The sequence below is a fragment of the Paroedura picta genome, chromosome 7 (assembly GCF_049243985.1).
Source record: "Paroedura picta isolate Pp20150507F chromosome 7, Ppicta_v3.0, whole genome shotgun sequence".
In the NCBI taxonomy this organism is placed as follows: Eukaryota; Metazoa; Chordata; class Lepidosauria; order Squamata; family Gekkonidae; genus Paroedura; species Paroedura picta.
Genome location: NC_135375.1, coordinates 59,861,438 through 59,933,526, shown reverse-complemented (window position 1 = coordinate 59,933,526; position 72,089 = coordinate 59,861,438). Strand labels below are relative to the sequence as shown.

Genomic DNA, 72,089 nt, shown 5'->3' with positions numbered 1-72,089 from the left:
AACAGCAAACACTCCATCTCCCCCATCTAGCACTGGCATGCAGAAATCTGTAATGTAATTCACCAGTAACCCTTACCTCCTTTGGTCCCTTAAACCAGTGGTCCCCAACCCCCAGTCCGGAGACTGGGACCGGTCCGTGGATCAGTTGGTACCGGGCCACAGCTCCTCCTCGTCCTCCTCCCCAGCTGCTGCCTCGAGGGCTGCCCTGCCACTCTGCTGCTGGCTCACCTTTGGTGCTCTCCAGTGGCTGCCATGGCTGGGGCAGCCCCTCGATGTGGCAATGTGTAGCTGCTGCTGGCAGTGCCCCCCAGCGGGCAGTGGGAGTCAGGGGCACCAGTGGGAAAGCAAGTGGAGCAGGGGCTCAGGCAGCGGCAACGTCCTTTGCAAAAGACTACCCCCCCCCCGTGCCTCAGTACAATTGTCAAGTGCTGACCAGTCCCCAGTGATAAAAAGGTTGGGGACCACTGCCTTAAACACCACACAATGCCTTCTGTTACCATTGAGACATCACTCCCAAGTTCTATTATGCCCCTATCAATATTGCCCTGCGTGTTTATGCAACCTTCCCTTTGGACTGACTTGTCCTGAACCAGAAGCTCCTCAGCTCCTGTCAAATTCTCTCCCTCCACCCCCCCCCCCCAGGATCCAATGTAAAAGTGGCTCTGCCATGTTTTGGATATTAATCAGCAGCAGCCTAGTTCCCTTTTGGTTCAAATGAAACCTGTCTGTTTTGCACAGGTTCAGCTTGTCCTAAAGATCCTCCATGCCTAACAAACCTAAACCCTTCCTCCTTGTGCCACTTCCTCATCCACACATTGAGATCTCATCCACCTGATCTGTGCCGGTGTAGTTGGCCTTGCAGGTGGAACCAAGCCTTAATTCCCACAAACAGCAGGTGAAGTGGCATACCTGGCGAGTGCTCATTCATTCAAAATATTCTCTGCACACGGAATACTAAAACGCTAGCAGAAAAACTCTAATATAGCCTTTCTTTGACAAACTAATTTTTGAGCTGTTGTTTGTTTTGTTGGTGGTAGCAGTGATTGGGGGGGGGGGAGAGAATTGCATGAAAGGTCATTTGATCTGCCTCACAGAGCTGTTCTGAACATGAATGAGTTAAGGGAAGATTCTTACCTGCCACATGGTTTGAAGATACGGTGGCCGATAATCAAACAGCCATGTCCCAGGCATAATAATCAAAAGAACTTGCTATAGTGTGGGATCTCCTACAGTTTTGTGTGTGTATTTGGGAAGTTAAAGTTTTCATTATTCATCTGGAATCTGGAACTCCTATAATGCAAGACCATCAGTTAGACTACAAATGGGTAATATCAGGAAACTAGAGTAATTATATCCATTGCAACTTGTAGTTGTAATTACTGCTACATAGTCAGTAATTATTTCTTCTATATATATAAAGAAGAGCCTCTTGTGGCGCAGAGTGGTAAGGCAGCAGAAATGCAGTCTGAAGCACTGCCCATGAGGCTGGGAGTTCAATCCCAGCAGCCGGTTCAAGGTTGACTCAGCCTTCCATCCTTCCGAGGTCGGTAAAATGAGTACCCAGCTTGCTGGGGGGTAAACGGTAATGACTGGGGAAGGCACTGGCAAACCACTCCGTATTGAGTCTGCCATGAAAACGCTAGAGGGCGTCACCCCAAGTGTCAAACATGACCCTTTTTATATATATAAAGAGAAGGGCTATCTCAGGCTACTGATTTTGCTATTTCAGCATAATTTTTGGCATAATTCTTGCACATATGATTCCGAAATAAATATGACTCAGAAAGAGATGACAAAATGCAACTCCACTGAACAAAATCCATAGAAATCCACAGTGTATAAGTAATGGATTTGTTTGATGTGCACGAATGTGTCCTGATTAGTACTATTTGCATATTCTTTCACATGCTGAGAAAGTTAATTTTCTTTTATTTCCACTGCAAAAAACTTATATCAGTGAAAGAATAACAAAAATGAGATGGTAATGATTCACTGTCCTTTTCTGAAAACAGAGTTGCATAATCTTGCCTTTCTCCTAGCCCAAAGTATAAATTTGCATATCAGTCCAGTTATTGTAAGAGCGGACAACTTCAGCACATAGATCTAATAATGCAGACATGACATTTGATGTTTTTTAAAAAAGCTTCTGCATGGTTTGCAAAAAAACACTAGCCTGACCCAAAAACTAGCTAAGCAGAAGTGCTTGCGCTGGAACCCTGTTGAAGTGAATAAGATGTGGCTGGCAGAGATCCAGGGATTCTGTGTAAATGGTTTGTGGATCTGGATTTTACACAGTGATAACATTTCTATTGTACAATAATGACTTTGTCAGCTATTGCTATTTTTATACATGAAGCTCACTGTAATGAGGGCAATTCTGATCATTGGTTCTATTCATCATATGAAATCCCATCTAAACCAAACTATCATCAAGCTGATGTAACATAGTTTATATAATAAAGATGAAGTGCTTTGCAGCATGTTTATTGTTATAATTAACCACATGCCTTTTACATAAGTTATGAAAGTGCCAGCTTGTTCTAATTAACTCTGGAGTTAATGAAAGTAAGCAGGGCCAACACCAGGTCTTTGCAATAAGTCTCATAGAAGTCTAAGGCAGTTATTAAGGTGCAAAGGGTGCAATCATCGTCATTGTTTAAACCAATGGAGTTCTTAGTCTGTATGACCTACATAACTGGTGCCAATTTGGGTTCAGTTAGGGACAGATCAAAATTTGCCCTTTGTTTGGAATAGTAATGCACAATAATAAGTTGTGTTGGATACAGCCCTTACTAGGATGTCACCATGATCTGTCTGCCTGTACATCAGTTTCTGCATTGGTTCTGATGTCACTGCACAAGTATGGGAATACAATACACAAACCTGTAAAAATTAAGGGGTGGCTCAGGGTGCTGAGATGAGGGTAGTGCTGATGGCAGAACTCTCTTAGACTCCAGGATTACATTTTCCAGAGTTCTCCTGAAGGATTAAATTTTCCAGAGTTCTCTTGCAGTAATCATTCACTAAAATGGGGAAATCGGTGACAAAGCAAGATCGCTCATACCTGCAACTGTTTTATAAAAGTTTTGACAGAAATATGTCTCCTCAACCTCAGGAACGAGGTAAGGGAGAAACAGGGAACAGTAGTGGAGATCCTCCCTTTGTTGTGGCAAAATGAGAACTGAAGGAGTAGTGCCCCTTCTCCCAGTCATGTGACCATTTTGGTAGAAAAGCACTAGAAGGAAGAGGGGCACTTCTAGCCTACTGGAAAGCTTTGGAAAGCTTTTCTGTGGCTGGCCTGTGTCCTTGCCGTCCCCATGCCAACCTGCACAGAAGTCACAACAATGAATAACCATTTTTGTGCTAAAATGTATTTGCAGCATATATTAACCATATGGAGCATTAAGAATGTAAGCATAGTTCACTCCACCTTCTCAAAATAAAGTAACCTCACTCCAGGAATGCCAACTGCCTGGGGGGGGGGGATCCAATCTTTTAATAGAGGCTTATTGGGATATTATTTATCTTGGTGATGGTGATGTCATATCTGTCCATGCCATGGCAACCTTCAGCTGCCCATTGCCTCTATTAAAGGGACAGAATATTTTCTTCAGGCTGGTTGGCAAGCCTGCCTTCTTTTGCTGCTTATCTACACCAGGTGTGAGTTGCAACATCTGACCCAAATGAGGTTTTGTATCTTTAACAATGATGGTTCCATTCAAACAGCATTAAGAATATTTTTACATGAGTAATGCAAAAATCCCTACCCTACTTTTATATTCTTCATATATTTTTGAAGTACAAAATATGCTGCTCCAGTTTCAATACGATGAGGATCAGCAAAGCGGTCCAGAGTTACCCTTCGCTGTGGTTCTTCTTAGCTGCTGCATGATTATGTAAAACAAAACAAAGCCATACAATTAAAGCCTAGCTCTTCATAGAAGCTTCTTTCATTTGTGCATGCAATGTGTAAAGCTTGCTCTCCTGTTTTTTGGCATCATCACAACTCTTTTATAGAATTCTTCTCCTGTAATTCAGAAGATGCCCGTTTTGTTCTCTGTAATTCATAAAACAAGGCCTGATTCTGTGCCTTCTTTTCTGCTTCAGCCACATACAAAACCATACAGAATATATTTAGAATGAATAAAAGCTTAAAACACAAGCCACAAGCTATTTTTAGTTGAGGAGTGTTTGCTCTTTTTTGATAAATCTGCTTTTTTTATTGAACTCGAAATGCTGATTTATAAGCCACGTATCCTAAGATATAAATTACAAATCTGGTTTCTTTCAGCAGTTTATGTAGAATTTAAGAAGTAAGTCTTAGATGACTTCTCTAAACCTATTTAAATCTCAGTTCACCCTGACAGCTGATCTTCACTAGGATCGTTTATGCACTGGGAACTTCACTGCCCTAGCTCCCGTGCAGGAGCACAAATCGGGGGCAGATGAGATGCACCGGGCCAAATGCTTCCCCATGTGGGTTCAGGAAGAGGTGGGGCAACCTGCCTCGACTAAACTCCAGCCTGGAGCCTGGCATGAAACCTCCAGTGTGTAAACGGTCTAGGAGAGTTGCAGGAGGAGTGCACCATTGTTGGTTCTCCTGAACCTCTCTACAGCCAGTGTTCAATACTATTGACCATACTGTCCTGCTAGAGAGGCCAGTGCTTCCACTTTTACTTGACCAACATATTCCAGAAAGTGGCAGCTTTCTGTGCTTTGCGGCCTTCATGCTATGGAGTCTCACAAAGTTCACCTTTTAAGCACCAGTATTTTGTACCTTCTCAGTACTATAGCTGCTCAATCTATTCAAATGTAGCTAATTTTAGTTCTAATGTTAGTTAGAGAGCCATCTTGGTGTAGTGGTTAGGAGCGCAGACTTCTAATCTGGTGAACCGGGCTTGATTCCCCGCTTCCTGACATGTAGCCAGCTGGGTGACCTTGGGCTCACCACAGCACTGATAAATCTGTTCTGACTGCAGCTCTCGGTCAAGCAGCAGTTCACAACAGAGAAATAAAACACAGTAAAATCACCCCAACCCTCTCACAGAAGCCCCATTCGACCAAACTGATTTAACCCCATTTCACAGTAAATGGTGGCTAGATATTCTGAATATGATAGTAGGGCCCATTCCACACAAGGACCAATGTTGCCAATTGGTTCCACAAAGTGGAAACACTATTTTAAAAAGTGGAATCTCAGCGTTACGCATACCTGCATTTGTAGTGGAATCCAGTAGCGTTTCATTCGTTTCCCACATGTTTCCGGTCTTGCAGGAATCTCTAGAAAGGAAGCGATTTTTTCTGTGCTTGTTCCCACCCCTGGCCGTCAATCAAACGAACCGCCAATAGGCGGTTGTTATCATGCTCCGGAAAAGCCCCTTTCCCTTTAAGTACAGGTTTAAAAAAACACACACACGTTGCAATGAATACGCCTTGATTCTTCCTAACATAGAGACCCATCTAGCTGGCTATGAGTTGCTGAGCTCCCCCAAGTGGAAAAAAAATCTCCCCCCCGCACAGGTGCGATTTTCGGCCGAAAATAAAGGGAACTTGCAAACAGGGGGCTGTGTTGTGCTTGGGGACTTAGGGGAACTTTAAAGCACTTCTGTTAAGGGACTGTAGCCGGAGAAGCCTCGCTGGGTGAATGAAGCCTCGCTGGTTCGTTGCTTTCCCCGCTCGCTCAGAGAAAAAAAAATGGCGATCGCTTCGCCAGAAGTTCGGAAGAGAGAGCCAGGGGGAAGAACTTTGTTGGAACCGCAACAATGAGAATGCACAGGTCTTTTTCGCTAGTGTTGCAGATTGTTCACAAGAGTGTAGCGCTTTTTGAAGGGTGAATCCACTTTTCCTGATTTCCCTAGAAGTGCTACAACGAATCACTTTTCGCAGGAGTGTTGCAGATTGTGTGCAATGTCTTGCGGAACTGCAAATGAGTAGCGTTTACAATTTGAAAGCCTTCTGCTACATTAAACTCATGCGGAATCACCCTAGATGTTTTTGGTTTTGGAGGAGGGGCCACATAGATCTTCCCTAACCTGGCCTCAACCAAACTATGTTAGCTCCAACAGGGCCCTCAGCCCTTCTAGGAGCTCATCCCACCAGGTAGGGGACAGGACCGAAAAGGTCCTGGCCCTAGTTGCAGTCAGGTGAATCTTGTGTTTGCTGAGGATCACCAACCTGTTAGAATCTGCACTCTGCACTCGGCACTCTTTAAGCTCTGTGAGGGGAATAGGGACTTAAAATGTTCCCTCAGGTACACTGGGCCCAGATGTACTTAGTTAATTTCCTCTCACAAACTCCCATCAGAAATTGACAAGGTGCATGGAGATGTGTGGCCTAGTGTCTTCAGCTAAGTCTTTCCTTACATGGGTTGTAACATCCTTCTGAGAGACAAACAGATGTCTTGTTAGGACAACTTGGTAATAAATGCTTTTTGTGAAATCCAAATTACTTTAAAGAAGTGGTCATTAGACCAACTCTAAAAAACCTCTTCTTGGATCTTGACATTGTTCCATTGGCCAAAGCAAAATCTTATTTCTGTATAAAGCACTTAAGTAAGTATGATCTTTTGGATCATACAGCTTATTTAAATTCATTCCAGTCTGATTTATGGACCAGATTTGGGATTACAATTTCCTTGGTCACCCTGATGGACAGTGTAAACCAGAGCTCAATTTGCAGCCGTTCTTCTGGATCCCTTGAAGACTTGGCCTTTAGGCTCCCAGTAAAGGCAGTTCTGCTGTCTCAGTGTATAAACTAGATTGTTTCCAAGATTTCATTTAGGTTTATTTCCTCCCAATTTTGTTATCTTTCATTGATAAGCTTTGTATGTTTATAGATATTTGCTACACATAAGGGCACAGAAATCAGCACCATCCTTTTAATCAGAAATCCAATGAGAGAGAAAAATCCCACTTGGAGACCCTCCTGAATTTGTATATTTCCAATGGTGTGGGGCTTTTTTGGAAATTTATTGTGCAACTCCTGAAAATGCCTCCAAATGACAGAATGATAGGACTCATTCCTTGAGGTTTTCTGTGCTTAACCTTTCTCCTCTTGGCCTGCTGATCATTTGCAAGAGAACTGAACCCACTTTGGAGTTCCCGCTGTTTGAGAACCATTGCTTTATACTAAACTTAATAGTGTTGCAGCTGTTTCCTACCCAGACTGGCTGCATCCCAAAGTGTCCACTGTTTCCTAAGCTTTGGGTCTCCCTCCTATGGTAGCATTCCATCTACATATTTTTTCTCTTTGGCCCACATGTAGGCCTAGTCCTATATCACAGAAAATGTGAAATTGTTGTTCTTTTACTATATTTATAAATATTGAAATGCAATTACACAAAATTCAGTTTTGCAATCTCTACATGATCTGCTTCTCTTTAAGTAACACTTCTGTATAAATCAGTTAGAAACAAGCTGCTGGCTGTTTTAATGTCAAGTTCTTTAAGAACTCTTGAATATTCCAGTTTTCATCTGGTGGCTATAGAAGACAGGGATCCAAATACCCAGCATCTTTGGCTAGTCCCAATTATAACTCAGACCTCAGTGTTTTCATTAAAATAAGTCCTGCTTCAAATATGGTTGTACTGCTTGACAGCAAAGAAAAGGCCCAAGGACATAGCCTGCTCAGCACAAAAGTCAGAATGGCCAATTCCTGACAGTGAAGCAGATCTCTCTCTTTGTGCATCTCTTCTAGCATCCTTAATAGTACCAGTGAGAATTAGAAACAAGTCTTCTAATTTTCAGCATGATAAATTAATGGAACATCAGTTCCAGTCTGATACAATAGATAATAAACTCATTAAATGGACATTATTAATGGAAGTAAGGCATGAGTGCAGATGCCCTAGAACATAAGTCAGGAGAGGGCTGAAGGGTGTCACTGTTAAGTTACTTCTCTAACCTTTCCTGGGTGTGAGATGGATAGCCAATATATAGATACAGGATAGGGCTTTGCTTCTTTGCTGGAAGCTTTTGTCAGAGGTGCCAGAGTTAGCACAGTCAAGTACAGAAAATGGAATCACATGAAAAAGAACTAATTTAAATGATTACATTGAAAATTAACAGAAAACTGTTTTAAGGTTCTCCCATAATAAATGTCCCCTTATCTACATAGCAGACAGAAAGATTCTAAACCATGTCTTAGGTGTTTTGGAACTGGAACAAAACTTTTCCAAAATTCTCTGCCTATTGTTTTCTTATATTCTTTCCCGTTTTTGTAATTTGGTATAGTGGTTAGGAATGCAGACTTCTAACCTGGCATGCCAGGTTTGATTCTGCACTCCCCCACATGCAGCCAGCTGGGTGACCTTGAGCTCTCCATGGCACTGATAAAACTGTTCTGACCGAGCACTGATAGCAGGGCTATCTCAGCCTCACTCACCCCACAGGGTGTCTGTTGTGGGGAGAGGAAAGGGAAGGTGATTGTAAGCCGCTTTGAGCCTCCTTCGGGTAAGGAAAAGCGGCATATAAGAACCAACTCATTCTTCTTCACAGAATCACAGCATCACAGAATGACAGAATCATAGAGTTGGAAGGACCCACACAGGCCATCTAGTCCAACCCCCTGCTCAACTCAGGATCAGCCCAAAGCATCCTAAAGCATCCAAGAAAAGTGTGTATCCAACCTTTGCTTGAAGACTGCCAGTGAGGGGGAGCTCACCACCTCCTTAGGTAGCCTATTCCACTGCTGAACTACTCTGACTGTGAAATTTTTTTCCTGATATCTAGCCTATATCGTTGTACTTGTAGTTTAAACCCATTGCTGCGCATCCTTTCCTCTGCAGCCAATGGGAACAGCATCCTGCCCTCCTCCAAGTGACAACCTTTCAAATACTTAAAGAGGGCTATCATGTCCCCTCTCAACCTCCTTTTCTCCAGGCTGAACATTCCCAAGTCCCTCAACCTATCTTCATAGGGCTTGGTGCCTTGGCCCCAGATCATCCTCGTCACTCTCTTCTGTACCCTTTCAATTTTATCTACGTCCTTCTTGAAGTGAGGCTTCCAGAACTGCACACAGTACTCAAGGTGTGGTCTGACCAGTACCGTATACAATGGGACTATGACATCTTGTGATTTTGATGTGATGTCCCTGTTGATAGCCAATCTACATTTCCTGGCTCATTTCCCTGCCACCAACATTATACCAACATAGGTAGCTTTTAGCCACAACTTTCTCAGGGCTGCAGATACGCCCTGTAAGCTCTTCTTTGCCCGATGGACAAGGTTTGTTTGTCTAGGCTTCAACTCCAAAGGTAGGGTTTATCCCCTCCATATATATTTTAGAAATGATCTTTTAAATTATGCTTGAACACTGTTTTGTGTTGTTACATTGGTCCTAATAAAGGTATTACATTAAGGTGACCAGATTTTAACATTGGTAAAACAGGACACCATTGACTGGGGGGGGGGGTTCTTGATTAAAAATTTGGTCTATATTTGGTCTAAAAGTTGCATAGAATGCAAAAATAGTATTGTAATATATATATATATATATATATATATATATATATATATATATATATATATATATATATATATATATATATATATATATATATATATATATATATATATATATATATATATATATATATATATATATATATTTAATTTCAACATAAGTACAATTTGCTAGGTACCCCCAGATGTCCCTCCAAAAGTGGGACAATCTGGTCACTTTATATTACATGGATTCTGTTAAATTAAAGCAGTATACATAGAAGCTGGGTGCTTGTGAGGAATCACAAAAGGGGAAGGACAATTTAAAAATCTCACCCACCACCCTCCCTTAACTAATCTTAGTGGATTTCAGCATCAGTCTAGCGGTTGCAGTTGCCTATGCGCAGGAACAGGAAAGGCACAGCAGAGGAGCAAAGATAGGGGTCCTTTCCGCACAAGAACCAATGTTACCAATTGGTTTCACAAAGTGGAAATGCTATTTTAAATAGTGGAATTTCGGCATTCCGCATACCTGCATTTGTAGTGGAATCCAGTAGCGTTTCATTTGTTCCCCACAGGTTTCCGGTCTCGCAAAAATCACTAGAAAGGAAGCGATTTTTTCTGTGCTTGTTCCTGCCCCTGGCCATCAATCAAACGCACAGCCAATTGGTGGTAGCTATCATGCTCCGGAAAAGCCCCTTTCCCTTTAAGAACAGGTTAAAAAACACACACACACACACACACGTTGCAAAGAATATGCCTTGATTCTTCCTAACATAGAGACTCATATAGCGTGCATGTGAGCTGGTGAGTCATCGTTGCCACGCTCCCCCAAGTGAAAAGAAAAATCCCCCCCCTGCACAGGCGCGATTTTCGGCCGAAAATAAAAGGAACTTGCAAACAGGGGGCTGTGTTGTGCTTGGGGACTTAGGGGAGCTTTAATGCACTTCTGTGGAGGGACTGTAGCTGGAGAAACTTTGCTGGGTGAATCAAGCCTTGCTGGTTCGTTGCTTTCCCCGCTCGCTCCAAGGAAAAAAAATGGCGATCGCTTCACCAGAAGTTCGGAGGAGAGAGCCAGGGGGAGGGACTTTGTTGCAGCCGCTACACTGAGAACGCACAGGTCTTTTTTGCAAGTGTTGCAGATTGTTGGCAGGAGTGTAGCGATTTTCTGAGGGTGGATCCACTTTTCTGGATTCACTGGAAATCGCTACAACAAAGCGATTTTAGCGCTAGTGTTGCAGGACTGTTGCAGATTGTGTGCGTCATCATTCAAAACGGCAAATTAGTAGCGTTTAACATTTGTAAGCCTTCTGCTACTTTGAACTCGTGCGGAATGGCCCTAAGAATAGAAGGAAAACATACATTCAGTTTAGCTACATTTACTTAGACAACAGGAAACGGACTGAAGAGTTGTTACAAGAAGCTTTATGCAAAAGGAGGGTTTTGAAGTTCAAGAGACAGGCAGTTTCACAAAGGTGTTCAAAGTGACTATACAAGGGATTGCCAGCTGTATGCCAGCAAGGGAAAAAGTGACAGCAAGGGAGAAAATAGGATTGCCAGCTGTATGTTAGGAAATACCTAGAGATTTTGGGGGTGCAGCCTGAGAAGAGCAGTTTGGGGTGTTCCTCTTCCAAAGCAGCCATTTTCTCTAGGTGATCTGTCACCTGGAGATCAGTTGTAATCCCGGGAGATCTCCAGCCACCACATGAAGACTGGCAAACCTAGAGAGAAGGCGGAATCGCTTCAGGGAAACAGAGTATATTTGGGATTGTTCAGAGTAGCATGACTGCTGCCTACAGGACATATGAAAGGCACTTGTATCCCTGTTCAATCTGTTGGTTGAAAGCTCTTTGCCTTTGAAGTCCAGTCCATATCTTTGCTTCCCAACATTAACCAGAGTGCTGAGCTCATCAGGATGGCTGAGTGCCTTCACAAGACAGATGGCAATTTGTTGACACTTTCCACGGTAAATGGACTCCATTACCACAATACTTTATTTAAAGCAAGTATCTAAAGAAAGAAAGACATGTACTGATATTATAATGTAAAGAAATTGCTGACAGATTTGTTTGCAGCTCAGGAAAAAACATGCTGACAGTGTGTTTTTGCAAGAGTATAGTAACTTCAAACTTTTATTCCTTTAAATAATAAGACCAAAATAGTGAGATTTTTTTAAAATCACCATGTTTCCACTAATAAATCCATGATCAGAAGTATAGATTGTATGCATAGAAGAATAACTTTGTTCTCCTCCCCCTCCAGTAAATATGAGCATTCTTTACTTTGTTTGCATTTCTATAGGAGGTCACCTAAAGCAGGGGTAATCAACCTGTGGTCCTCCAGATGTTCATGAACTACAATTCCCATGAGACTCTGCCAGCGTTTGCGAAAAGCGCTTCGTTGTAGCGCTTAAAGGGAAATCCAGAAAAGTGGATTCACCCTCCGAAAAGCGCTACACTCTTGCAAACAATCTGCAACACTAGCGAAAAAGACCTGTGCGTTCCCATTGTTGTGGTTGCAGCAAAGTCCCTCCCTCTGGCTCTCTCCTCTAAACTTCCGGTGAAGCGATTGCCATTTTTTTTTCTCGGAGCAAGCAGAAAGCAACGAACCAGCGAACCTTCATTCACCCAGCGAGCGTGGTAACGATGAATCGCCAGCTCACATGGCAGCTGCCAGCTAGATGGGTCTCTACGTTAGGAAGAATCAAGGCATATTCGTTGCAATGTGTTTTTTTTTTAAGCTGTTCTTAAAGGGAAAGGAGCTTTCCCGGGGCATGATAACAACCGCCCATTGGCTGTACGTTTGATTGACGGCCAGGTGAGGGACAAAGGACAGAAAAAATCGCTTCCTGTCTAGCGATTTTTTCAAGACCGGAAACCTGTGGGAAACGAATGAAACGCTACTGAATTCCACTAAAAAAGCAGGTATGCGTAACGCCGGGATTGCACTTTAAAAAATAGCATTTCCGCCTTGTGGGACCAATTGGCAACATTGGTCCTTGTGCGGAAAGGCCCCCAGTATTTTCTTCAGTGCTCCCTTGGCATTCCAACAGTGCCCAAGGACATTAGACACTCCCATCAATTTGATACAACTTTATAACTTAGACAGAACTGAGTGACTCAATCATATTTACTGCCATTTTAGCCCCTCTCTTTGTTTTACTTTAGTTCCTTAACTACATCACACACTTCAGAAAGAACACAGGCTCCTCCACTATGCAATGGCTGCCATCATTGCAGCTGACAGTTTTTACCTCAAAACAAAAGTGGAGACATAACTATTCAGAGACTGTTTTTAAACAGCACAACACATAGGCCCTTTGGCTATTTCCTTGCCAAACAAGAAGCAGCTCTGTATTGATACAGAGCTTTTCTGATTAAAATCAGTGTGATTGTTTTAATATCTCTAGGCAGAAGTTTCACAAAAATGTAAAATAGAATGGCTGTCACTAAGCAATTATTCCCTTTAAAGCAGGCCATGATTTCTTGAACCGGCTTCATAATATTTATGTATAAAGATAAAATATGCAAAACAGCCACTAAAATCCAAGCCTTCAGCACACTTACTAAACTGTAAGATTTTCTATATAAGTAAAGGAAGTTCGGCTTTTTCAAAGCCCCGTATTACAAATTGAAAGTTTACAGTACTGAATTGGGCACTCATAACGTTTTCTTTGTCCCAGAAGCTAGTGTTATTACTACAGCCTAGGTGGGCATAAATGTCTGATGAGAGCAAAAACAGTAATGTGAGATTATGTAAAAGTTAAATACCCTATAATCATATCCTGTGAAAACAGCTAAAACCGCAAGACTATCATGTCTTTCCTCATTTAATCTAGAAGGCTTCTGTACTGAACTGGTTGCTAAAGAAACCTGATCAAGTTGTGACACAGTGTTTTGAAACCTTGCAGTGGAGTTCATTTGAAACCCCAACTTAGCAAGTGGCCTCTTATCTGCCTCCTATTCCAGGAAGAAAGGCATGCCATTTCGTCATCACAGCTGAAAGCCGAGATGGCTCTGCACGTAGACACAGGGAAAATGAGGACCCTTGGCTATAACAAGAGATTGCTGGTAGATGATGGTAATAGAATCTGTTTCCTATGCTGCTGCTACTATGTACTGGAGTCAGAAGGAAGATGCATTACCCAAGTTCCCAAGAACAGTGGTCCCCAACCTTTCCGAGGCTGGGGACCGGCAGGGCATCGGGCCGCGCCCCCGCGGACCGCGCCCGTGCGGGCCACGCCCGCGGATCGGGCCGCGCCCACGCCGCGCCCGCGGGCCGCGCCCACGCCGCGCCCGCGGATCGGGCCGCGCCCGCGAGCCGCGCCCGGGCCGCGCCCATGGATCGGGCCGAGCGGGCGTGGCCCGCACAGGCGCGGCCCGGCCCTGATTCCCTCTCCCCGCCTCCCGCAGTAAGAAGCTTCCCGGGCCGCAAGCTTGCGGCCTGGGAAGTTTTTTACTGCGGGGGCGGGGCGGGGAGAGGGAGCCGCGGCCCGGTGCCATGGCCTTTGCGGCCCGGCACCGGGCCGCGGCCCGCAGGTTGGGGACCACTGCCCAAGAACACACTAAAAGTTAATGTTCAAATTTTAAAATCTGTTTTCAGCTGAGGTTACTCCATTGAATGGAACACATGAGATAACATGGTCACATTCATATACTTGCCTTTCCCAGCAGAATATTTGCTTTTCCCAGATCCTGCAGCTCTTACTCATATCATTCAACCTTTCCAAATTGCTGAACTTTATTCTAATGGACAACTCCAATGAGTAAGGATTACTCAGCCTAATGAGAGTTGCTGGAGCAGATCATTTTTAGCTGGAAAGGTTACAGCATATCTTCTTCTGGGTTAAATGCTGACTGCCATTAGAAGAACCTGATAGCCAAATGGTCAAATTAGGATTCTTTTGCACAGCCCCAATGAATCACACTGAGAGAAAAACCTTTTTATATTTTTACTACATAAGAAATATAGACACAGGGGAGTTCCCAAATCTGTGTGGAGAACAATACAGTTGCATTAAATAACTTTCCATTGGAGACAGGGAAAGGTGATGCCCTTACGAGTCAAGGCAATAACCTGGGGTCTCCACCCCTCTTGGACATCCCACGGAACCGCCCTGTAACCACCAAGTCAGCCCCCCCCCCCCGAAAAGTTGCTGACAGGTTCTGAAAAGTTACTTCCATTATCTCCCCCAACCAATTGTTTACATAAATGGTAGTGTCACACTCTTCTTCCATTTCTCTAACCTTGAGGAGGATTATCTCAGCAATAAAATAAACTTTGGTCTTATGAGAGAACTTATCAAAAGCTACATTCCAAAGAGGAACAGGCCATTTTCCCTGCCCAGTCAGAACCAAAGACTTTAACCAGGTTAGGATATAGAATTATAGCCAATCTGTAATAACTATATGATCAATAGAAGGTTGCAATCATTTTCTTTAATACCAGTCCATCAAACCTGAAGGAAGGATGCATACATAAGTTGGCTTACAAGCATACAACTTTCCTCTGATGGTGTATATTAGTACTAGCTCTAGAAGACAGGGAGGTTTTCAGAGTCGTCCAATAATGATGTGCATCTTTTATTCCTAAATGGATCTCACTGCAAGCCTCATATGGAATGGGAAAATGTTATACTTCTTGAGGAATACAAAACAGTTCACTTGAAATCTCAATGTTCAAATATGGTGATTTTACAGCATTTACTACTATGCAGAGTCTATATAAGAAGATAAATACTTCTCTGAAATGTGACTGTATATTTGCAATATGAGTTTTGGGCAGGGGGACAGAATCTACTCATTTTAATGCAACATGCTAACAAGCGTCAGCAAATACCTAGGACAAATGCAGCCAAATTACTGTATTTCTGATATGCCTGATTAAAAATATTCTGGCCCAGAAAAACCTATGCCACTGAAAGTCCAGGCAGGCGGAGAGCATGGTTGCTACCTAAACAAGACTCCTGTGGCAGGCCACAGATGAATAAATGTATCATGGCATAAGTTTTTGTGGGCTTCAGCCCACTGTATCAGATTCAGTGAAGTGAATTTTCAGTTGATAAAACTTTACATGCAGAAAGAGGAAGAAGGATATTTATTTATTTTATTGCATTCATTTATACCCTGCCTTTCACCTCAGTGGAGACTCAAATCAGCTTCCATCCTCTTCTCCTCCTTTTTCTCTTCACAGCAGTTTGGTAAGGTAGATTGCCCTGAGGCAAAATGACTGGCCCAAGATCAACCACTGAGCTTCCATGGCACAAGTGCAAATTCAAACCTGTATCTTCCAGACTGAAATCTGACCCTCCTCACCATTACCAGACACTGGCTCTTGGAAGAAATGGATTAAACGTCCTGGTTTGAGGCTTATTTTCAGAACTGAGAAGTGTATCATGTTCTCTGCACCCCCACATTCAGAAGTGGGTCAAGGCATTTGCTGAGGTGGCATCTCGCCTTTGGAATGACTTTCTATTTGAGGCTTGCCTGGTACTTTGTTTTAGATGCCAGTCCAAAACACAACTTTTTAAATAGGCTTTTAATTGGGGGGGGGGATCATATCTGCTCTGTGATGGTTTTCTTCTTTTATGGATAGTGTTTATTTATGCTGCTTATGCCTAATGATTTGTTTTTCATATTAGGAAATTGTTTTAATTGAAGCTGGTTCAAGTATGAACCTGAAGAGGTGTCATCATAAAAATAAATAACAGTCAATCTTCCAATGAAAAAGGCCTGATTTCACTATTATGCCACCCCATCTAGGACTTCTGAGTCATAGGCTTCTTGCTGAACAATGTTCTGACTGACCCGGCAGCTTCCTGTTGAAGCTGGAGGAGTACTCAGACTCCTTTACGGTCTTTGCTGAATAACCGAATAACTTTACAAACCAGGATTTTCTTCCTCCCTCCTCCTGCTATACTCTAATGAGCCCCCCAGTTTTTACTTCTAGAAGCCAGCAAACCTTCAGGGGGAGGTAGGAAGGCAGAATCAGCAGAGATTGCTGCCAGTTCTTTCACAAACAGAAATGTTGTTCAGTTGGAGGCTCTGCATGGTTATATACATGCCATCATTACCTAAATATTTTCTTCAAATACTCCCATGCATCCCACAAACATTTCATCTTAGTGATACTTTATTTAAATATACATATGGGAGAAGGACCAGAAAAAACAAAACAATGCTTACCCTTTTCCAAATATTAATCCAAATACATTTGTAGTAGATTCCATGAGCTTGTAGTTGATTCCAACAGCCCCACAGATGCTACTTGGTGGTGACACGCAATCCCTTTCAAAATTCTAGAAGTGCCTGCAAGGTTTGGAACTCATGCTGCAGACTGATATAAGTGAGAATAAGCCTAAGAAATATACATACATTTTTAGATCAATGTTAACTGAACTCGTATTTTTTTTACCTAGTATAAAAAGCTATAATTGACAGGGACTAGGTCAGATGGAAACAATCTTCGCCGCTTGAATTTGGTTCCTGAACAAATAAAGTCTGACTCTATGAAAAAAGCACAACAAAACAAAATCAAAGTCCAATGGCACCTTTAAGACCAACAAAGAGGAAGAGTGTTTGCACTCGAAAGCTCACACCTTGAATAAATCTTTGATGGTCTTAAAGGTGCCAATGGACTCTAATTTTGTTTTGTTGTGCTGCTTCAGACCAACACAGCTACCCACTTGAATCTATCTGAAAAAAAGGTTTGAATTTATGCATCTATTAAGTGAAATATTGTTGTCCCCATTTCCAAAACTATACATGTGTGACACTTGAGTTCCTAAATATAAATTAGCTCTGCTCTTTCTCCAAATAGGTTTCTCTATTTCCAACTTTGAAACTGAAGCCAGTTGTTAATCACATACACTACAAAGTAGAAAGTGTTCAGAAATTTCTGAGTTTGAAGCTAAGTTTGATCCTTCCATATTTACGTGATGAGAGTTATGTCACAAAGTTAATCATTTCCAGCATTCAGACTAATGAAAAACGTCTTGCGCAAGCAGTCATTAATCAGGAGCATAACGTTGCATAATGCCTTTCAAACATGTGTTATGTGATCAGAGTACAAATCTGGGTAATACAGGAAAAAAGTGTTTGCACTAGATGCTGACCTTTTCTTAAGAAAGACAGAAATGGAACCATGTGATGAACTGCCCTTGCCAACTGTTGCTTATTGCCAATAGTTTAGTTTGATGATATGAAGGAAGACAAACTTGTCTTCAAGTCCTAAGCTGAGAGAGCTTTGAAGTTTATATTTTCTGCCATAGTAAATATATAACTATAGCCAAGTTGGATAGGATACATTACTGTTGTCCATTAGGAACCCCAACCATTAAAGCTGGAATCAAACTGTATTTCAAGTGATTCCTGGCATTTGTGTGAAAAAAAACATATGCATTTTAACAAGAGGGCTTGATGAGTCAAACAAGCATAAAGGTCAGAGGAACAAAGAAAGCCAAAGGAATGTATAGCACATCAGATCTCAGAACATAACAATGGTGTTTGAAGTTCTTGAGCAATAATGTTAGCGAGAAGCACTTACTTAATCTCCTACCAGTATTACCAAAAAGAACACTTGTGAAATCCTTCAGACAAGTATGCTGTAATTAGAAGAAATAAAAAGGGTTTTGCTGCACAAGACAGTTCTGTAACCTTCTGCACAAATACCTGAGGAGACATGGCTTAATTAGCAGCGACAACAAAGAAAGCAGTGCTTTTGAAAGCATTGTTCAAGTGTCTTTAAAAACAGCATTTTTCTATAGACAGTGCATATAGATGCCTAATTTATCTTTCAGATCCTTTAACTGCTACCACAAATGGCATCAAATATTCTCTATGCAGGTTTGAAGTGTAACGTGCAGTTACCTTTGCGTAACTTCCATGGATAGTGAAGACTTACTCTCAAAATAATAGAACTCAGGGGTATGTAAGGAAATGGGTAGGTAGTAGACTAAAAACAGAGAAAAGAAAGTGCATCTTAATACAATACAGAATGAACTTGTGGAATTCCAGAACATGATGGCTTTAACAGGAGGTTAGAAAAATCCATCGGCTACCATAGCTACATGGCACCTTCATGCCAGGATTGAGTGTAACTTTCCACTGGCAAAGTAGAAATGGTCACATTAATGGCAGGATGCTGAGAGCAATCCTAAGTAGGTCTCCTTTGAAGTAAGTCCAATTTTACTTGCATTACTCAATTGGGCTTATTGCCAAGAAAGCTGCTTAGGATTGCAGCAATAATTCTGGCACAAGCCACATACACACCCTTTCACTGGACTGCCTCCTTGAAATCTTTCTGTACATAATTCTTCCAAATGTTTATAACAAACTGGGATTTCCCTAAGAATTGAGGGAGAGGAAAATTGGGAATTCTCCCCATCCCCAGTCAGTAGTGTGACACTGCTTTGCTCCAGGGCTAATGAGGCAAGAGGCTGTTGTTCTACCCCCCCCCCCCCCCCGTTAATGCCAGCCAGAAACAGACCCCCCCCCCACTGGATCAGAAAACAGTATTCTAAAGTACCATGATAAGCAGAGAGTGTGAAAGATGTGGACTTGCTGATTTCCTAAAATGACTGGTGAGATATGGTAACATTCACAGTTGCTTTCCCACTGAGAGGGAGGTGAGTGTTCAGGCATCAAGATTACTTCCCTTTTCTAGTTTAACAAAGAAAGACTTAGGGCCATTCCGCACGACTTAAATGTAGCAGAAGTCTTACCTTTGGTAAACACTACATGACGTTGCACACAATCTGAAACACTCCCGCAAAAATCGCTTCGTTGTAGTGCTTTTCGGGAAATCCTGAAAAAATCGCTACACTTCTGAGCACAAGCTTCAACACATCAGCGAAATATATGTGCGCTCTCAATGTAGCGGTAGAAAGAATGTCCCTCCCCCACTCTCACCCCCGAACCTCCGGAGAAGCGATCGCCATTTTTTACCCTTAGACCGGGGAAAGCAACGAACAAGCGAGGCTTCTCTGGCTAAAGTCCCTCCACAAAAGTGATTAAAAGTTAAACAAAGCTCCCTACTGCAAGTGTCTTTGAAGTTTCCAAGCACAACACAGCCCCCTGTTTGGCACTGCCTGTAATTTCGGCCACAGATCGCGCCCATGGGGGGATTCTTTTTCTTACTTGATGAGTGTGTAAACGATTAATCGCCAGCTCCTATGCCAGCAAAAAGGTCTTTCTGAGAAAATGAATGAACACAGATTCGTTGCTACTGGTGTTTTCAGCTTTTTAAAAAACAGTTCTTAAAGGGAAAGGTGCTTTTCAGGAGCATGAACACAACAGTTTATTGGCTGTTCCGTTTGATTGACGGTCAGGGGCGGGAAGAAACACAGAAAAATATAGCTTCCTTTGATGCGATTCCAGCGAGACCAGAAACATGTGGGGGAATGAATACAACGCTACTGGGACTTCTATATTCCACTAAAAATAAAGGTATGCGGAATGGCGAAATTCCACTATTTAATATAGCGTTTTTGCATTCTGAAAACATTTGGCAACATTGGTCTTTGTGCGGAATGGCCCTTGGTCTCTTATCTTCATGTATAGCACCCCCAGATAGTTATAAATAATATCAGTACAGAAAAACTCACTTGGTCACCTAACATAACAAAAAGCAAAATAAATGACAAACAAGCCAGCCATGCCACTTTGAGTTACAGGAGTCCTTCCTCAGTTTTGCTAAAAAGTAATAAAGATACGCCTTAAAGACAATAAATAACCAATTAAAGGAGGCTTACAAAACTCAGTTAAAAGAACTTACCACACAATAAGATCTTCTTACTATCAGCTAGGGTCTGTATTGAGATCAAGGTCTTTGGTAAGCTAAGTTACAACTGGGTACTATAATAGCTCAAACATTAGAGCACAGGTGAAACTCTTCTAATTCAGTATAGGCATTTCTTAAAACTATACAATCCAGTTCAAAAAAATGTTAGTAATTCAAAAACTTACAAGAAAATCCAGGTGGGATATAACTAATTCATTAAAGAACTACATCCCATATAAAGTCACTAATCTGTAAACTGTTTACAAATAACACTAATAGTCTTAAAAGAGCCAGCTTGGTGTAGTGGTTTAGTGGTGGTTTCTAATCTGGCAAATCTACTTTGATTCCCCACTCCCTCACATGCAGCCAGCTGGGTGCCCTTGGGCTCATCACAACACTAATAGAGCTGTTCTGACCTTGCAGTAATATTACGGCTCTCTCCGCCTCCCCTACCTCACAGCATATCTATTGTGGGGAGAAGAAAGGGAAGGTGATTGTAAATCGCTTTGTGACTTGTAGCAGAAAAAAGCAGCATATAAAAGGTAACTCTTCTTCTCAATTTGTGTGGTGCCAAGGTTCAAAGATTGTGAATAAAAAAAAGATTTCTGCTGCCTATGGCCTTGAAGGTAAGTACCAAAACCTTAAACCTAATCCAGAATTCAACTGGGAGCAAACTGAGTTGTTGGAGTACAGACATGTTATGGCATAGACTGTTCTGCCTCTATTACAATTTGCAACAAAACTGAAGACTTTTGAAGCCAATATCTGGTTTCTCAAAGGATGTAGATTCCCACATGAGGGAACAAACATTACAGCCTGCATAATTGTGGCTGCCTGTGGGATAAACTGTTTTCTGTTGTGTAGAGAAGATATCAGAATGAACAAGGTGATCCTGAAGGGACCTAGAATTTCTGTACATCCTGACAAATGCTGAACAAAGTGCTAATCTTTGTGAATGAGTTTGGTGACATGTGTTGCTGAGTGTACTGAAAAGAATAGTGAATGTGATTAGAAGTTAGTTTATGATTAGACTCAGAGAGAAGACCTTGATATCTTTCTCAATCTTCATTTTGCCTTAAAATTACACATTCAGGATAGGCCCACTAAGGCTGTTGTAACTAAATTAGCAGCTGCTATATTCCTCCAAAGAGGAATATCTCCTGTAGCTAAGAAACAGCAAACAGAGCAAATTATTGTGGAGATGATATGGATGGAAACATTTAAAATGTAGATAAGAATTATGATTCATCAATTTTCTGTAAAGTTTAACTTTCAAAGTATTTGCAGAACCAATAAATAATGTTAAATCCAGAAAAATATCACAAACAGTACCAAAAGTCCCCACAAACCTAAGATGGATATCCATAGAGCAGCGTTGGCGTGTAGTCTGGCAATGTACAGCATTAGGTCAGTAAGAAGTAAGACTGAAGCTCTCTCTGACCTGATTTGTATAAACATTTTGACCTTCTTTACTTAACTGAAACCTAGGCTAAGGAATTAGATAATACTGTATTTATTCAAAAGGAAGGTGACCATGAATATAATATGAACCCTTTCCTAAGTTTTTTTTTTACTGGACATAACTGTAATTTATATGTAAATGCATGACTCTTTTTGAAAGTGTTCCTGGGGGAAGAAACTAGTCTTGCATATGAATATATGCCATTATCCCAGGTGACTCCAGACACTTATTTAATCCATCAGCCTAATACAGGGAGGTCAGGTGGCTATGGTCTTCTGAAAGTCACCTTTCACAGTTTCCCAGCGTAGACAGTAGCTAGCACTGATAATAATTAAGAACCTTGTGTTTGGTATCAGGGACAGTATGAGGATTCTGGCGATTTACTGTCTACATAACTTATAAAAATATGTACTGCAGCTACTGGAGACCAACTCTGGCTTGGGGTTCAGCCTCCCAGGCTTCATTCCAGTCTGACTTCCATGTTCATCCTGAGACTACCTTATCTAGCCAAGTTCATGGCTTAACAGTCACCATGTCTCAGGTTGTTTTGGCCTAACATGTGAGAAGGGTCATATGCTAGATCTGTTTTTCCTGTACTGACCAGATTTCTTATAATCTGATGGAGGTATCAAAGGCACCTTTGTCATAGTCAGACCATTTCCCATTGAAGGCATTGGGGATCCTCTTTCTGCAAAAGAGGAGACCTTCTCGGAAGACCTATCGATCCCATAGATTTCCAGAATGCACTGGGGGATGGTCACTGATTCAACTGAGGCCTTAGTGAAGGCTAAGAAGTTAAGATTCATAGACACCTTAGACTGGTTTGCTCCACAGTCAGCTCTCTCTTTTGAAAAGGACCACAGCTTGCCAGCCCTCCCCAGTTTACAAATAAGCAGAAGAAAGTAAACTGTTGGAAGATGGTTACTGTGTTCTTGGAGGAACTCTTGCACCAAATCAGACACCATGGAATTGCTTTGAAAGCCTACAAGTTCACAGTGACATTGTGAAGAGAGATGTTTTGCTTCCATTGCCTCTGCAATCTTGTGTGGCTGAATTATTCAATGCATAAACTGGCAAGACCCATGCAAGTATTGGCTGAATGCAATCTGATATTAACTGTGAATTATTAGAAAGGAAACTAGTTTCAGCAGTAGCCAGGGTATCTTCCATCACCTTCAGCTGGTAAGCCAGCTGCAGCCCTTCATGGGCAGGAAAGATCTTGCCACTGTAATGCACACTTTGGATTACTAAAGGTGTTCCCCACAGGAGGAAGCCTGTCCAGAAGCTACAGAATGATACAGCCAAAGTTGACCAGAGTGGGTGACAAGGACCATAACCAGTCTTGTTCTATGTACACCAATTGTCCCATTTTGCTTCCACATCCAATTCAAAATACTGGTATTGATCTTTAAAATCATATATAGTTTAGATCCAGTATTATTATTATTATTATTAGATTTATAGCCCGCCACTCCCTTGCGGCTCGTTTTTACTCAAAACGAGTAAACTCAAGAACTACCTCCCATGTAACTACTTTGAGTAAACTCAAGAACTACCTCCCATTACTCAAGAACTACCTCCCATGTAAACCTACATGTCCACTGGGATCATCTTCGGAAGCCCTGATTCAGGTCCCGCTACCAGCTGGGGCTCGAGGGGTGACAACCAGAGAAAGGGCTATCTTGCTCATGCCCAAAAGATTTAGAACTCCATCCTAAGGGAGATCATTCTGCCCCTCGTTTATTGTCTTCCAGCAGACTTGTTTTGTTTGGCATATGTTCAATAACAGTTAGTGACCTGCTTGTGTTATTTGTAGTTGTGTGTTCATATGCTTTTACTGAATTGTTTAAATATTTATTTATCTTTATTTTTAATGTAGATTTAATGTCTTGGATGCTTTAATGTTGAAATGTTTTAACATTTGCGAACTTGGGATTGTATTTGGGTGGAAAGGCAGCACAGAAATGTTTTAAATAAACTTAAAGGGATCCTTAAAAGAGGCTTCTATAGGACAGGAAGGATAGAGTAGCAATAACACATTTTGTGACCAAATGTACCTTTTATTGATACAGCAGTGTCTTTGGATCCAAGCCACAGTGGACAGAAACGTATGCTACAGCTGTGAGTCCATTTGTTCTATGCTTCATAAGGACTGAGCCAAGAACACAGGTCAAAGTACATACAGGGAGAGACAGAAGACATGGCTGTCTGATGTGGGTGGGCAACGACTGAGGGAAAAGTAAAACATTTTGACCGAACACAGAAATCCATCAGGAGAGCTGGAAAACAAACAACATATTCTGAGGTTGGAAGTACCTTCTTACTAATAAAAGTATTGATGACCATGTGCCTATCAGCACTCCAGACAAGGCAGAGTTTTGGCATGTGTGTGGAACTCCCAAGGTATACCAAAAATATGGCATTGGATATTTTAAAATCCTTAAATACATCCTGATAAATGTTTCATGATAACTGACATCAAAGAAGCACCAAATGCTAAAAGCCATTGGATGCTAGTTAAAAAAACAAAAATGGAAAACAGAAGAGGGGAAATTGGCCTTGAAAGTTTATAGTACCCCACAAGGGAAAACTGAAGCAAAAGAGAAAAATTCCAGTTATCCTTTCTGCAATCCCTTGTGAACTTATGCTATTAGTACTTATGATAAATTTCATCCAATACCAATTCATTAATAGGATGCTTTGAGTTTTCAATATAATCATTCCTCGGATATTCAGTGTCATAAGAATTTATAATCAGTTTTATAGTTGTAAAGTGATAGTCTAAGTCAGGGGTAGTCAAACTGCAGCCCTCCAGATGTCCATGGACCACAACTTCTGGGAATTGTAGTCCATGGACATCTGGAGGGCCGCAGTTTGACTACCCCTGGTCTAAGTACTACAGTAAAAGAATTAAAAGTTTCCCTTATATTGGATTGTAACATAAAAGTAGTCAGAGTAAGTGATGCCACAGATATTTTTACTATTGTGATGTTGTTGAAGTAATCTGAGTTATTCAACACAGATTTAATATTAGTTTTCCTATTTTCTGCATCAATTATACTTGCTTAGCCTAACTGATATGCTTAATCATGTATAGCAACTGCATTCAAAATTACTTCCTGCGCTAAAATAGCATTTGAACATTTTAAAAACAACACAAAATAATTGTGAAAGACTGTAACTGCCATATCTCCTTCAAAAACATATTCCATGGAATAATCTTGTAATTGTCAGCAAAATGATAAAGCTGTCCTTCTATGTGTAATATTTTTTCATATAAATATATGGCTGAAGGTCACCTTCCATCCCTCATCCGGCCGCCCCTCCTCCTTCCACTTCCCTCCCAGGCTCAGAGGCTGCAGATCCCTGCTGGTGAGTTCCCTGCCTGAGGGCCTCCAGCCTTTCCAGGTCCTGGGGGGGAGGAAGAGGCCATCTGCAGCATTCTTCCACCCACCCCCAATCTAGCATCCATTGTATTTCCAAATGCAATGGGCTATATGTCTATATTTCACAAGCACCATGAAACATGTTTCTGCTTACAAGAAATGTTTATGGCAGGGATTCCAGGGTTACACTAGAACTCCTCAGGGGTACCATGACCTTTCCCAGTAGTTTGGATGGACAGTGACATCACTAGGCATTACTGGAAGCCCACTATAGTCTAGTCTTTTTCCACAATGGAAACAGTAAATGATTGACTGGCTCCCGCATCTTATTCCTGTGCCCACTTCTCTGAAGGAAAAATAATGAACTGGGAGGGGTGGGTCCCAGTGAAGAAACAAATATAGAACAATACAGACACACTGGAAAATCAATATGGCAATAAAATATCCAAATTGGACTTATATAGAGTCGTCTCTCTTCAGTTTCAGTAATAATTTATCCTTATTTCATACAAGTCCCGACGCGTTTCGCCTACAGCTTTTTCAAGCTGGTTTTTATATTTAAGGTCCAACTTCAACTTATTAAGGAATCTCTTGATCGAGTATAAGGTCATACAAAAACTTAGCTTGTGGCGCTTCAGACGCAGGACATCCGCAACCCTATCATGTCTGTATTGTTCTACACTTCTCTGAAGGGACATGTCACCACTTCAGGGGTTCTTCCATGATCAAAAGATTGAAAAAGGCTGGGTTTAGAGACAGAAGTTTTAAAAGATGACAGATAATGCTGGTTGATACTCCCTGTGTACTGGAGAGATTATTCTTTCAGTGATACATTCAGTAGCCATCTTCTTTTCTGTTCAGTTTAATAATCTAGAAATAATCGTGAATCCTAATTTTGCTGCTAGTTGCATGGCAACAATTAAAAGTATCCCATCAACTTCTTTCATGGGAGCTATACCTCTCTCCTGACAAAGCAGATTCTTACCACAGTGACACATGGTTCTGTAATTCTGGGCTGATTGAAATACCTTTTACATGATGGTCTTATTTAAAATAGTACAGAATGCCACTGTTCATCTACTGTGAGGACTCAAATTGTTCAACCTACTGTACAAGTTAGCAATTAACATGCAATTTTTTTAAAGCCCCTAAATGTCTTGACGTACATACAAATCAGAGAACATTAATACAGGCCAAGCTATTGTTTGTATTCTCCAGGGCAGGCTCTATTCCATGTACCCACATGGAATAGAGCAATTGCCCCAAAGTTATTTACTATTATCTGTAATAGGATGAAAAGTTTTTACCATTTGTGAAGCTTCTTGGATGCAAAAAATTATTTTAAGTGTACATGTAGCAACCGAGTGTGTTTTGTTCTGCAACACACTTTATAGCTTTAGTGATTATTCATTAGACAGTTTTAATGAGCTCTGGTGTATTTATCTTATTAGAGCTACTCTGAAACTTGATATATGGAATATAAATACTCTTAACAACTCATTTCATATCCTATAGTTCATTCAAACAAGCGACAAGTGGATAGGAGGCCCTCTGGGGGAGATTGTCAACCTCTCCCTGTCTACTGGGGACTTCCTGGAGATGCTGAAGGAGGCAGTCGTTTGCATTCTGCTGAAAAAACCATTGCTGAACCCACGGGATCCAGCCAGCTACTGTCCGGTCTCACATCTTGTGTTTCTGGGTAAGGTGGTCGAAAAGGGCTGTGGTAGACCAGCTCCTGGCATACTTGGAGGAAGCTTTCGTGTTCAACTCATACCAGTTGGGCTTCCATCCTGGCCACAGGGTGGAGATGGTGTTGGACGCCTTGGTGGATGATCTCTGGAGTTAGCTGGATGGGGTTGTTCGGCCATACTCTTGATGCACGACCTACTGGCCACATCTGACATGGTCAACCATGAGTTGTTGGCCCATTGCCTCACCAGAATTCAGGGAACGCCATGCACTTACTTTTTCTCACCTCAATTCAGCTACCTTTATTAACAAATTTGTAAGTTTAATATATTTTTGATGTACATATTCATTTAAAAACTCTGTGCAATGCATTTCAGTTTCAGTATGCAGAATTAAACAATATGTACACATTTTATTTTATAGCTGTGTCTATATTAAGTATTTTTATATTTAATTTAAAGGAAATGTATTTCATACATATGGAGTATAAATGTTATATGACCCCATGACTTTGCAAGTACAGAGAAGCCTTCAAACCATAAAGACTGACTGAATATACATTTGAGTACATTATAGATTTCAAAATACAATGGTTATTTTTCCTTTAATGGTTGTGATAGCCCAGGTTCTGAGACAAAAGACAGCTAAAAAGACCTTCTAGTAGTATGTTTTTCATTCGCATTTTAAAGTCCTCTTTTTTGCCTATTCTCCTTTGTAGCGAGGAGGTCTTTTTTCTTTAAACGCAAGCAGACCTTCAATTCTGTCTTTTGTTGGAATAGTCTACAAAGAAGAAAGTTATATTAGCATTAGCATTATGAGTAAGGCACACAATTGTGCAAATGGTTCTGTAAGTTGGTGATGCTGTATTTCATCCAGAAAATACACACCAAAAATTAGCAAAAATTGCAACTGCTGTAAATCAACTATGTTGCCCTGTAGTTAATATGCTACTGATTTATGCCAGTTGAAGAATTAGCACACCTAGGACACTTCCAGATGTAATATTCATTATTGTGATGCAGAGGCATATGAATGTATTAAGGAATGGTAGCATATAATCGTGATCAAAACTTGAATGGTTATGTATATATACTGATTATTATGTACTGTGCTGAAGTAAATTGTAGATCAGTGGATTGCAGCTTCGGGTTCCCGAGGTAAATTATTCCCCTACCTGTGACTCTCAAAGATACCTTCAATTAAAAAAAATACAAGCTTACTGTCACTTCCAAAGATGAGTCAAAGCTTATTTTGGTTGTCAGATGATATGACTTAAACTTATCTCCAATATTTAGAGCAAAATTAGATGACAGTTTCTTTTAGTGTGTCCAGTATGCACTCCACCTAAATAACAGGTTGCTTTGCCCTGATGAGAGTCAGCTTTTATGGCTTAGCAAGACAAGATCTGTTCCTTTTACTGCGGTTACCAACCCAAAAGATCAGTCATCACACTTCAGTTCAACCCTGGAGACCAGGGTAGTTTATTTCTGGACCCAATCCTGATCCACTTATTAAGGCCCCCTTCAAGAATCGCTGCCTTACCGTGGCAAGGGGCCGTGCGTAGCTCAGTGAAGCTATGAGCTATGCCATGCAGGGCCACCCAAGACGGACAGATCATAGCAGAGAGCTTTGACAAAAGGTGATCCACCGGAGAAGGAAATGGCAAACCACTCCAGTATCTTTGCCATGAAAACTCTATGGACAGTTCCAAAAGGCAAAACGATATGACGCCGGAAGATGAGCCCCTCAGGTCGGAAGGTGTCCAATATGCTACTGGGAATGAGCAGACGGCTAGTGCCAGAATGAATGAAGTGACTGGGCCAAAGCCGAAAGGACGCTCAGTTGGGGAAGTAACTGGTGGCGAAAAGACAGTCCGATGCTGTAAAGATTTTTATTCCATAGGAATCGGGAATGTCAGATCCATGAATCAAAGCAAGCTGGACGTGGTTAAACAAGAGATGGCAAGACTGAACATTGACATTTTAGGAATCAGTGAACTAAAATGGACAGGAATGGGTGAATTTAATTCAGATGACCATCAGGTATACCACTGTGGACAAGAATCTCGCAGAAGAAATGGAGTAGCCTTCATAATCAATAAGAGAGTAGGAAAAGCAGTCTTGGGATACAATCCCCAAAATGACAGAATGATCTCAGTTCGAATCCAAGGCAAACCATTCAACATCACAGTAATCCAGGTCTATGCCCCAACCACTGCTGCTGAAGAGGATGAAGTTGACCAGTTCTATGAAGCCCTAAAACACCTTCTAGAAGCAACGCCAAAAAATGATGTGCTTATCATCATGGGGGATTGGAATGCTAAAGTAGGAAGCCAAAAGATAACTGGGATAACAGGCATGTTTGGCCTTGGAGTACAAAATGAAGCAGGGCACAGGCTGGTAGAATTTTGTCAAGAATACAATGGTCATAGCAAACACTCTTTTCCAACAACCCAAGAGATGACTCCACACATGGACATCACCAGATGGTCAACAGAGAAATCAGATTGACTATGTGCTCTGAGCCAAAGATGGAGAAGTTCTATACAGTCAGTAAAAACAAGACCAGGGGCTGATTGTGGTTCAGATCATCAGCTTCTTGTTGCAAAATTAGGCTTACATTGAAGAAAGTAGGGAAAAACACTAGGCCACTCAGATATGAACTAAATCATATCCCCGACGAATATACAGTAGAGGTGACAAATAGATTTGAGGAATTAGATCTGCTAGACAGAGTGCCTGAAGAACTATGGATGGAGGTTCGCAACACTGTACAAGAGGTAGCAACTAAAACCATCCCAAAGAAAAAGAAATGCAATAAATAGAAATGGCTGGCTGAGAAACTTTACAAATAGCTAAGGAGAGAAGGGAAGTGAAAGGCAAGGGAGAAAGAGAAAGATACACCCGATTGAATGCAGAATTCTAGAAAAATGCTGGAAGAGATAAGAATGTCTTCTTAAATGAACAGTGCAAACAAATAGAAGAAAACAATAGAATGGGGAGGACCAGAGATCTTTTCAAGAAAATTGGAGATATGAAGAGAACTTTTACAAGATTTTACAAGCTAGGCTCCAGCAATATGTGGACCGAGAACTTCCAGAAGTACAGGCAGGATTTCGAAGAGGCAGAAGAACTAGAGATCAAATTGCCAACATACGCTGGATCATGGAGAAAGCTAGGGAGTTCCAGAAGAATATCTACTTCTGCTTCATTGACTATGCTAAAGCCTTTGATTCTGTGGAGCACAACAAATTGTGGCAAGTTCTTAAGTAGATGGGAATACCAGAGCATCTTATTTGTCTCTTGAGAAACTTATATGCAGGTCAAGAAGCAACAGTGAGAACTGAACATGGAATCACTGATTGGTTCAAAATTGAGAAAAGAGTTTGGCAAGGCGGGATTAGAGGAGTCACAAATTGGGATCAAGATTGCAGGGAGAAATATCAACAACCTCAGATATGCAGATGATACCACTCTAATGGCAGAAAGTGAAGAGGAACTAAAGAGCCTGTTGATACGGGTGAAGGAGGAGAATGCAAAAGTTGGCTTGAAACTCAACGTCAAGAAAAAGATCATGGCATCCAGCCCTCTCAATTCCTGGCAAATAGATGGGGAAGAAATGGAGATAGTGACAGATTTTATTTTCCTGGGCTCCAAGTTCACTGCAGACGGGGACTGCAGCAAAGAAATTAAAAGACGCATGCTCCTGGGGAGGAAAGCTATGGCAAATCTAAAAAGCAGACACATCACCCTGCCAACAAAAGTGCGTTTAGTCAAGGCTATGGTATTCCCAGTTGCAATGTATGGCTGCGAAAGTTGGACCATAAGGAAGGCCGAGTGTCAAAGAATTGAGGCTTTTGAACTCTGGTGCTAGAGAAGACTCTTGCAAGTCCCTTGGACAGCAAGGTGAACAAACCAGTCAGTCCTAGAGGAGATCAGCCCTGACTGCTCCTTAGAAGGCCAGATCCTGAAGATGAAACTCAAATACTTTGGCCACCTCATGAGAAGGAAAGACTCCCTGGAGAAGAGCCTAATGCTGGGAGCGATTGAGGGCAAAAGAACAAGGGGACGACAGAGATGGATGGAGTCACTGAAGCTGTCAGTGCAGACTTAAATGGACGCCGGGGAATAGTAAAAGACAGGAAGGCCTGGAAGATCATTGTCCATGGGGTTGCGATGGGTCAGACATGACTTTGCACATAACAACAACAACAATTTTTAAGGATCTGAAAGGCCAGAGAAGAGAGCATTTCTTGAAGATTTAAAGCTTTTCTAAAGGCAATGGGAGTCTTGTCTGAAAAATCTAGCAGACATCCCCATTTACAAAGACTCATGCACAGCTCCCCCCCCCCCAAGTACTGGGTCAGGGAATGCTCCCCAAGGGCAGAGGCAATCTTAAGTAATGAAAAGTCCTGGGGGAAGCTAGAAATACTAATAGGCACTACCATAGTCTTCTTATGCAATCCACTGCCCAATCTGTGAGTTTGCACCAACCAGTCATTTAGTGTGCTGGTTCCCGGGTGGAATACATGGGCCTACACTAGCTAAGTTGTTACTACTTCTGTTTGCTGCTTGGCAACTGCTGTTTGCTTCTGTGGCAAGATAGATGAAGTATTGGCTGGTGAACCAGGTGCTTTTCCAGACCACTGATATTCCTGTTTATGTAGCAACTTGATGTATAAAAATATAATCTGTGAGAACTAGTTTTTTGCCACTATGTTTATTTTACAGATTAGTGATATAAAACCACATCAGTCACAGCTGCCACTAGGTTGCCCTTTACCAGGAGGGTATACACATGTTGATTTTTCTGGCCCTCTTTGTGGCTTTTGATACCACTGACTATGACATCTTTCTAGGTAGGATGGCTAAACTGGGGGCACCATGCTCCAGTTGTTCAGCTCTCACTTACCTGATCGATTCCAGAAGGAGATGTGGAGGGCTGCTGCTTGCCCCCTTGACATTTTTGCCATAAAACCCAGTGGGGAATTATCTGGTTTCCCAAGCTATTTAACACCTACACAAAACCACTGGGACAGGTTATCAAGTTATTTGGACTGCGGTGCTACAGAGGAATCAGCCTGTCATGGTAGGGGGTTGCACTGCACCTGCTATGATCAGGTTCATAACTTGGGGTTAATGCTGCCTTTTGATCTACAGCAGGAAGCTCAGGTTTCCTTGGTGCCAACATTTTTTATAAGCTCCAGCTGACAAACCAACTAAGACCCTTCCTTGGAAAAGTGTGACTTGTCTAATCTGTGCTCTCCTCACATCCGGGTTAGAATACTGTAAAGAGCTTTATGCTGAAATATCTGCACTGGCAGCCCATGCATACCAAGGCACAATTTAAAATGCTGGTTCTAATCTTGAAAGCTTTAAGTGACTTGCAGCCAGGATACTTGAAGGACTACCTTGTTATTCACTCCACCATCTAGGAACCTCTTCTGAAACCCTGCTTTCTCTGTCCTGTCTTCAGAGATGAGGCAGAAGGCAACCAAAGACCAGGATTTTTCTGTGGTACCACATCATTTTAGGATGCCAAGTGTGTACTGTATGCCGCAGCTACATCCTGCCTTGTTTTAACAGCACTGGTTTGTGTTATGGCTTTATCATTAACGGCTGCTGTTTTTGTTGCTTTATTAAGTGAGTTTTAGAACACTTTAAGTAGGCCTCTGGAGAGATAGCATATGTATTTTATAAATAAGAAGACATTTAAGAGAAGATAGCACTTGTAGTAATAAGGCTTATACAAAATGAGGTCCTATTTCAGAGATACTTACTGTGAAATCCCATACAGAGTTGCTCCATTTTAGGCTCACTGAAATCACTGGAGTAACTCTGTACAGGACTGCACTATTGGAGATGGTTCATAAATAGCTCTGAAATTATAAATAAGATCATATGATGACATCTGGGTGCTGAATTTGAAACTTGACAGTATGCATATATTCCACATAGTAAGCAAATTGAAGACCAAATACCCAACTCTTTTAGTGAGTCACAGGAATATTTCCCATTAAGTGAACACATGTCAAACAGTGTGATGTGTCATTGACCTATTGAAGCATAATATATAAACAACTCCTGGTCATTTTAAAAATCATATGAAATGTTCAAGGACCTCTATTAGCAAACAAGTTAGCAGCAGTATGAACTATTTTAAATATATATATAACAATAAAATTGTAGATCAGATTGTGAACCAAGCTTAAGAACATTCCTCAGACTGACTTTTCTGCACTGAATTACATACCTGAGCATAACAAGCTTCCTCAATTGCTAAACCTGTTAACATATCCACCTAGGAAACAAAAATGTAAAATACAGTAAAAATAACTTCCATGTGTCAATTATTTTGAATCATAGTAAACACAAGAAAGAAACTTGCACTGTATTTCTACAGTAGCTGAGATTTCAAAGGCATATGGACTGAGGTTTGATATAATTTTCCATTATTATATAATTACATAAGCAAAGCATTATTTTATTGTGCTGAATTCATGCTAAATCATCTCTTACCATAAACACAACAACATCCTATTTGCTAAACTATGTACATGTAGAAATTCATTGTTAGTTCACTTAAAAAAATGTGAGCCCATGATTCTAGAAGTATGGAAAGTTAACCAAGAGACACTGGGATTTAAATAAGAATATCATATCTTCAATATTTGGCACAAGACACTAACAATTCACAGAGGAGAGGTCCATCAATGGCTAATAGCCGCACACAGAAGCAGCGAAACATCAGACATTTGGTGATCCTCCAGGTTAGTATCAGATTGAAATAATATGCAGGCATAGACAGACAATTGGTTTGATCGAGCAGGCTCTATTTATGTTCCCATAATAACATGCAGAAAATGTTTTAAGCCAGGAGTCTTATAATGGTTTGGAAATGAAGTACATAGTGAGGAAGATGAAAATGTAAAGCTCTGTATAAATAGACAAAAGGGTGGCACTGAAGCTTGATTCTACCTGTCCTTCTCTCTCCCCTCCCTCCCCAATGAAGCTCTGAGACCAAAAGAGATAAAGGGAGAATCTATTTTAGGTGAAGCAACAACATTAGGGGAAAGGTTCAGTACCTATCCTCCAGTTATAAAGTGTTGTTTCCCCACATGTCATATAAGGATTTCGCACAATCCCTGCCAGGTTGTGCTGTTATTGTATTTAGGTTTGCCTGAAACAACTGTGAGTTTATATAGTAAGCACAAAAAGAATATCCTTACTTCCATTCCTTGATTGATGGCCAATTTTGCAACTCTCATTGCCACAGGTCCCTAAAATTAGAAACAGATCGGACATACATTTTCTCACACAATGAAATATTTGTTACAAATGTTCAAATATCAATCACCATTTACAACTCTGAGATCCAGATATTAGTATTTATCAAGATAAAGAAGCCAGACTTCTACTGTTCTACCGGGTTAATCAATTAGGAAAAAAACCAAGGTTACACTTATCTGCAACTGTAAAAGTATCTAGGGGGTGTTGTGCACCGTAGCCAGAAACACAGCAGCACCTCCTTTACCCTCAGTCCCTCTAGTGCTGCCGAAACAGAGCATTCAGCAGAGCAGGAGGGAGGATATGCATGCCCGCACAGAAGATACTTGATGACCAATAGTTATAGGTAAATTCAACCTTGTTTTCATCATTGATCTTCAGTGCAGTCCCACATGGGAATTCTAGCAAGCTACTCACCAGGTGCTGGGGCATGCTCCACTACATGAACAACAAATGCAGAACTGCCTTGCCCACTTGTGCCTCATGTCTTGCCTGCATATCTAACACACAATGATGTAGAAATTCTTCTGCTGACAACCAGGTAGCCACTCTACATATCCCCATCAAAGACACCATCCAAAAATGCTGTAGAAGAAGCCATTGCCCTAGTACTCTAGTTCTCAACCTGGGGGTCAGGACCCCTATGGGAGTCAAATGACCCTTTTACAGGGGTTGCATCAGGACAAGCAGCTTGGGGCGTCATCCACACGACAGCCTTGCAGGATAGATCAAGATAGAACAATTTATATACTATCATGAACAATGGATCTTCACACCATTGGTCAGTTTTGGTTTAATTTCTGTGAAAGAACACTTGCATAATTTTATGGTTGGGGTCAACACAACATGAGGAACTGTATTAAAGGGTTGCGGCATTAGGAAGTTTGAGAACCACTGCTCTAGTAGAATATCCATGAATGTTCAATGGGTATAGTAGTCTAGCCCTCTCATAACACTTCCTAATAATCTTGACAATCCATCTGGACAGTGTCTGAGCTAATGTTCTCCTACCATTCAAAGCAAATAAACAGTGCTTTATCCCTATGAAACTCAAGGGTTCTCCTGAGATAAAATAATAATTCCCTCCACAATTCTAAAGAATGCAACAAGCACTCATTCTCAGAACTTGATGTGGGAAAAATTACAAACAACACAAAACTTGCTGCAAATGGAATTTAAAAACTATCTTATGTAGAAATCCTAGTGTGAAGAGCTACTCTTTCAGGGGGGGGAATTCAAAGATAAAGAATTTATCTGGAGAGCTGCCATTTTTGGTTGAAGTATCAGCCACTAAAAAGACTTACACAGAAAGGTCTGCCAAAGAACAAGTAGCAATGAGTTTGAAAGGCTTAAGCATTCATTTTGCTAATACTATCAACAGAGACCACAGGGGTACCAAAGGATACCAGAGTGGACAGACTGCCAAACCTCTTAAGAAATATGTTAACCTATCGATATCGATGGGAAAAACTGGGTACCACCCAATACCTCTGGGACAGCCTTTCTCAACTTTTCTACCATTAGAAACCCCTGAAACATTTTTTGAGGCTTTGAGAAATTCCAGAGGCATGATCATACAGAATACTAGTTGGAAAGAATAGCTGTGTACACATACACCTGGAGCCCCTCCCCTTCTCACCCTTTCCAAGCTAATCGGCCATTTGAGGGGGGCAGGCCGATATGACCACATATGACCATATATGGCCATATATGGTCATATCACTCAATAATTGTTAGTCCCTTTAATATGGATGCCAGGGCTGACTCACAAAGGACTTCTGCTTAAATTGAGTTCCAGACAAATGCAAAACTCCCAACAATTTAGATGTGTCCTTGTTGTTTTCTTTTTAAAACAATCAGGGACAGCATCTTATCCATTTTGGAAGTAAAAAGAGTGGAGCCCTCAAAAGATAAATTCTCAGCTTTTATCCTGGTTTGCATAGGCAACACTGTTGATCTCAACCAAGCATGACACCTGAGTATTATGGAGCTCCCCATGGACCTCTTAGCCGAATCACCACATTAATCTGCTATTCAAAAAGTTTAATAGCCTCTGTTTGCAGAACTTTAGCAAGTGGATGTTTCTCTTCCAAGAGAAGTTCTAGGAAGGGAAGAGTACTCTTCCACAAGTAAAGTTGATGACCTTCCATTATTGTTTCATAATTAGCAATTTTAAAACTTAGCACCACTGAAGAATATAATTTTTGATGGAGGACATCTAACTTTCTCCCCTCCCTATCAGTAGGGGCAGAACAGTAGGCTTGACATCCCCTAAGTTGCAACTCCTCCATAACCGAGGATGATGAGTTGAGAAATAATCAAAGGATTCCTTTTACATTTTTGTCACAGTTGCTAAGGCCCTCCAAGACAGGAAAAGCAACAATCCCAGGAGATCCTGAAAAAAGACAAGTCAAAAGCTTGTCTTTTCATTTGTATTCAGAAATAATGGCTATAGCATTCAAATTAATAATATTTTTCAGAGAGTTTGATTTTGAGTTAGTCATTAAATGATGTTACTTAATTTTAAAAAATTATATACTGCAGAGGCTGACAGAAGTATCCCTCTATTGACCCAAGGATCCATTGTTAGCAGAAGTGATCCACTCTAATATTGTTAATTATATAATTGATTAAATTCTAGATTGCTACTCATGTACGTCTGAAAGGGACAAGCACATTTTACATGTGATGTATAATCAACATATTTTGTGTTGTGTTTTTATTCTAATATAGAACTAGCAAGATTTAATCAACTTTCCTTTCCTGTAAAATATGATTATATCTACTATACAGGCAAAGTGTGACGATATACAAGAAAAGGCTCTTTAAAAACAAGCACCTGATCAAGTAGTATCTGAATGCCGGAGAGAAATTACTCTACTTACTGGTGAAGATCTTTGTCACATAAAATCTGTATTATAACTACAGTACTGCAAAGTCACATGTAGTATTTTGCAACTGTATTAATACATGCCAATTTTTATAGTCATACAAATGGTGGTATATGAAATAAAGTTAACTGAAAGATGTGATACTAGAGGCTCTATAATTCAGCGTTCCATGATTCAGATCTGACATCTCCCTTCCCTACAATTTGTACTTTCAAAATGGCAAGAAGTTTAAATTTAATCTGGTAATTTTCATTACTCAAAGCATTTATCTCTCTAATTTTGGTTATTATTCCAGGGGTCACCTAGAAAAAATAACTTCAAGCATGCTACAGCAAGCCACATCTTAAGAATTCCTAATACAAATATTCTCCATCTAAATTGTCATTATTAAAATACTATATCCCCCCATCCAGAGTAGCATAGTATTTTAAAAGATGCTGCAAAAGAAATATGAGGAAGCGGTTTATGAATGTAACACTTATAAATCTCAGCATGGACAAACTAGCATGGAACACTGGAAGAAAGGGAGAGTTCTAATGTCAAACAGAATTCTTCCAATTGATAGTTACAAGTGACAATCCCTAGTACTACCACATTTATCTACTGACAGTCGCTTTTCTGTAATGTCATTAGTTTTGCCACTGCATAGTATCAGCTTTTCTTTATAATAGGCCTGAATTTATGGAACAATCTTTTACAGACTGTAAGAAAGGCAGCCTTTAAAAACTTATGTCATGCCTTTTCTCAACAGGACATTCCAGGATATTATTGATTATTAGTAGGCATTTCACTATTTTAATGCTACTGCATTGTTTTGAATTTTGTTTACAACTGTGGGTTCTATTTAAAAAGAAAAGCATGACATTTTAATACGTTAAATAAAGTCATGGGCTTCAGTAACACAAATACTACCATAATTTGATACATCAGTGAGACCTTCTATGAAACTATCAGCAAGAGGTAACAAAATGGACTATCAAACACAAAAACAATAATCTGAAAGTATCTTTCTACATAGTCTCTAAAGGTCTAAAGAATCTGATCTTTGCCAATAAAACATTACAGCTACAACACTTGACACAGTGGAAGGCATTACTTGCTTTTGCATTTCTTTAAGTTTTGGAATTTACTAAATGCTTCTAAAATTGAATATTACATTTACACCTTTTAATGTAACTGAGCATTCAAGAGAGTGAAATATCAATGATATTATGCTAATACGCCAATATCAAACAGTAAACAGATCAACAGTGTAGCAGATACAAAACACTGCATAAGAATCTTTTTAAAAATGTAAAACTACATACCTAAACACATTTACATGCATACAAATCCCATCAAAGTGAATGGAATTTGCCTGTGTTTAGAATTTGTGCCTCCAACTACAAAGTGCCTGTTCAATACTTTTGTTCATGCAGAGAATCTGTAGATTTAAGTATGGAAAACTGAACGGGGAAGTCTAGAGACAAAGAAATAAGAAAATACACCAAGGTGAGAATTAAATGCATGCCCTGCTTTGATGGTAGCCTCATAAAAACAGCTAGGGTTACGCATGGAAATTGTAATAGAAGCCTCAAAGATTTAGTTCTAATCATACACTGTCACAGTTAAGCAAACAAAAATATGATTCAAAATACAGCTATAAGGGTGGCACAAGAAAAAGTATCTAATAACCTTAGCACTAGCTAGCACTACTATAAAGCCTACATATACAGAGTTTGATTTCTATTTGACTAACACGGTTTTAACATATTTTATTCTAATGATTTTTTTTGTTTGTTTTCAATTTTTTTCATGGCTACTTGTTATTTGTCTTCTTCTGCAATGAAGCTCCTGGTCAAGTGGACTTTACCTGAGGTAAAAATTCTTTTCCAAGGGCTAAAGCCCTTCTGTAGGCTGCATCCCCGCCTTCATTCTGTTCCACCACATGATTGATCAAACCTATCAATTTTGCTTCATTTCCATCAACAACACGAGCAGAAAAAATTAGTTCTTTGGCTAGAGACACTCCAATTATACGAGGTAGTCTCTGTGTCCCCCCTGCAATTAGGAAGAAAGGAAATGCAAACATAAGACTTTGTAGTAGTTTGGCCTGAAACTAATACAATATTGCATGCTACATGAAAACATTGTATGCTACATGAAAACATTCTTGCTGAATGCCATGCAGTTTTCATGGTATAAATATATTGCTCAAATCAGCTATTCTTGCTATTATTTGTCAACAGACCAGTAGTTCATACCAACAAGGCATAAAATTCAATCAAGTGTAAATGGATAGGATGATAATATGTAAGAATATATACTTAACTTCCTGGCAAACACTATCAGAAAAGTTAAGGAAGTAACATTCAATATTTTAAATACACTAACTTATAGAGTCGAAGAAAGTTTAGCACCATAATTTTTAAAGGAATATATTTCATTAATTTTTTTAAATTTTTAAATAATTCCAACTGCAGCAAAACAAAACTGACCTTTATATTTCATCAACATAGGACAACTCAGACTAACACTCATTCAAAGCAGGTAACAAAAAGTGGCATTAAGAGGAAGGAGGAGAAATGCTGCAAAGCCAAAAGCAGCAGCCAAGCCCAAAGGAGCTGTGAGAAGACTGTGAAGAGAAGGAGGCTGGAGAGGTCAGGAGATTCTTTCAGGTCTGAAATGGCTCTCTAGGAGAAAGGCAAGTAAAAGAGACAAGGAGCTTCATTCTGATGCTGCACTCCCTGTTAAGGCAGGAAGCAAACTGGGCTGGTGTGACTCCTACCACTGAGTCAGGAAGTTGTCATAACTGGCCCTCCCTCCCTGAGCAATTAGATACCCTCCTCCTCAGAGCAAGAAGCTAATGTTTGAACATAGAAGTTTTGTTATCCAGCAAAGCTGGGGAAATAGGGATTGCTGGTTAATCAGATGTCCCACAACTGGCTGATCTGTTCCTCTTCCCCCACCCCCAAACCATCCTACATAGAAAACAGACAAACAGGCAAGCTACTGGGGATCCCTCTTGCACAGCTGTCGCCAGACAGATTGAAGCAGACTAAGGGGGCAGGAACCATCCACGAATGACATGAACTCAGTCAGAAGCCAAATAGTGGTCAGAGACATCAAGCTGGCCAGCTGAAGAGATAGGAATGGTGCACGTGCAAGCCAACAGACTTGGGTATGGTGTCTGAGGGGGGAGAACTTGCCATCTGGGCAATGCTGATGAACTGAGGTACAGATAATAGAGGCTTTTAGTGCACTGAAATCTGGGCTAGTAATCAAATTGCCGAGCTATTAGGCCTTTGCTTACAATGTAGCTTTATTTTCACCCTTTACGGTTTTAACCTTGACATTTTCTCAAACATGGGCAACCTCAAAGGCCTTTCAAACAGCCTTCCATGCTTAAAGGCTTCAGCTATTATCAATTTAACAATCTTTCCGAAACTATAGAACTGGAAAGACAATTCACCAGATTTTTTAAGGCCTTCCAACAATGGGTTTATAAGGGTAGACTCATAGAAGATGGCATTGTCACACAGTAGAATATTTTGTTATCTTAGTTATTTCCCTTTATTACTTTTTGATAGTACACTGTTAAAAACCTTTACTCTCCAATTTTTGCAGTTTACTTTTGGGATCAATTTAATTACAAGGTCAACATGTTCTATATTGCCAATGACATTTGTATACTCCCACACTAAATCAGAACTAACCTAACAATGGCTGCAGTAGTCACTTTTAAAAAGGCTACTCAATAATTCTAGGGTTTTACATATTTTAATAACTGTAATTCCTCCGTTAGCTGCATTCCCTTTGAAAATAACCATGGGCAATTGGGTAACCTTTCATCAAACACAGCACATCCACCAGCTTACTTCCATGTCAGTACTCATCTTCCTGGACAGCCAGAAAACATCTCCAACTCATGTCATCATCCATTCCTACAGCACTGATATACTTGACAACTTTGGTTGGGATGCTTCTTTCTTCAAAGGCAATCCAAACAAATCCACCAATTAACTCATCTTTTATCTACCTCTTGAACACAAATTAAACTCGTCTTTTGTAAAAGAAACACATATTAGTACAAACCATACTAGCAAGTTAGCTAAGTAATATGGTAGAGGTGTGACTCAATGCAATGAAAAAACATGGCTTGTAATTATATGAATGGACCTATGAGAATCTTTGGGTTCATAATGTCCCCCATGCCATCCAGCATACATACATGACCACATGCCCACACTCAAATACAGTTATTAATTTAATACAAACCAAAGTACAATTTAACGTTTAAGCCAGAATTACAATTGTGACTATTTTCACATGTTATAAAAAAACATGTTGATAAAAAGTAAGAGGTTTCTAAGATACCAGTTTCCCTGACAAAGAAGTATTTAGTTAGGCAAAAGCTAAAGTTTTTTTATTTTAGAATCACAGAATCGGAAGGGGCCATAAAGGCCAGCTAGTCCAACCCCCTGCTCAACGCAGGATCAGCCCTAAGCATCCTAAAGCATCCAAGAAAAGTGTGTATCCAACCTTTGCTTGAAGACTGCCAGTGAGGGGGAGCTCACCACCTCCTTAGGCAGCCTATTCCACTGCTGAACTATTCTGACTGTTAAATGTTTTTCCTGATATCTAGCCTATATTGTTGTACTTGAAGTTTAAGCCCATTACTGCGTGTCCTCTCCTCTGCAGCCAACAGAAACAGCATCCTGCCCTCCTCCAAGTGACAACCTTTGAAATACGTAAAGAGGGCTATCATGTCTCCTCTCAACCTCCTTTTCTCCAGGCTGAACATTCCCAAGTCCCTCAACCTATCTTCATAGGGCTTGGTCCCTTGGCCCCAGATCATCTTCGTCACTCTCCTCGGTACCCTTTTAATTTTATCTACGTCCTTCTTGAAGTGTGGCCTCCAGAACTGCACACAGTACTCCAGGTGTGGTCTGACCAGTGCTGTATACAACGGGATTATGACATCTTGTGATTTTGATGTGATGCCCCTGTTGATACAGCCCAAAATGGCATTCACCTTTTTTACCGCTGCCTCACACTGCCTGATCATGTTTAGTTTACAATCCACAAGTACCCCAAGGTCTCGTTCACACACAGTGTTACCTAGAAGCATATCCCCCATCCAGTAGGCATGCTTTTCATTTTTCTGACCTAGATGCAGAACTTTACACTTATCTTTATTAAATTGCATCTTGTTCTCATTTGCCCATTTTTCCATTGTGTTCAGATCTCGTTGAACTCTGTCTCTATCTTCTGGAGTATTTGCCAGTCCTCCCAATTTGGTGTCATCTGCAAACTTGATGAGTAGTCCCTCCACCCCCTCATCTAGCTAATTAGAGCCAGTTTGGTGTAGTGGTTAGGAGTGTGGACTTCTAATCTGGCATGCCGGGTTCGATTCCGCGCTCCCCCACATGCAGCCAGCTGGGTGACCTTGGGCTCGCCATGGCACTGATAAAACTGTTCTGACCAGGCAGTGATATCAGGGCTCTCTCAGCCTCACCCACCCCACAGGGTGTCTGTTGTGAGGAGAGGAATGGGAAGGTGACTGTAAGCCGCTTTGAGCCTCCTTCGGGTAGGGAAAAGTGGCATATAAGAACCAACTCTTCTTCTTAATAAATATGTTAAAAAGTACCGAGCCCTGAGGTACCCCGCTACTCACCTCTCTCCAGTCTGATGAAACACCATTGACTCTCTAATCAATTCCCTATCCACCTAACTATCTGAAAATCAAGATTGCAGTCCTTCAACTTATCCATCAGAACATCATGGGGAACCTTGTCAAAAGCTTTACTAAATTCCAAGTAAATGACATCAACCGAATTTCCACGATCCAGCAAACCTGTTACTTGGTTAAAAAAGGAAACCAGATTGGTCTGGCAGGACCTCTTGGACACAAATCCATGCTGACTTCCTTGGATCACCAAATTGTCCTCCAGATGTTTGCAGATTGCTCCCTTTAATATCTACTCCATTATCTTCCCCACAACAGAGGTCAGACTCACTGGTCTGTAGTTTTTGAAGATCGGAATAACGTTTGCTCTCTTCCAGTCCTCCGGGACATCTCCAGTACTTAAAGAGGTCCTGAAGATGATGGACAAGGGCTGTGCAAGTTCTCTGGAAAGTTCTTTGAGCACTCTCGGGTGCATTTCATCCGGCCCAGGGGATCCGAACTCATCCAGTGCAGCTAAATGCCTCTCGACAACCTCTCTATCCATGTTAACCTGCCACCCAGACACTATCCTTTGGCTACTGCCATCTCTAGATGTGCCTAAACCCTTTGACCTGTGGGAAAAAACAGATGTAAAATAGGCACTAAGCCTTTCTGCTTTCTCTGCATCTTCCGTTAGAGTTTGTCCATCTGCACCCAACAGTGGGCCTATTGCCTCCTTTACGTTTGCTCCTCACATAACTGAAAATCTTTTCTTGTTACAATGGGCTTCCCTGGCCAATCTTAGCTCACTCTCAGCTTTGGCCTTTCTGATGATTGATCTACAGTGCCTAGTAACCTGTAGGTACTCCTCTTTAGAGCTCTGTCCTTCCCTCCATTTCCTGAACATTTCCCTTTTCTTTCTTAGTTCCTCGTGAAGTTCTCTGTTCATCCAAATAGGCTTCTTAGAGCTCCTGCAGTGTTTTCGTCTTTCTGGGATAGTCATTGATTGAGCATGCAATAGCTCCTGTTTGAGTAGCGCCCACCCTTCACATGCTCCCTTCCCTTCCAGCATTCTCGTCCATGGTATGACACTCATCATGTCTCTGAGTTTATTAAAGTTTGCCCTACGAAAATCCAACATCCGCATCTGGCTACAAGCTTCCTTGGCTCCCCATCTCAAAAGGAATTCTATGAGGACATGGTCACTTCCCCCTAGGGTCCCCACCTCCTTCACCTCATCCACCAACTCTTGCCTGTTGGTCAGTATTAAGTCCAGTATGGCTGAACCTCTTGTGGGTTCATCTACCATTCGATAAATGAAATTGTCAGTCAGGCAGGTCAGAAAGTTGCATGACTGAGGACGCTTCGCAGAGTTTGTTTCCCAGCACACATCTGGGAAATTGAAGTCACCCATAATGACAAGGTCCTGCCGCTTGGATATTTTCTCAAGCTGCTCACAAAGTGCAGCATCCACATCTTCTCGTTGGTCAGGCAGTCGGTAGCAGACACCAACCACCACACTGTTTGTTTTCCCCTTGCTTATTTTCACCCAGATGCTTTCCACTGTAGATATGCTCTCCTTCACTAGAATTTCCTGATAGGTAAGCCCTTTCCTCACATACAGTGCCACTCCTCCACCTCTTCGATCTATTCTGGTTTTTTTAACAGTTCATATCCATCCACCATTACATTCCAGTCATGAGAATCATTCCACCAAGTTTCTGTGATGCCTACTAGATCATACCTTTCCATCAGCATGAGAAGTTCCAGCTCTTCCTTCTTATTGCCCATGCTTCGGGCGTTAGTATATTTTATTTTAAAGGCAGCATGCAAGCAAAGTTTTGTTGTGTAGAAATCTGATTTAAAATCTATTCTGAATCAACAGTGAAGCAAAAAGACTGGATTGTTCTACAAATAATTCTTTAGCAATGCTGCTGATAAAACACTAAAAATACAAAAGTACCCACAGATGTCAGCAGAACAAACAGGTTCTCAAGAGATCATGCTCTATTGCCTGCAGTTACAAGGAAAAGGTGAACTGATAACTGGCCAACTATATGCCAACAAAGGATGCAGTTCATTTACCTGGCAGAAGGCCTCATTGAACACAGCCTCACTGAACATTGTGTAGGTGCAGCAGTGCCTACTGAACAACCTGATACTTCATGACTCACCTGGATCCAGTGGCAGCCACTCCACAACTTGTACAATGTGACTAGGCCCAGGTTGGCCACCACTCATTTAACTGACCTGTTACTGCACAACTTTTGCAACTTGGCCAGACTTTTTTCAGGGAGATACTAGGGTGGGGGAAACCTTGAGACAATAAGGTGTAATGCTTAAAAACTGTGAAACTAGGAACTAGGAGAGACATGTTCAGATCTCTACTCTGCAATGGAAGCTTGTTGAATGACTTTGGGCCTGTCATTCTCACCCAATCCTTCCTCACAGGAATGAACGAGATGAGAAATGGGGGAGGGCAGATAATGTTGAAGGCTGTGGGAAGTGCAGATAAAAGGCAGGTTTATGGTGGGGGGGAACAAGTAGTATGGGGAGTGGAAAATGGGGGGAAGAGGTACCCCCTGCAAACCCCTGTGAGTTTCTCACTTGTATACAACATAACTGTATACTGTTAAAATGTAACAAAAGTACCCACAATACCATTAGGTTGCTTGCAATTTTCGGTAATTTTATGAATAAATGACCTCCATAACATTCTGTTATTGATAATCTTGCTCCAGTCTAAGGCTATGGTTTCCCTGATTGAGTCAACCCATCTCATGTTGTTTTTTCTTCTTTTCCTACTGCCTTCAACTTCTCCTGGCACTGTTGTCTTTTCCAGTGAGCCATGCCTTCTTCTGATGTGACCCAAGTACAGTTTAGCCATTTTGCCTTCTAGGGAGAAATCAAGCTTGATTTGATCTAGAACCCACTTATTTGTCTTTTTGTCAGTCCTCAGAAACCATAGAATTTCAAATGTCATTTTTAACTGTCATGCCAGGATATACCTTGGATTCAGCAATATTTCCTTCCATATATATATGATAATACATTATTGAATAGTTTAATGTTTCCAGTGCCATAAAGGTGTTTTCTTGAGTCTATACAACCACCTCTTCCATTACAAACCCCAAAGAGCATTAAGATCGAGCAGCCAAAACCATCTCAGGATGCCTGGCCCCATAGATGTAAAACTGGCCTCAACCAGGGCCTCTTTTGCCCAGCTCCATGGAATGTTCTACCTAGTGAGATCAGGGACCTTTGGGTCTATAAACAGTTCTGCAGACCCTGCAAGATGGAGCTGTTCCACCAGACCTATGGCTGAGGCCAGGAAAAATGGCAAGTAGTTGCCAGCCTCCCTGCCTGAGTACCTATCCACTAAATGAAATCCATTCAATAATGAACTCACCCCCCTCCCATAAGATTTCAATCAGAAGGGAGACAATTTTAAAAATCATTTAAATTCCAATTGATTTATTGTTCTTATATATGCATTTACTCACGACAGATACTTTTAAACGTGTTGTTACCCGCCCAGAATCAACTAGGGAAGGATGAGATATAAACATACTATTATCATTATTATTTCCTTTTTGACTGTAAGGACTGATCCAATAAGAGTCACAAATACAACCCACATCTAGCAAAATATCAGAATCATGCTCCTAGTCTACAAAGAGTGACAGAGTGGAAAATACGTATCAAGTTAATTATGAAGAAATTTACTAGGTAAAGACAATTTATTTTTTACATGTGGAAAAAAACACACATAAAACAGTTTTCCCTAATTTACATTAAGCAGAACTAATCTTCCTGTTTCCAATAACGCTCTGCACAGTTTGTTTAATTACCTGGAAACAAGAATTGCTGTTCAAACATCTGCTTTCTACACTATTAGCAATTTCTCTTGAGGCCATATTTTTCAAAAGAAATATAAAATAAACATTAGCAAATATTATAAATGAAATTATAACTAAGTTTTCAACAGCCTAGGGTGCCGATAAATAGTAGTTTGTTCAGCATAACACAACGCCTTCATATTCTTACATATGAAAAAATAGGCACTAAATTATCAATATAACTTCATTATATATAAACCCTCATTATATAAACTCTCATAGCAATAAAAGGTAAAAGGTAAAGGTATCCCCTGTGCAAGCACCGAGTCATGTCTGACCCTTGGGGTGACGCCCTCTAGCGTTTTCATGGCAGACTCAATACGGGGTGGTTTGCCAGTGCCTTCCCCAGTCGTTACCGTTTACCCCCCAGCAAGCTGGGTACTCATTTTACCGACCTCGGAAGGATGGAAGGCTGAGTCAACCTTGAGCCGGCTGCTGGGATTGAACTCCCAACCTCATGGGCAAAGCTTTCAGGCGGCTGCCTTACCACTCTGCGCCACAAGAGGCTCTCTCATAGCAATAACACTGTTCAAATACGAACAATAAAAAAAGATAATGAGAGATAGGTGGGGAGCAACTCATCTAAAATCCAGAAGATGCCACAATTCATGAGAGGTAGTCTACAGCTGCAGACTATGTAACTGCTTGTGTAGGTTTATTCACAAACATTAAATCATTTCAGTATTAAGGTCTTACGCAGACATAAGGACAATTCCTAGTGACAGAAACCACTGCTAGGGATGCAGACTTTTCACTTCTATTTTGAATACTATTTCAGGTGTGAAGCCACATTAGTCTGCATTAGAAGAATAAGATTTGAATCCAGTAGCACTTTAAAGACCAACACAATTTCCAGGATATAAGCTTTTAACAGTTACAGCTTCCTTTTTCCGGTATAATTTTGTTCAGCTTTCTCTTGCTAGCTTAACTATGGTTAAGCATTACATCTGTACCAGCACTAGTCAAGTCTGATACTAACTAGAATTCTCATTTTAATTTGAAACCAAAATTTGATGTATTTATTTCAGTGTGGAAGGCTTACATATACATCAGTATAAAACACAAGAAACCAATATAATATAATCCATATCAGAAGAGAGGTTGGGGACTACAAAGAACTCCTGGTGAAGATGAGCAAATTTAGTTATTTCTCTGGACTTGCACAATTTTTTTCAGATGATGTTTCAGGAAATGGGAGAGGCCAGATTAGGACTCTAGAGTTTTTCACTTGTTTCACAATTTGGCCATTGAGTCTCAGAGAGGAGTTATTTTATATTGTAAGGGCAAGATATATATAAATAAATGAAAATGAAATGTTTAATCAACCATATTAATAATTGTAAATACAGTATAACATGCATGAATGCAATCCCCCCCCCCCACACACACACACACACAAAATAGCTGTATGGGAGTATTGAAAGTAGCAAGATGTTCTCACTTCCACTATTTTATTTTATTTATTTTTTTGGAAGGGGAAATATAGATTCTCAATACATGGCAAACAGACTAACAAGGAGCAGATTTTTTGGTGACTAAAAACTCAGGAGAAAGGCCACTTCAGCTGTTAGTGTATAATGCTTGCTTTTTAGTCAGGGAGAAAACCAACATGCAATGTTAACACTTCTCTGCTCAAAATCCATACAGATGCACATAAAACTGGATCCACTTTTCTTTAATTGGTAATGACTGAACAATGCACCCCTACTTCCTGCCTTTGTTGTTTTTGTTAGGTGCGAAGTCGTATCCGACCCATCGCGACCCCATGGACAATGATCCTCCAGGCCTTCCTGTCCTCTACCATTCCCTGGAGTCCATTTAAGTTTGCAACTTCCTGCCTTAAACTGCTACAAATATCTCCCTACTCACACCACATAATGTACCTACATTCCCTTCTTCCTCAACATTCCCTTCTTCCTCAACAGCTGCTAATGGGGCATACTATACTTATGCAGAAGTTATGCAGAGCAGAAAGATGCCTCCCACAGAAATATACTAGTAGACTGCCACCCCAATGTTGACAGAATGTCATGCCAGTGAACCCCACATGGAAGTGGGGGGAAACAGAGAGCACAACCATAGACAACTACTAACCACCCCACCATTTGTACTGCTAGTCATACATTAGAGTCTCATGGAGTAGCCTAATCAAACTACACCAACAAATCTAATGCAACTCTGTATAAGGGATGGAGAAGTACTGGCTCAGGGACTACAATACCTCTCATGATGTGAACCTCATCAAGCAGGAACCCAAGGAGAATGGGACTGGAAAAGCGTAATGTGCTTAGTGTCTGAGCTCGCTTACAGTTGAATGCTACTGTGAACAATTATTCTCCTTTTCATTCTTTTCAAGCAGACCTCCAATGGCATAGAAGCCTGAATGGACTCTGTGGCCAACAATTGCAGCAATCTGTGTGCATTTAGTAGCCAAGTCTCCTGTTCTAGCTGTTCTAGTAATTGCTCCTGCACAATTTCAAATTAATTAGCAGCTGTTTCCCCATCACAATTGCTTTCTCATAGTTAAGTGGTAATAGGGACAGCTCTATGATTCTGCAGTCTGTCAAAACAGCTTTCAAAGACACAGGAGTCTTGTTACTCCAAAAGAGTTGGCAAACCCATTCATATGACTTGCATTCAGAACTTCTTTACTGAAGCTGCCCAATAAATGTTTGGATTGCTTCATGTTTGCATCTATTATAAAGGGGCTTGATAGACTAAACTTAGCTCACTTCAGCATGAAAGTCTATTATATGTACAGCTGTTCTCTCCCAAAGCAGAGGCCAGACCTCAACATTCAAAATTCTTATGATCACTTCTGGTTTGTTATACAGAATGATGGAAGCTAACCAAAGAGGGTGACAGTAGGGAAAAACAGAAACCAAGGCTGCTATGATGAATAGAAGCAGGTTGTGATCATGAACCTCATGAATAGTGAAGGATGGCATCATTGGGAAAGTGATAAGCAAAATTATCAGACACTGGAGCAGCAATCAGCAGTGGCAGGGTCTGAAGTTCCAAAATTTCATGTAAATCTGGGACCACTTCCAGAACAGTGCAGTAACTTGCCTCATGCAGGATGTGCAGTTTTTCTTGCTCTGGGACATACCAAGCTCAACAGACAATTCAAAATGCCTATATCATTTTCTTTTGCGTGTAATTAAAACAATGCTCTGAAGTCTGTGAGCTGTCTGTCCTAGTCTATCCTCTTCCTTTACTTTTGTGCCAGTCAGCTTATTGCTCCCTAAATGGTGAGTCATTAGCAGTTTCCCCCATGGTGGAATTAAGCTATAAGTTGTATTGTAGAGGTGGGTGAAGGCAGGTGATGTCAAGGAGCTGTGCAAACATATTCTTGAAACGGGCACTTAAAAAAAAATCTGATTTCTGGATACTTACACCAGCTTGGCATAGCTATTAAGAGTCATAGCCTGTGATCTGGGGAGCCGTGTTCGATTCTCCACTCTTCCACATGCAGCCAGCTGGGTGACTCTGGCCTAGTCACAATTCTGTTAGAGCTGTTCTAACAGATTAGTTCTATCAGAGCCCTCTCATCATCACCTACCTCCCAGGGTGTCTGTTTTGAGGAGCAGAAGGGAAGGCAGTTGTAAGTTGATTTGACTAATTATGCATGGGGTGGAAAGGTGGCACCAGCAGAGGAAGGGCAGCGGGGCTAATTGTGCATGACACAGCCACCATCCTGGCCACCTCCCAGACCTGGCCCAAGTCAGCACCCCGGATGGCCCATGGTAAGCGAATGGGGATACCATCACATTCCCTGTTATACCGAAGTCGGGCCCTGTGCGTAACGGAAGAGAGCTATGGTGTCCCTGCAGGGACCTGGACAGGGCATTTCCACAGGGCTGCTCTCCTGCCATTGTGAGGTGCAGTCTCCATGCTCCCCCTGCTGCTGCACAGCACAATGGACTCTTTCAGCCCCAGTATTGTGCACACGAGCTACGTCGGTGCAGTCCACATGCACCGGGGGATTCCGTCCCCTGTGCATACTTGGGAAATGATGGGATATTCCACCCGCCCCAAGGGCCCATCAGCAGCCCAGCACGGCTACTGCCACGCATTATCAGTCTTTGAGACTCTTTCAGGTAGTGAAAAGAAGGATATAAAAAACAACCCTTCTTACTAAGCATGGCAATCATGATGCCATCCAGGATTCCAGGGATTAAGATTGCAATGCCTGGCACCTAGCCACATATTTTTCTAAGAAAGGCAGGAGTTTCCCATGAGAAATGGTGCCAAAGGGAAAAAATAGTCTAAAGTTCTAATACGTCCAGGATTCAACCAGCCAATTCAGAAAGATTCCTCTCTTTTTCAAAAGCCAGTTCTCTATGTTTAAATATAAAAGATTTCCACTGATAAAATTAAACACAAATATACAAACTACAGTCAAATCCCTATTTTATTCTATTTTACAAAAAAAAACCCAGCCTACATTTCTCGCAAAGAAATTAGTGGTTAAGAAAAAACTCTTTTTGTATTTTTCAGACACTTAGTAAAGCTGATATTGTTAACATAGATCTTTCACATTAATATCATGTTTCCTTGCACTCTTAAAAAAAGCTAGCTTCTCTCCCCACATATATTTCCTCCATATTGACAGTCCTTTTAGAATGATTTCCAAAGTTTACAGAGATGATTTACATTTTTTACAAGGGAAATTAAAATTGTGTTAATTTTAAAGATATTTAATGTATAAGCAATAAAATTCAATAATACTGATGATATCAAGACATTACTAAGAAAATTTCATACCTGCTCCAGGAATGATTGCTAACTTTGTTTCAACTAGACCCATTTTTGCAGAAGTCACTAAAAAACAAAGAATTTGTTTTTGTGAAACCCACATTAATCATGTTAACAAAATAAAAAGGAACATTTGTAAAATATGCTACTGTTGCTGTAGTTATGCTATATTGGCTGACATAACAAAACCCACATTTATTTAAGGGGACAAGTTAAAAAACAGCATGCAAATATATTCTTTCAGAGCACGGTTTACAACAGATGAATTTTCACACTAGAGGAAAATTGATATAAGGAGCCTTGGTTATGCAAAAATACACCAAAATGTCTTAACCCCCCCCTCCCAAGCCCCCCTCTTATTAAATAGATATGCAGGAAATATACTGTAAGCACTTGGTAGATTACTTTTTCTAACAGAAAGGTATATCTATGAAAAAATAATAACTTATGAATACAGTAACTGATTCTTTCCAGAAATCATGACAACTTTTACATGTGGGTTACAGTTATACTCCCTAGCAGTCAACTGAAAGAGATGGGCTAGGGATGCACACTGTAGATTGCAAGCTACTCCATACTTGGAAACCTAATTTTCAGTTATATATGCCTGATCAACATGCTGTATTTCAAACCTGAGACCAGAGGACCTGGCAATATCCCACAGTAGAAAATGTCTTTGTAATTAGTTCTCTTTGGTTCTTAAGAAATTTCTGGTTACCAGCCATCTATTCTGCCCAATAATCTCAGCTTTATTAATAATTATTACAATAAATATATTTAGACTCCTAATGATCTTCACCCTCTAAGTAGTTGTGTTTCTAGCATTCTGCAGAGGGTGGGCTAGATGACCCTGGTGGTAATTTCCAACTCTATGATTTTATGATTCTAACTAAACTAGAATAGCTATATCAGTGACCCTAAGGATCACCTGTGGCTCTTCTGAGCACCATTCTCCAACATGGTGCTCACCAGGAAAGATAGCAAGGATTTTAGGGGATTTTATACTGTAATTTTTATCGTTTTATTTGTGAACCGCCGCAAGACGGTATTTCCGAGAACGGCGGTATATAAATTAAAATATAAATATTTAAATAAACAAGGCCCTTTACCCAGTGGGTCTTGTGGTTGGCAGTTGATTTCCCCCCTTGAAACAGCTGCCAGCAAAGAAAAAGCAATCTGTGAGATTACATGCAGACAACATGCCAGGAATGAAAGTACACATAACTCTTTGGGCTGATGGTAGATGTGAATGTGAATGTGGCTGTGAGCCTCAGAGTGAATAGAAATCCCCACACAAAAATGTATATGATGCTGCTCAGCACAAAATGTTTGTGAATTCTTGTTTACAAATACACACAGGGAAACTAAATAGAGGTAAATTCTAAAAGTTTGTTCTAGCACTATTTTTCAGGACAGACAGCAGCTTTATTTTTAATTCACGGGGCACAAGTGTAATCCACAGGACAAAAAGAAGATATTGCCACGCAAGCTCCTCAGCCCAAAGAATGCTAAAGCTGCATGTCAGAACTTATTCTATGTGATAACAAAATAGGCCAAGTTTGAACTCAGAATACACACATGCACTATATATATACTATGAATGACCTGGATGGATTGAAGAAGAGATCAATGACAATTAGTATCCTGGTATACATGGGACACAGCCAAAATAATTTTACATTCTTTTCCAAAAGCATGCTAACAAAAGGATGATTCTTTTGAGACCCTTATGAGGTATGGAATATAGGTTGAGTTCAAATTTCCATTTGGCCATAAAGCTGAGGGACCTCAGTCGTGAGGAATAAAAACAGATTTTAGGAACTATATTCTGCTTGACTAAAAAAAATAACAAATAAACTTTTCAAATAGACTTTTCTTTGAAAAGTCCTGAGAGCAGGATATTGCACAAATGAATCATACATCATTTTAATTGCAGTATTCACCTCTCTCCTCCTATAGGATTAGAGCATGTTACAAATAACTGTACAAAATATATCACTAAATATTACCAAAAGATCTGCAAATCCACCAATCACAGAAGGTTTATGGTAATAAAGGAAGACGGGAAATGAATACTGTATGCTAGTAAAGGTCTTCTGAATCTGAATTCATAAGCTCCTTTAAACTGTTATGTTTTAGAGCCTTATCATTCTCCTTTGTACACACATTTCTCTCAAACTGTACCTGGATGTTCAAGTTATTTATTTATTTATTATTATATTTATATACCGCCCTCCCCGAGGGAAGGATACAATTAACACATGGTAACAGGCAACAGCAACAGCAATAATATTATAACAAAAATAACTTAACAAGATCATAACAATACCGCCATAAAATAGAAATTGTTAAGTTCCTTTCATTTCTTTTGAGCAACCCCCTCCCCTCCTTAAAACAGAAACATACCCTTCCTTCCAACAAAACTTTATGAAAATGATCTTTGTGGTCCTTAAATACACTGCTACAGAGGTCAGAATAACAGCACACATCAGTGGTAGAAGAAAATGGGATGCAAGTGGCACTCTTCATATTGTGTACCCTTAAGTGGAGAAAACATGGCAGACAGTGAATACTAGCATCTCTAGTTGTTCACTGCTTGTTATGATTTCTTTTTTTCTCAAGAACCAATGAACAATGTAAAGGTTCTCAATGGCCATTCAGCTAGCTAACTTGTGGCAAAACCAGCAGATAATTTTCGTAGGAAAGGCTTTAAAGTAACTGCCATCTCCTTATCATTTGACTTGTTGATCACCACATGCACCTACAGTGACAAGGATTACAAATTACAAATCTATTTATTTTACCTGCCCTCCAAAATTATTTATCAATGAAGTTATAAGTTGTTATAAAATTTTATTTATAACCTGTCTTTCCTCTAAGGCTCAGGGCAGATAAAAACATATATATAATATAATGAACAATAAAATAACACAGTTATTGACATCAGCAACATTAAAATCATAAATTAATTTACATCAATTCCAAAGCTGCTGCTCGTCCTCTAGTGTAATCTGGTGATGATTAGGCTGATGTTTTGAGTGGGGAAACCAGAATTCAGTAATGTTTTCAGCCTCAACTGTAGGAAGGTTAGGCATTTGATTAGTCAAAAAGAATCTGGTCAATCAACTGACCAAAATAATGGTAAAATATTACTGAACAGTGGTCAAGTATTTTAAAAAACTTGTTTAATTAGAACAAAAAGGTACTTAAAATTATCAAGAGGCTTGATATTGACATGAATTATAAACCAGCTAGCTATTATTGGGAAACAATTATTTTTAAACTTCTAACAGTGTGAAAAAAGGCCTCTACAGATGTGAATAATTCACTCAGTCATATATGCATGTGGTATATCAAATTAAAGTCAAATGGCCAAGGGTAAATAATAAGTACCAGGGGTTGCCATGTCAGAGTTCAACAGATTCAACTCTGCAGTGCAACAGATTCAATTCTAGTAGCACCTTAGGGACGGACTCTTGTTAAAAGAAAAGTTACAGTTATTATTACAAAGCAAATGTCAATAGATTCAACAAACAAAAACACAACACAATAAAGGAGATGTTGCCATCTATACAGTGGTATTCTTATATTCATCAAATTATGCCTTACCTGCCACTCTAATGTCACAGGCTAAAGCCAATTCAAGGCCACCCCCTAATGCAATGCCATCTATGGCAGCAATAGTTGGCACTGGAAGGTTTGCTGAAAGGGAAAGCAGGAATTAACACCACAATAATTTTGAAACTTTCAATGACATTTCATTTAAGCATCATGCCACAGTTGATTTAGCAGAATTATTGTCTTTTTATTATCAGTCACATTTGATGTGGTTGATCACGAGTTATTGGCACATCACCTCAGGGACACAGGGATCAGAGGAATGGCATTGAAGTGGCTGACCTCCTTTCTTACGAACCACTTGCAGATGGCTGCAGTGGGGAGTTATCAGACCCCTTTGTACTTACTTGCGGGGCACCATAAGGGGCAATACTCTCCCCCCCCCCCACTTTTTAACATCTATATGCGCCCTCTGGCTCAGCTGGTCCAGAGTTATGGACTGGAGTGTCACTATTAAAGACACTAATGGTTAAGATGAGTCTATGGCAAGTCTTTCCTTCTCTAAGGAATAATGCAGAACCTTCTTTTTAAAGTTTATATTAAGAGATTATAGTGGTGGTGGAAAGTGCTGTCAAGTCACAACTGATTTAAGGTGACCCTGGATGGTTTTCAAGACAAAAGACATTAGGAGGTGATCTCCCAATGCCTGTCTCCAGGTCTGGGTGTTTGGACACCGCTTCCGGCTGCACAGGCCAATCTAGACGCGCCCAGCAAAACTAGTTGCACCTGGATTGGGCCAGCCCGTAGAGCACCTGCACCCAGGAGTTGGCCATGAGGCGCACTCGCAGTCAGATACTCCCTGGTCGCGGAGGAGAGCAAACCACGCCGCCCACCCAGCCGGACACTCTGGCTGCCAGCCAGCTCACACAGTGGCATGGCCACCTGCCGCAAATGTCACCCACACCGCCAACATCCCAGACAGGTAGGGCGACAGCATGAACGCTGTGGGCCCCTCCTGCCAGCGCCAGTTGCATTCCTGGATGCAACGGACTTTAGGATTAGTATAGTATAAAACTTCATACAAATAAATTACTGTTCTGTTTTATATGTGTGTATCTATATAGCTCTATCTGTATTTCTCTATCTATCTGGCATTTGAAGGAATAAAAAATAGTGCAATCCCTTTCTCATTTAACCCTACAACAACTCTGTGAAGTAAGTTAAGATGAGACACAGTACCCATTAGCTTTGTGGCAGTATGAAGATTTGAACTCTGGTCTTCTAGATGCTAGTCCAACAACTTAACTATTACACTACAATGACCTCCCTTCTTCTTAAAGGCTCCCACACCTAAAGATTATGTACACTAAAGTGGTCCCCAACCTTTTTTGGCCTGGGGACCAGGGAGGGTGAGAGGATGGCCTGGGGACCAGGGGGGAGAGGGAGGTGCACCGGTGCCCGCAAACCATCAGGCGCACCCCCCTTCCCCCCATGTCCCGGTACTGAGGCCTCCATGCGATCACCCTGGCCAGCCAGCTGGGAAGGGCTTTCTCCCCCCCGCCCGGGCAGCCGCTTTTCCCAGCTGGTTGGGCAGGGTAATTGGCGGCTCTCTGAGCCTTCCCCCCCCCCCCCCGGGCAGCCAAGGAGCCTGCTTCGGGGCCGGGGAAGAGTCAGGGCCGGCGCGCTTCTCCCCCCGCCGCCTCCCGGCCGAGGCCACCACCTACCTGCTGTGTTGGCGGGTAATGGCGGCCATGGGCCGAAGGCGGCCAATGTTGGGAGGGTGGGCAGGTCGGGAGGCGCTTTGCGATTCGTCAAACCAGGGCCAAGGAACCAATTACGAGCTGTGCACAGCATGGCTTGCGACTGGGCCTTTGGTGCCGGACTGATATTTGGAGGGCCCAATCGGCAGGCGCTTTGCCTCCTTAGGGTGGGCCCTCCAATTTTCAAACCAGAGGAAGGGGCCAATGGGCACTCTTCCTCATTCCGGACAAGGCCCACCCTAAGGGCCCTTACTCTTTTATTTATACCACTCCTGCGGAGCGGTTAAAGATGACAGAGCAAAAAGCTGACATTCCCTAATGGATATGTATTGCAAATTGTGCTCTAAAATTACTTGATGTATTAAATAACACAATACTTATAAAGAATGAGATACTTTTAAACTGAAAGCCAAATATTCAGTATTTTAGATATTTTAAGATATTAGATAGATGTTTACTATGTTGGGTACTTCACAGTGAAACAAAGCTTGAGGCCAGACATTAATTTGTTAGATTTGTTGCTATTATCTCTTACGATCATCAGGGACCTTTGCTTACCTATATCATTAATAGTTGCTCTTGCTCTGGAAACAAAAGAGCTTACTTCGCTAGAATGCATTTTGGCTCGTTCTTTAAGGTCAGCACCTGCAAGTGAGATTTTGTGGTCATATAATGTTAAACATTTAAGAGTTCTAAAATATTGACATAACTTACACGAATGTTAGTGGCATTGTTCATACTCTAGGAAAATCCTACCAGTATCTGCAATGAAATTTAACAGCAGAGGATCTTCCCATAATAATTTTTATTATGTAATCAGTGCAAATATTTATTCAAGTAGTTTATTAAACATCTAAATAGAACATAAACCTTATATAGATTTATAATCTTAAGAAAGAATGTGATAAAACCATTCAGAAAACCCATAACCCCATAAGCATAGTCAGGAGATCAATAGGAACAGGCTTCCTCGGGAGGTGGTGGGTTCTCCTTCTTTAGAAGTTTTTAAGCAGAGGCTAGATAGCCAACTGACATAAATGCTGATTCTGTGAATTTAGGCATATTGTGTGTAGGTGAGCAAGAAGGGATATGTCAGTGTTTGTCGCATGTGGCCCTTCCTTGCATATCCAGAGAATTGCTGATCACCACTGTGGGATGGTAGGTGAATTTCTTCCAGGCTAGGCTGGAAAGAAGCAACAAAATGGAAGGAGGAGATGACTTATCCCTTGAGAAATACCTAAGGAGAGTTGTAAATACATTATGAAAACAATGGAATGTATATGTTACAGAAGTTTATAATGTAAATGCCAGTTCCACAGAGTGAGATTCATCAAGTACAGCAATGAGAAGTCCTATTCTTTCCCTTTGCCATCATACTTTTGGTTGAGTCATGATAACAGTTCAAGACAAACACACTACCTGTGCTGGTTGGGGAACACACACAAACTTGAATAAAATATGTCACTGAAGCATCATTCAGAGATGGTTTGCAGATCAATGACAGAGTACGTGACTTGCATGCATATGCCAAGCTAGAAGGACCAATGGTCTGACTAGGATGTAGAAGGTAGTCGAAGTATTTTATGGACATTCATCTTGGCAATTTTTTTTTTTTTTTGGCTTTGGAAACGAGCCCAGAATTTTAGAAGGCTGATTCATTTTTCAGCCATTAAAATTTCACATTTTAATGACAATATCTTCTAACATGGCTACCACAAAATAAAATAATTATTGAAAGTACTAGGTATCACAGAGACATGGTGCCTGGGATCTTTCAATCCCTGTCTTACCATTTTTCCACATTCCTGAAGCTAGCTATGAATAGGCAGCAGACTAAAGAAGCCTTTTCATTTTTAAGAGCCATGAGATTTTATAGGGAAGAAAGCCATGATTCAAGACAACAATCCTAAAAATCATCTATTCAACCAAATCCAAGTCACTTGAATCATTGGTTCAGATTCAGAGGTTCAAGTTTGGTTTAATCAATTCAACACTATTATAAACTACAGTGTCATTAATTTTGCCTTTTCATCTATTCTGCAAGGGGGTGTTTGAGGTAGAGGCACTAAATTTGCAGCACAACTGTAGTAGCCACTCCTCAGAATCACTTCATTCACAAATTTGCACCAATTCTACGGGCATCCGAAAAGGGTGCCACCACAGGAAATAATGTCGGCCAAACAATGGAGGACTAACAGAATTGGTCCAATCTTTTTGGAACTTGGGGGTTCTTTTGAGGAGAGGCTCCCACAGCTACACTCCAAATTTAGTGCCTCTACTTCAAATCCCCAACCACCATGACCACAGAATAGATGAAAAGACAAAATTTTCCAGTGATTTTAATGCCTGCATAGGTTATAATGGAGCAGCCGAGCGGCATCAGAATCACTAAATCACGATTTGTTCAAGGCCGATTGGGACTGTTTAAAGTGCAGGGAGGGGCAATTTAGCTCACAGATTGATTATGCACAGGGCAGAAAGTCCGGGCTGGAAACAATGGGGCAGCAGGGCCAATCCCCAATTATGCAGATGTCGCCGTCATCCCAGCCGCCTCCAAGCCCTGCCCCAACTCAGGGCCTTGGATCGCCCATGGTAAGGGAACACTGTTGGGGGATTATGCACAGGGCTAGCCTGGCAGGGCCATGGATGGTGATCACAGCAACATAGGGAACGTGGATAGTTCCGCATTCCCTATGTTGCTGTGATCACTATCCACAGCCCTGCCAGGCTGGCCCTGTGCATAATCCCCCAACCTACAGTGTCCCTGCAGGGACAGCTTCACAGCAGCGTGGAACCAAACTTGGAGGTCTCCCACCCCCGGAATGGTGAGTTAGCAACACACTGCTCCCCCAACATTGTGCGGCGGGGCCCTCATGCCTCCCGCTGCTGCCACACAGCGCAATGGGCTCTTCCAGTCCCAGTGTTGTCTGCGCGCAAGCACAATATTGCAGCAGTCCGTGTGTACCAGGGGATTCCATCCCCTATGCGTACTTGGGAAGTGGCAGGACATGTTACCCCACCGCAAGGAACCGGCCCGGCACAGCTGCTGACATGAATAATCAGTCACATACAGCTGAAAAGGATGCAAATCAGCATGTATTCAGATATTTTTCAGCTTATCTGAACCGAATCGCATATCCCTAGTAGGATCTCACATAAAGATTTGTTGCTATTATCTCTTCTTGCCTATCCCTCTACACATCAGTGCTTGTACAAGGTTTACAAACACGTTATCAAATTTGGTACAAATCAAATGATTTTCAGTCTCACTATTTTTCATATGGTTTTAATGGCTTCTAGCCCCTCAGCTAAGTAGCTTCTTTGACAGTGACTATTACCAATCTGCTGCTTACAATTAATCCAAAAATACAATCAAGCAAAGTCCCAAGGTGGGGAAACAAACTTTAAAAACAATGTAATGACTGAGAAATTGAAGCAAGCAAGGAAGTGATTTTCTGGTGGAATAATAATGGTGGGAAAAATATACAACAACTGGTACAGTGAAAAGGCTGAATATAAAAAGGGAGGAGGACATAATGCACTTGTTTATTAACCTTAAGAATCTTGGCTATCACTGGTCTAATAAAACAAAAGAAAGTAAAAGCTGCTTCAGCAATTCCTTAATTCTCCTTTGAAAATCCTACAAAGTATACACTTCTATTGCCATTAGAAGAGCTATTAGGGGGCACTAAAATGTTCTTAAAATATAATTCCACATTATATTAACTCCAACAAAAATATTTAGTACTGTAATAGTTATTTAGTACTGTAATAGATCGTAAAATAAAATACAAACATGTATTACACAAAAATATCTTATTAGGACTATCTATTTGGAATATTTCTATGTCACCCCTGCAGAATCCTTCTCGAGGCAGCTTACAATCATCAAAATAATATAAAACAAGCCATTCAAAGAAACCATTAAAATGATTAAGACCACAAGTTACACATACAGGCTTCCAAAGTTATATTAATAACATATTGCAGAACATTTTTTTATAATTTCACTGAAACATGTGAGGAAATTAACAGAAACAACATATACAGTGATTTGTTTCAGTCTCCAGTCTGCTTATGTAAACATATCACTGCAATCAACCCATGCATGAAAAGACTTTAAATTGGCTGCACTTGCAGACTCTTGCCACACCTTTATTTCACCTTCAAAATGCATCATGATAATATTTATACAGTAATTAAAATATACAAATATATGTGTGAGTCATAAAACTTTGTCTCTGGAATATATAACTATTTGTAATTATACACAACTATTAATATTTTGTATCCTGCAATGCCTTTCCTATACTTGAAACAGTGGAGGTATTTTAGACATACTTGGTCTCAAAAATTTGCAGTCATGAATTTTTAACCTATTCCTATACTACTGATTTTTATTAAGTACATATTTTGGCACATAATTAACGGGAAATTTTAAAAAGCAGCATTTGGTTTTAACAATAGAATCCAACTAATTTATGATAGAAGATATACATGAAAAGACAGATGTTGCCCCAAAAAGTCTGTCCATTTTCTCACAGGGTAATTTTAGAAATACAAACAAAATTTCCATTATCTGTTCCACATAATATATTTCTGGTAAGGGCTTGGAGGAGGAACATGTCTCATGGCTTACCTAACAGCCACTCAAGCCGTCTGTCTTGCCCAAGTGACTCCTCCTCCAGCCAGCTTGCCTGTCTGTCCAGCAGCCTTCTGTCCCCCATCCCTGACCACCCCCTTCCATTTCCCTCCAAGACTCAGAGTCTGCAAATCCCTGCTGCGTGAGAACTGCCTCTGCTGGTAAGTTCCCTAACAGCTGCCTGCAACCTTTCCATGTCTGGGGGAAGGCCATCCACAGAGTTCTTCCACCCCTCTCCAATCTAGTGCCCGTTGTATTCCTGGATGCAATGGCCTTGGCTCCTAGTTATGAATAATTTACTTCACAGAATTTTAAAAACAGAATAGCAGATATTTCTTTAATATAGAAGTTTCCACAAAGGTTGAATTTTTGTAAGTTTTTGGATTATTAGTCATTTCAAGCAATCAGATTTCCAATGCATAGCAACATTAAAATTTGTAAAGTTAAAATTTGCATACCAGCACAAAATACCCCAGGAACTTCACTTCGGAATATAACCGTTCGTACTTTTTTATCACTTTTCAAAGCTTCCAGAACCTTTGATATCTACAAAGAAAGGGTGTGCAAGTTATTCTCACTTATCTTCAATATTTATAATCATGAAGATAAAAGATTTATCCACTTACCGTTTTAATAACATTTTTATTAAGCGCGTTTTTTGAATGTGCTCTATTTATTCCAAGTACTACAATTCCTATAATTAGGAAGAGAAAAAAAATCAAATGTCGGTATGAAGAGGTTTAGTGCTACACTGTCAACATTGCATATGATATCCACATGCAAAAAATACATCCTGATCTCTCTTATATAATTTTATTTTATATCTATCTATATCTATATCTATATCTATATCTATATCTATATCTATATCTATATCTATATCTATATCTCTATATCTCTATCTATCTATCTATATATATATATATATATATATATATATATATATATATATAATATTTATAATTTGTATAAGATTTATGCATGCAAGGAATATTTCCATGAATGATACAACCCTATTTCAATAATTGTTAAGGAAATATATTGTTACTAAGTAAAACTGAATCATGCAAAACTTTTAAAAGTATTTTGTATGACGATAAAAGTATTTTTGTATCGAATACCAAAGCCTTTGTTCTATTTCTTTGTGAGAGTATTAAAACATTCGGGAAGGGCACATGAAGTTATGCTAGAACAGTGGTTCTCAACCTAGTGGAAGTGATCAAAATGCATCTGTCTGCATTACAGTATTTCAAGCCTTAGCTTTTTCACCTTAGTGTTTTGCATTATTTGCATTACTCCGTAATGCTATCACCATTATTAGGATACTAGAAAAAAGCCCATTTTAGCCAGGCATAAAATGGGCGCTAGGATGCTGCAAGGCCGCTCCAGCGGCCAAGAGAAGGTGCCCCCCCCCCCACCAGCAATCTTCAGGCTTCTCCCAGCAGCTGGAGCGGAATCGGCTCATCTGCGACATGGCAAGGCCGCTCCAGCGGCCGGGAGAAGGCGGCAGGCCCTCCCCCCACCGGCTGCGATCTGGAGTCTGCTCCCGGCCGCTGGAGCGGCCTCACCGCATCTGCGACATGGCAAGGCCCCTCCAGCGGCCGGGAGAAGGCGGCGCGCTCCCCCCCCCCACCGGCAGCAATCTCGAGCCTTCTCCCGGCCACTGGAGCGGCCTTGGTGCGTCTGCGACTGGGCAAGGCTGCTCCAGCGGCTGGGAGAAGGTGGCGGGCCCTCTCCCCACCGGCAGCCATCTGGAGCCTTCTCCCGGCCACTAGCACGGCCTTGCCCCAGCGGCTGGGAGAAGGTGGCTCGGGCCCTGCGTACCTGCTCATTTCGAGGCCGCTCCAGCGGCCGGGAGAAAGCAGCGCGGCCCCCGGGGACCTGCTTCTTTCCAGGCATGTTGGGAGGGTGTGTGGCTGGAAAGGAGCAGGGTCCCTGTTCCTTTCCCCGCATCGAGGCGTAGTCTCTGGCAGCCAAAAAGGCGCGCCTCCCCATTGCCTCCTTGGTCCAGGATTGACACTCGGAGGGGCAAATCAGGAGCCGCGAGTTTTTATCCCGGACAGAGCCCGCCCTAACTCCTCCCAACTTGCCCTTACTCCTTTATTCAATCCGCTCCACAGGAGAGGATTAAAGATGTTTTATTAGAGATCTCAGATGGAATGATTTCTTATTTTGTAATCATCATCATCCCACATTAAAAGGAACATGTGATCAAGGACAATCCACCAGTTAATCAGCATGTGCTTCGGTCTCAGCAACCACTGACAAAACCAGACTGCCATTTTCCCTCTGAGTGGAATATCCCCCACTCAGGACCAATTGTGTCTCTTGCTCAGGATTTCTGAGGTCTGCAGTGAAAGAAGCCTCTAACAGCAACTGATTGAGGTGAGGGAAACATTTCTTTGTCTGCCTGTGTCACGCTAAGGGGCAGCCATCCTATGCAGGATGCCTCCATTGTTTTTTCTGCACAACAACCCTGTCCACACTCTAAAGCAGCCATTTTCACACGGGAGCTGATCTTTACAGTCTGGAGATATACTCTAATTCCTGGTGATCTCTAGGCTCCATCTGGAGGTTGCCTACCCTTGGGCTGGAAATATTCCTTGATGTTGAGGTGGGGACACAAAAGGGTACAATGCCTCCGAGTCCACCCTCCAAAAGGGCCATTTCCCCCTGTGGAGCTGATCTTTATAATCTGGAGATGAGCAGTGATTGCATAGACAAAGGGAGGCCTGCAGACTGAAGTGGGGGTGGAGTGGTGGGCAGCCCTTACCAATAGCAGTTCTCTAGAACCCATGGTATTTTTTCTGCAACAGCCTTTATTGCTAGTTTATTTATTAATAATAATGATGATGACAACCCAATGCAACTGACTTCCTTTTGGAACGACATTCCTGATATTGCTCAATAAATCTGTGAGTTGTTTTAAAGCTGTGTTTATGTTACTGGGGTTTGGCAGATAAGGATCTATACCCAACCCCTACTCTTCACCAACTTTAGATATCTTTAATTTGGATATTATGACACAGTTTACTAATTTGCCACAATTTTCTTTTGCCTTATATCTCTACAGTTAGGATGGTTGTTCATTTAGTCTGAGGAAGAATGCATGCACTCAACATTTCACGCTTTGAATAAGTCTTTGTTGGTCTTAAAGATGCTATTGGACTCCATATTCGCTGTGCTACTTCAGACCAATATGGCTACCTACTTGAATCTAAGCTGTCTTTAGTCTGAGTCACATGTTGGATGAATATGCAGTGGTGACACATATGTGCTCTAACAAGAAATCAAACAATCGGTTCCTCCTAACTCACAATCAATCCCCTGATCACTCTGTGTCCAGGGAAAAGGAGAACAAGGGCTGATATATGAAGTATAACACCAAAAACTCAAGAGTCCAATGGAGAAATGGGTATATTGGGAAGGTACTAAGCAACATGACTGAAGTCTGGGGAAGTCAATCAGAATGAACTCAGTGGTTGGGTTTAAATCCTTGTTGTCCTTTGGCCTCCTTAATGAACTATTTTACAACTAACCATATGCAAGGTCTCAGTTGGGGACAACATGCATGCCTTATTCTGCAAATTATGCCTTATTCTGCAATCTTTCTATGCATTTAATGATGGTAAATGCCTCAGTTTTTCCCCATGAATTCCCAGATGACTTTAGGATTAGAGGACTGCTCTCCACTATATTAGTTAAGTGTGGATTCTAATCCTGCCTCCTCTCACTGATTTCAAATTTAGCCTTATTCCCTGCTTTCCCCTCAACTTTCCAAAAAAAGTATCTCTTCAAAACATTAAACACACACCAGATCCAGGCACTTATGTGGGAAGAGGCCATCCACCAAACGAGTTGTGTTGGTGTCTGAGTGATATGGCTGGAATTGCCAGGCTTCCTTTCCTGTTTTTCTAGATCTCACATGATTTTTGGAGAGGATTTGAACCCCACCATCTAATCACTACAACTTTGTGAACTCTATAACGTGTTACTGCTGAATATGCCACAGTTCTCCATAAATCACAAGATGCTTTATTTCTTTTGAACTTTCCATGTCCTGTTTCATAGGTGGGGACAGGCTGACATCAGCAAGGCATGCCAGCATTGGTTAACTGCTTCCATATATGGGCAGAACAAGGACACTGTTGGCACAGCAATCCCTGATTCATGGGTGTGAGCAACGCTGCTATGGCTTTCAGTGTAGTTGCTATGCTATGGGCTCATTGGGATTTCTCTACTTTATAAAGACGGCATAGAAACTAGCACAACATCAGCAACACGCCAGGATCCAAGAACAGGATTGTACAATGCTAACTGCAGAAATTTGATTCAGGTGAGTACCCATGTCAGTCTGAAGCAGCAGAACAAAGTTTCAGTCTCGTGACACCTTTAAAACCAAGCTTTTATTCTGGGTATTAGCTTTTGTGTCCATACATGTAGGTCCTGTAAGGATAAACACAATAGATGTTGCGAGAAGCTTTAGCATCATCCCTCCCTCTCTCTCTCAAATGCTCCACTGCCAAGAGATTACTCTGGGGCCACATTCCATACAAATCTGTATTTCTTGTATTGTTTAGTCAACTTTAAATTTCCCTTGTGATCTAAAGATAGCGTATAACACTTTAAAAGCAAAGCCATGTCCTTGTTGATTTTAAACAATATTTCTGTTTTAAATAGCTACCTCTTCAAAGACGTTAAAAAATGTAAAAGGAAAATGAAGCATTTGCACCTAAGCAATGAAGGATAAGAGTGTACCTAGAAAACAGTAGGTTGGCAAATGGGATTCTATTTCTACATCTTTCCCTTACCTGTGACTTATATGGATAATTTCTGACAAACATAGTTAAACAGTAAAACATGGTTTTACTGCAGGTTTTACTGTTGTACACCACTGCAAACCGGCTGGCTGGCTGAAAAACATAAACATAGTAAAACTTGGTTTTACTTTGCTTTTTATTGTAATGCACCGACACGAGTCGTCTGGCCTAGAACGGTGGTAAACAAAGACAATTATTATTATTAATAATAGTAATAGTGATAAGACACTATGCACCACCACCAATCACTTTTACAGTTTGTTACCCTTAGTCATGGAAAGTATTCAAATAGTAACTTTCCAACAGCCTAGGAGTTGTAAGGGAAAATATTACAAATTTCAGCACAACTTTTCATATGGGAAGTTTTAAGAATCCACTGGTTACGCATACTTACTTTACCACAACCTTTTTATTTCAAGTAATCTGTAAACCGCTCCGCGGGAGCGGTAAGACATAAAGGAGTAAGGCCAATGTGGGAAAAGATAGGGGCGGGGCGAGTCCGGGATAAAAACTTGAAAGGGCCCCTTCGACTGTCAGTCTGGGGCCAAGCACTGACAGCAAACAAGCCAATTGGGACTCAGCAAAGACAACAAGGGAGCCAATCAGGCGCATGCAGTTTGAAGGTTCTGGGACCCCACCCCGCCCACTCACACCACCTCCCTCCCAACTGTCGACCGTTGGCTGCGGTGAGACCCTGCGACAAGACCGGCTGCCACTTCTCTCACTCCAGCGCCGGACTTCTGCCACGCAGTATGCTGAAGCCACAGCCTCGAAGGGCAGGGGGGCGGCTGCCGTGCCTTCCATGGCGAGAGGGAAAGGGCTGGCCAGTGGGGGCTTCCGCGACCTGCTCCAAGCACGCCGCTGAAGCCTTGGCCTTGCGGGGAGGCCGGCCGAGTCTGCGGCAAGGGGGCAGCGGCCAACTACAGGAGCCTCCAGGAGCCCCCTCGGAGCAGCCGGGCCTGCTCCCTGCGTTCCGGTGAAGCCTCGCCCTTGCAGGGCGGCTGGGGAAGGCATTTGCGGCGAGGGAGTGGCGGCCGGCTATAGGAGCCTCCAGGAGCACCCGCGGAGCAGCCAGGCCTGCTCCCTGCACTCTGGTGAAGCCTCGCCCTTGCAGGGTGGCTGGGGGAGGCATTTGCGGCGAGGGGGCGGCAGCCGGCTACAGGAGCCTTTTTCAACTGAGTCTTAGTGACACTTAAGGACACTCAGGGACATCATGCCCTTAGGCAGTCAGCCCGATGTGTGTGTGTGTGTGTGTGTGAGAGAGAGAGAGAGAGAGAGAGAGAGAGAGAGAGAGAGCGCAAGCAGAGGGAGAGCTACCAACACAGAGTGGGGGGGGGGGGGAAGTTACCCACTGCTTTGCCTTGGAGAACAGTTCAAATGCTCCTCCTTTGCCAGAATTACATGACGCCACCGAACTTCCTCAGATGCTTGCAAGAATTCTATCACACTGCAATACTCCTCACAGTTCCTTCCAGGCAGCCACCCTTCCCAATAGATAAATATCTTCTCCCCTCTTCCTCAACTCTGAGAGTTTGCACTGGCAAAAACAAACGTTGACAGGCCGTTTCTCTGACACCCATCATACTTGCCTTCACCAGTGAACCCGACATTACAGAGACAGAGAGAGGGGGCGGGGAGAGAGAGAGACAGAGAGAGATCATACTTGCCTTAGCCACTCAGCCTGATGTGAGAGACACAGGGAAAGGGGGGGGGGGGTGAAGCGAAACAGAGAGAGATCATACTTGCCTTAGCAAGTAAGCCCTATGTGAGACACACAGAGAGAGTGAGGGGGGGACAAAAAAGAGACAGAGCAAGCAGAGGGAGAGCAACCAACACAGGGCGGGGGGAGGAAGTTGCCCACTGCTTTGCACTGTGCTGCCTCCAACAAATACAGTGTTGCTAACACTCAGAACCCTAAAATGGCTTTCTGTCCCAGATGGGAATCAGCTTCCACAGTCTCTTGCATGCGAGGAGAACAGTTCCAAGGCTCCTCCTTTGCCAGTATCACATGACGCCACTGCGCTTCCTGGGATGCTTGCAGGAATTCTGTCAAACTGCAATACTCCTCACAGTTCCTGCAAGGCTGCAGCCCTTCCCAAGACATAAAGATCTTCTCCCCTCTTCCACAACTCTCTTTGAGACTGTGCACTCTGGCAAAAACAAACATTGACAGGCCGTTTCTCTGACACCCATCATACTTCCCTTAGCCACTCAGCCCAACGTTAGAGAGACACAGAGACAGAAGGAGGTGAGGAGACAGAGAAAGATCATATTTGCCTTAGCCAGACAGGCCGATGTGAGAGACACAGAGAGATAGAGAGGGCAAACCAGATACCCAAAGATGGGGGGGGGGGATTTCCCCACTAGGTCACAATCATTTATTGTTGTTATTGCAATCTGCTGCCTCCAAAGTACTTAATTGGTGTCACCAACCAACCCTGTTCTTCTTGGACCTCCATGCACACCACTCCCGCCAACATGGCTGGATGAAAACACTGCATAGCAAAACGGAAAAATAAGCAACATCAAACCACCTCCAGATAACCCCACCACCCTCCAACCCAGCCTCTTCACAATACAGCCACACACTACCTTTCAACACCACCAGTTTAATCCCTCCTTAACAAAACACTACTGCACATTCCCACCAACTATATCTTTATTTTCCTGAATGTCCCATCCACTCTGCCCAAACACCTACAATACCACTTGCAGAAACACCCAGCTACCAACAGCACTCTCAGATCTACACTTTCTAGCGCCTGTTATATTTAAACGTACAACGGGCTTTAAATCTAGTAATAAAATAAAACAAGAACATTGCATCATAGCACCTCAAAGAACAGAAACCAAAGCTTCACCTTCTCCCAATACACATAAAAGTGAAGTAACCTATCTTAGGGAAAAGAATGCCCATCTTTTTCTTATTTGAGCTATGACATGCACCCAGAATAATTAACTTGGTTAGTATAAGCCTGGAGCTCTGTATTTAATGGTAAGAAAAGCACTCCAAGTCAGATGGAAACAATCCAAATCAGATTATTTGATACTGAAAGAATGTCACTAGCAAGTCTGGATTGTCACCACTAACAGCACTTTTTTAGCAAGTCCTACTGACCTGAATTGGCCAAGCTAGCCTGATCTTGTCAGATCTCAGAAGCAAAGCTGGGTCAGCCCTTCTTAAGAAGTGAAACGTACAGCCTTAATGGTAAACGTATTTTAAGTCCAAATTTTATCTTTTTAAACATTTTATACCAAATTTCCTCTGCTCATGGACATCACCATATATGAAGGAAATCATATTAAACATTTTAACTCATGACAATGACAAATCAATGGGAACCCTGAGCTTGTTTCTCTGCAACGAGAGAGTCCCATCTGGGAGTGAGGGGAGACAATGACACCCAAAGTGTAAAGGGTGGGGGGGGGAGCGGAGAAGTTGTCCTTCGCGGCCCACCTCCAATTAGTCGATGGACCACATGTGGGGATCGCTAGCCTAGAGCTTTGTTCAACTATTGTTGAACCAGGTTAGGCTAAGATAGCATCTCTGGAGATGACTAAGTATTGGAGCTCACACAGTAGCACTCTATTAACCACACTACATGGGTTCTAGGGATTCCCAAATGCATGTCTGAACTGTAAGCAATAAACTACAAAGTGTACCGAAAGCATTTGAGACCTGGGATTGTCACTGCAGACTGATGCTCTGAAACAAGGAAGTCGCTTTCCCAGCAAGGGTGCCTAAAGCCTGTCATCATCCTCCATCATAGACATTGGCTTTGTCAATGGCTTTGAAAAGGGTTGCCAACCGTGCCTTTCAGAGAGCCTAGATATTATTCACCTCTAGGTCACGACAATCGTCCACTGCCCATTTAAATGGATAGTGAAGAGCTTCCCGGGCTGGGAGTGGGAATGCCAAAGGAGTCTCTATGAAGAACAAAGTTTAATTCTACTGAAATGCGGCCGTGCTTCCTTGGCCCGAAAGGCCGCTGCGCAGCGCATGAGACGAGGCGGCCCGCGTCAGCACTGCAAGGTGCTCCCCCACCCATTCCCACGCGGGGCTGTCGAGGGCCCTGTGACGGGAGCCACGGCCAGTGCGTGTCCTCTGCTCGTTGGACGCAGAGGCCGAAGCGCCTCCTGGGAGCAGGACGCGGATCCCCTCCCCTGTCGGTGGGGGCTGCATTCTGTGGGGTGGCCACCGACCCCCTCGCCTGCCGCCCTTACCTTTGTGCTCGTCGTCCAAGTACCGGACCCGCAGCTCCTCCTCCTCCTCCCCCGCTCTCGCCCCAGAGCTGAATCCTCTGGCGGCCGAGCGGCACCCGCGCGCCAGAGAGGAGGAGCGGGAAAGGGCGGCCGCTAAACCACCTCGACGCTGCAGGAGGCTTAAGGCCACCGAGGCTGCAGATGCCGTCGCCATGTCTCTTGACACGCGCGCGCGCCAAACCAGGCAGCCCCCACCTCTCCGTCCCGCCGCTTCCCGGGTGTTCCCGCGTGACTCTGACGTACAGCCGGCGACGGGGATCCGCGGCGGTGTGCCTGGGGTGGCGCGCCATTTCGCTGAGCACGACGGCGACCGCTTGTGCCCCCCCCCCCACCCCCCAGGAGAGCTCGATGCGCAGCCTTCGCTTTACCGGCAGCCCCGGGCGTCCGTGGAGAGAGTTGGTTGCTTTCTAGGAAACGGTGCCGGTGTCTCTGGAAACCTCAATACATTATTACATAACTAGGGACATAGCCCATTTTTTTAAATGGGCTTGTTGATGGTTGGGGAGAAGGCAGTAGGGGCGGGCGCAGCGCAGGAAGGGCGACGGGGCCTGCAGGCTGCGGGCCGGGTCCGGAGCTTCCAGCGCTGCAAAAACGCTCCCCGGGCCCCGGGGAGGGCGTTCCGCGGCTCTGCCAGCTGGGGATCGCCTTTCCTGGGGCCTGGGGAGCGTTTTTCAGGACGTCTCTACTTGCAAAAACGCTCGCCAGGCCCCGGGGAGGGCGCTCCGCGGCTCTATGAGCCGCGAAGCACCATCCCCGGGGCCTGGGGAGCGTTTTTCTGGGCGGCGCGACGAATTAAATAGGGCTGACTCTCAAGTAGCTCTGGTTAAAATGGTTCTTTTGATTATGAAGTTACGTACAACCTTTTGCTGTGAATGAATCACTATAAAAAAAATCTTGTGAATGAACAACAAAAAAATCCTGATATCAAACTGCAAAACTCAGCAGCAAGTGTTCCTAACCCGTGATCTTAACAAACAAACAAACACCCCTCAAAAGATTTTTCCAGATCTACACATGACTTTCTGTATCTCTGGTGTGTCAAATCATAATAAATCGATGTTCAACTGCTGGTGTGTTTCTACCGTAAACTAACCCATTGCTCACTTCAACTTTTTCTACTTAACTGATTTATAGAAGAATCTAAGAAGAGCCTTACTGGTCTGGATGAAATTATCAAATCATTCTGATGCTGCTTCTGTCAAAGAAACAGGATCTGAAAGCATCTGCCTTCCCCAAACAACAAAATCTGCCATGAGGTTTTCTGGGTGACTTTGGACCAGGCATATGCTTGTACACTAACCTACCTCCCAGGATTATTATGAGGACTTTTCTCACTGGGGAGAGGAGAGAAGAAGGCAATTGTAAGCCGCTTTGAGACTTCTTCGGGTAGTGAAGCGGGATAACTCTTCTTCCTTGTGTATGAATGTGTTTGTGGCATCTTAATGTATTTTCTCTTTTTGAGTAATACTGTAGAATTAAACCATTGGAATAGTCCTGCTGAATTTTACTGTTTTCAGTGTCATAGTGCAATTCTCAAGATGCCCAGAAATTTCACCTTCTCCCCTGGCATTTCAAGTATGACTCAGAAGATCTGGGCAACAGCAGACATATAGGCCTGCAACATTGTTCACTGTGGTTTTACTACATCCCACTCATTTTCACAGCAAAAATAGCAGAAAGAATGTTTCCAGAAAAGCATAGTAACTTTCTTATAAACACTTTTGAACTGACAGAAATTGATACGGTTATCTTATTGAAATCCAGAGTTGTCCAAGCTAACTTTATCAACTTTTAACCAAATGAGTATAG

At 41.8% G+C, this 72,089-nt stretch overlaps 1 protein-coding gene and 1 long non-coding RNA gene across 8 annotated transcripts in view; both read right to left on the bottom strand.

The window, feature by feature from the left end:
- LOC143841803 (uncharacterized) overlaps positions 1–5,297 on the bottom strand; it is a 19,152-nt gene extending 13,855 nt beyond the window's left edge. The window contains exons 1-3 of one of the 3 annotated variants that reach the window (XR_013232846.1): positions 5,213–5,297; positions 3,768–3,884; positions 1,135–1,290 (exon numbers count right to left, since the gene is read on the bottom strand). This is a non-coding gene — a long non-coding RNA (uncharacterized LOC143841803). Of the gene's footprint in view, positions 1–1,134; positions 1,291–2,883; positions 3,005–3,767; positions 4,051–5,212 lie in introns of those variants that run through there. The other 2 variants (XR_013232845.1, XR_013232847.1) reach the window with 2 other exon arrangements.
- Positions 5,298–23,720: 18,423 nt separating this feature from the next.
- Positions 23,721–70,501, bottom strand: AUH (AU RNA binding methylglutaconyl-CoA hydratase). 5 transcript variants are annotated; one of them, XR_013232510.1, is made up of 12 exons: positions 70,242–70,501; positions 61,824–61,891; positions 61,656–61,743; positions 57,114–57,200; positions 54,847–54,939; positions 51,247–51,303; positions 38,786–38,973; positions 38,241–38,392; positions 33,985–34,035; positions 33,009–33,056; positions 32,536–32,634; positions 23,721–27,536 (listed from the first exon to the last, which is right to left on the bottom strand). XR_013232510.1 is itself a non-coding variant. In XM_077344488.1 (10 exons), the coding sequence occupies exons 1-10, from the start codon at positions 70,432–70,434 to the stop codon at positions 27,459–27,461; spliced, it is 951 nt and encodes a 316-aa protein (XP_077200603.1). In that variant the 5' UTR covers positions 70,435–70,498; the 3' UTR covers positions 23,721–27,458. The 5 variants fall into 5 exon arrangements, 2 of the variants coding, with proteins under 2 accessions (XP_077200603.1, XP_077200604.1); XR_013232509.1 differs by lacking the exon at positions 32,536–32,634; XR_013232508.1 differs by lacking the exon at positions 38,241–38,392 and having other exon boundaries at positions 70,242–70,499.
- Between the last annotated feature and the right edge of the window lie 1,588 nt (positions 70,502–72,089).

Excerpts from the sequence above, each read along its gene's own strand:
- AUH (XM_077344488.1), bottom strand. The coding sequence starts at position 70,434 with ATGGCGACGGCATCTGCAGCCTCGGTGGCCTTAAGCCTCCTGCAGCGT. Across the intron at positions 57,201-61,655 it reads TCCTGGGGTATTTTGTGCTG|GTGCTGACCTTAAAGAACGA; the intron begins GTATGCAAATTT and ends TCTCACTTGCAG. Across the intron at positions 54,940-57,113 it reads AGCAACTATTAATGATATAG|CAAACCTTCCAGTGCCAACT; the intron begins GTAAGCAAAGGT and ends TTTCCCTTTCAG.